Source organism: Topomyia yanbarensis, chromosome 3 (assembly GCF_030247195.1).
Source record: "Topomyia yanbarensis strain Yona2022 chromosome 3, ASM3024719v1, whole genome shotgun sequence".
Taxonomy (NCBI): Eukaryota; Metazoa; Arthropoda; class Insecta; order Diptera; family Culicidae; genus Topomyia; species Topomyia yanbarensis.
In genome coordinates, this window is record NC_080672.1 from 315,531,468 (window position 1) to 315,603,556 (window position 72,089).

The following is a 72,089-nucleotide window of genomic DNA, read 5'->3' on the forward strand; positions in this document are numbered from 1 at the left end:
GAAAAAGAATAGAGCTGATATGCTGTTTAAACGTCAGTTGTTCATCGAGAAAAACTCCGAGATCTTTGACATAATTCGCTCTGTCGATCGATGATTCTGCTAGACAGTATTCGAATCGAATTGGCGTTTTTTCCTCGAGAACGTAATGACCGTGCATTTCTTGGGATTTAGGGTCATTCGGTTGATTTCGCACCATTCCGCAAAGGTTACCAGTTGGCGTTGAAGGAATGCTGCGTCATCAGTAGTCTAAAAAAAGTTGACGTCGTTGAAATACATGAGAAAAAGCACTGAACCCTGGTGGTCGCCTTGCGGAATACCAGATGAAGCGAAGAACTCTTCGGATACACAATCACCTATCTTGACTGCTAGACGACGATTGCTCAGATACGATTGCATCCAACGGAGAATATTAGTACCAAAGCTAAATCTATTCAATTTTGACACTGCAATAGCGTGATTAAACTTGTCAAAAACAGCTGAGAGGTCCGTGTAGATTACGTCAGTTTGAAGGCCGTCAGACATGGTATCTGTCACATAGGTTGTGAATGATAGAAAATTCGTAGATGTTGAACGTTTCGGCATAAATCCATGCTGAGTCTCGGAGATATACTATATACTGCAGTGGCTGAAAATGGGTTCTAAGACAACCATTTCAAGCAGCTTAGGAACTGCGCTTAGCGTTGCAATACTATGGTAATTGTCGACTTCCTTTTTATCATCTTTTTATGAACTGGAAGCATGAAGAAGGATTTCCAGAGTTCGGGAAATACTCCAGTTGTTACCGACAATTGAAACAGATGACGAAGAGGTTCAATTAGCCCGATAGAGCCTTTATTAAGAATAATAGTTGGTATACCATCTAGGCCTGCTGAGGTTGAAGCCTTCATTTTACCAATCGCCAGTTGTACCATATTATTATCGATATCAAAGACTTGCATGATTGAGGTACATTAAGTGCCGCGCATAAAACCTGTGTTGGTGACAGTTTGTCGTTGGAGAAAGCACTCGCGAACTTTTCAGAAAATACTTGGCGAATCTCCTGTGAACTAGCGCTCGTACGCCCTCCATAGCCCATATCCACTTTGAAGTAAAATTGTAATGATTTAATCTTTTCCCGGAGACTTGTACGGAGCAAAACTTTTAATTACCTATTTGATTGATTCGATTGTAACAATTCTACGAGCAAAAGCATAATAATTAGAACTACCAGAAAAAGAATTCAGGGGGTAATCATCAGCCATGGCTCCGTACGGCCTGGAAAGTGTGTGTTAAAAAGACAGTTGAGTACTGAATCTTCGTCAGACGAGTATTCACGGAAGTAATTTATTAAATCTACTAGTCTCTTGAGGCATTTGTGCAAATGTTTTTCCAACCACTTTGCTCTACGCTTTTCAACATAACTTTTTGAGTCGAACAAGTTCGGTATTCCACCAAGGTGTTTCTCTAGAAGCAAGCATAACTCTAAACGGACAAGGCTCTTGGTATGCTGCTACTATGAGTGAGCTTGTTTTATCCACGACCTCATCCAAGTCCCTTGGAGATGCAATCGTTGGAAGATACCCATGAAACCTAGTCACCAAGCTCTCTGATGACACGTTTAAATGATCAAAGACGATGTACTTATGATCAGATAACAACAGTTCGAGCTCGTCTGGTACGAGCTAGTTTGTCAATTAATGCGTTATACCGCCAGAGCAGAGAGTTACATCTAATACCTCTTCTCTGCTAGCACGTGCGAATGTTGGGTGGTTTCCTGCATTAAAATTGTACAGATTTGTACTACTTAAGCATTCCATTAATTCGATGCCTCTCAAACTGATATCTGAGCTGTCCCAAATTGTGTGGTAGGCATTTGCATCACTTCCGATTATGAGTGGAAACCCATTTCTGCCACAGTATGATGCAATCCTTTTGAAATCATCAGAAGGCAAATATTGCGAACAATAGACATATTTCTTGTTTATGTTGACATATTTTACCGTGACAGCACAAATATCTCGAGTTGTGAGGTCGGATATAAGACATGCGTCAATAGGACTATTCGCAAGTATACATGCATGAGGCATTTCATGTGGATTTGTCGTGCCATTTTTGTTCCCTCCCCAAGGTTTAGGGGTTTGACGGTATTTTTTTTTTTACAATGGAGAAGACATTTACGTACTAGCCCAGTACACGTGCTATTAGTAGGTGCCAAGCTACCACACGGAGTGTACTGGGGACGAGTCGGGCTCGAATGGTGACGCTGCCATTAATACCGACTAAACTCCATTGGGCTCCGCCATCATTCCTCCCAGGAACTACCTCTCGGTATTACTTCTGGGGGGATGGCTGTACTAAATGTACTCATTCACTCTCACTCACGCGTTCATACGTCCAGTATGAGGCTTACTTGGGTGCTCTCTCTATCGCACCTTGATTCACACTCTAACACTTCACATGAGGCTGTCTTTTGTGCTCACCTTTTTCGTTCTTTGCGAGGCTGACTTTTGTGCTAGCCTCTAACATACCATGTGAGGCTGACTTGGATGCTCACCCTATCACCTGGTTCACTCTCAATCGTACCACTCTATTATACCCCTGTCGCTCCCCCTGGCATCCCATCTGGGACATTTTTATTAGGCCCCACTTCTGACATACCGTGTGAGACTGACTTGGATGCTCACCCTTTCACTCCTCTGCCACGCCACGAGGCATCGATAGCTAAGTCCCAACATACTATGCTACGACCCTCCCATCTTGGCATGAGGCAGTCCACATATACGCCTATACACTCGCTCTTCTGCCTTGCTTCGGGGTGGCTGGGTTTACCCCTTACGCGGTTGCCAGTCGCTGTGCCAAACCTGCCTCAGCACGGACAGACCATTCACTCACTTTTTTGCGCTCGGCCTTTTCGCTCCAACTAACCAATCACTAGTTAGTCGTGCCCATCGTCTGTTGCTCGGTGCGCCAAATTACCTGTAGCCTACAGGCAATCTGGGTGGTTGCAGTCGAGACTGCGTTCCACTTCTCCACCGATTGACACATCCGCTGAATAAGGCTATCAGGGGTTGTGTCCCAGCCACAGACGTCAAGCATTGCTCTTCTTTCGACGTCGAACCGAGGACATACGAACAGTATGTGTTCGGCAGTTTCGTCTACACCTGGGCAGGCCGGGCAGGCTGGGACCTCCGCGTGCCCGAACCTGTGGAGGTACTGTCGGAAACAGCCTTGGCTTGACAGGAATTGTGTCAGATGGAATTGAACTTCCCCATGAGGTCTTCCCACCCAGCTGGATATGTTAGGTATCAGCCGGTGGGTCCACCTACCTTTCGAGGAGTTATCCCACTCACGCTGCAATCTGGCGACCGAGGTCACCCTGGTGCGCTCGCGGGCTCCTCTATTTCCACGTAGCTCGAAACACTCCTCATCTTCCCGAATGACCAGCCCGACTGGCATCATACTCGCTATCATGCAGGATGCATCGTGTGATACCGTGCGGTAGGCAGATATCACTCTGAGGCACATCACGCGGTAGGTGCTCTCCAGTTTCTGTAGGTAACTGGTTACCCTCAGTGCTCTTGACCATGACGGGCCGCCGTAACTGAGGATAGATACGGCAACGCCTGCCAGTAACCTACGTCTACTGGCGCACACCTTTGAGCTGTTGGACATCATCCTCGATAGAGCCGCAACAGCAGTCGACGCTCTCTTGCATTTATAGTCGACGTGGCTGCCGAAGGTCAGCTTGTCGTCTATAATGACTCCGAGAGACTTCAGACTCCGCTGTGAGGTGATCACGACTTCTCCCACATGGATAACTGCATGTTGTGCCGACATGCGGTTGTTGACGATACCTATCTCCGTCTTATGCTGAGCGAGCTCCAGGCCTCTCGCGCTCATCCATTCCTCCACCGTGTTGATCGCATGTTCTGCAGTTAGTTCTACCTCAGGGATTGACTCCCCGTAGACCTCCAAGGTTACGTCGTCGGCAAAGCCGACGATCTTGACACCAGGAGGGAACTTCAGTCTCAGAACCCCGTCATACATGAGGTTCCATAGCACCGGGCCTAGGATGGAGCCCTGCGGGACTCCGGCGGTAATTGGAACCCTTTTCTGACCGGCATCGGTTTCGTATAGCAGTACGCGGTTCTGGAAGTAGCTTTCCAGGATCCGGTACAGACCCACCGGTAGGCCAAGCCGGTGTAACGAGAACGCGATGGCATCCCAGTTTGCGCTGTTGAATGCGTTCTTCACGTCAAGTGTCACTAACGCATAGTATCGAATGCTTCGCCTTTTTCGTAGGATCGCTATCTCGGCAGTCTTTATCACTGAGTTGATAGCGTCCACTGTGGACTTACCCTTCCGAAAGCCAAACTGGTTGCTTGACAAGCCGCCCGTACCTTCTGTGTACGGATTGGTCTGTACATCGATGGGTCACCTGGCGGCTTCGGTAACAGCACCAATTTCTGCCTTTTCCATCTATCGGGGAAACGGCACTCGTCAAGGCATCTCTGCATAGCTAGAATGAACATGTTGAAGTAGGCTACTTGGGTGCCGGAGGGTCCCCCTCTCAAGCGCACAGAGGCCCGCTCGATTGTGACGTCGCATTGCTACTTGACGGCTGCGACGACATCGTCTGAGGTCGTGAACTCGTCCAGATGCTTACACTGGAAAGTCATTTCTGCCCCTAATGACCTGACCTGGGCGCCTTTACCCAGGACCTCTTGGGTCAAGGCCTTATACACTGCACTGGATTGTGCGCCTCGCTTCAGCACCAAAAGCATTTCGCCTGTGTTGGTGCGTCTCACGCTGCGCACGTCTTGCCCGAGGGCCGAGAGGCTTTCGGTCGCCCTCATCGACTTTAGGACGTCGGCATATTTGTCCTTGCCGGTTTTTAACCACAAGGCCTCGCCTCTGTCCTTGGCCTTCATCGCGGACCGCGGTGCATCCGGTGTCGGCTTCTTCTTGGCGACCAGCGTCCAGGGGTTTACGCCCCCCTGCCTCGGTTGCACCGAGTTGCTGGTACCTTCTATCTGCCCAGCAGGGTCATTCTCGCCCCGGTTTACCTCGACCAAACGGCGTTTGGCCTTGACGGTTGCACGCCGTGTGGTGTTGGTTTTTGCACCCTCGCCTGGTGACTTCCTAGGGCGCTTCGCGTTCGACGCCGTCTTACGCTTGCCCTTGCCCTTCGAGGGGAACTCAGCCACCGCTTCGAGCGACATGGCTGCTCCATAGAAGGGGAAGGGGAAGGCCCCTGTCTGGGTACCTATGTCGGCCTTCTCTCTTCCCTCCCTCTTGGAGGCCGCTGTCTGGGTTCCTCTATCGGACTTCTCCCGACATTCCACCCTCTTGGCGTAAGCCTGCTGTTCCTGTCTTGCGATACGAACAGCTTTCCGGAGCACCAGCAGGCTCTGTTTCAGCTCCTTGCTTATGTTTTGCTTCGTGCTAGTGAACTCGATTATTGCATCGAGCTGCTCCACCACTTTGCGCATCGCAGATAGTGGCCCGTCCAGCGCGTTGGTAGGGCTATTTTCTACCATTGCTGGGGGTCACTGGTGCTGTTGGATACAGCACTCGTCGCTCCACTACTCGCCCCACTAGGGGGAGACCTCGTCAAACCACCTCTAGCAAAGGGGTTCGGCACCTCCGTTTGTTTATTTTTATTTTTATTCACTTCTTTCATTAATCCCACGAGTAGCGCGAGAAAGAAAGATCCGCCACGCCAGAGCTCCGCAGTAACGTGGTAAGGGACGCTTACTGTGGGGGTTGCCCAGGTACCCCACAGGCTCCGTTAACGATCGAGCATCTTTTTCACTCCCTCGATCACTCATCCCTCGGCACTGGTCGCTTCACGCCTTGGAATTGAGGTTATGACCTATTTTGCTTTACGTGGTGACCGCGGCCCAGATCATCACAACCATTCTCCTTTACCAGGGCTTTGGACCTGAAGCTCTGGTTCTCAATAGTTCCAGGTACGTATGTTATTACAGACATGCTACTATTGAGATCTGTCATTCGCTAACGAAGTTAGCGGTTTGGCGGTATTGCAAACATCATCAAGCATATTGCGTGCATCAGTCCTAAAGAACCTCTGACAGACAATTGCTTGAATATGGTTATTGCATTACGCCTCGGTAGTGGTGCATCGAGATGACCGAGAGGGCTTATGCGCCTTTTTTGTGTTACATGTTTTTTTTCATAGTCTGCACCTGCGCATACCAACGCTAAACCACTGGTCTATGCATAGTGGCGTGGCCGACTGGCGGATCGACGTGGATTGACTTTTGCTGTGTGCCGTGTTTGCAAATATTGTTCTATTGGTGGTATTCGTGGACGGGGCTCACAGAGGAAGTCATTGTGTGTCCATTTATCGGTCGACTTCGTCATCGTGTATATACTAATTAAATTAATTTGAAAATTAAATTAATTTAATAAAGTAGAATAAGTAGAAACCTATTGTAGCTTTGTAATAATCGTAGTTTTTCGTACTAATATACAACTGTTCTGTGCTAGTCGTATGTATGTATTCGTCTGAGTATTTGTGACAGTTGGGCCAGGGAATGGATGTAGAACTGACGTATATGATAGAATAGTGGCTAATACTTCTGGTGATCAATCTGAGCATTTGGTTCTATTCAATCGGGAAAGTCGGGATGGATAAATTAGGGTACAATGAATTTACCGACGCACGTGAGTCATCCATTCCCGGCCAGCATAACATGATGAAAGTCTAACAGCATGCAATTGTCGTTAATGATAAATAGATAATATTTGCTGCATTTAGACGACATTGATTGCGTGTTACATGTGTTTTTCTATTCTACTTCATTAGTCTGTTTCTTTAGCACATCTATTAGTTTGCTTTTCCATTATTTATGCATACCAAAATAGTATTGTTCAATTTATACACTTCTAGTCAAGCTCATTGCATCTTTTTTCTTTATTCGGCATGTTATGATTCCTTTTATTAGTATATCTCTACTATACACTACCTATACGCATATAGGTATAAACGCTCGTGGCCTTCACAATAACACAAACCTAGCCACAAACGCGACCATGCAATTGCAATAATCCACGCATACTCGCGCCCGCGATGTCGCCTATATGAAAACACCCTGGTAGTTAAGTAAACGTAGTATCTTTAAACTTTCAAACGCGGTCTCAAACATTAACCCACCACTCGCGCGATCATGAAACGGTCACGTCCGAAAGTTTTACCAGTCTGAACTAATGCCTCCAGTTGAACCCACCAAAAATGACGCTCATATTCACTAGACAACACGTTCCATGGCGACATGACCTGGAACGCTAGTGATATGGGGAAACTATTTCTCTTCTACCATCTGCACCATACAATAAAAATTAAGCATTAGATTAACGGTCCGCGCGATCATTGAAAAATACACGCAACATGATTATAAAATCGAAATTATATACGCAAAGTCACATACACGTTAATTTACAAATGCTTGAGCCCTTCGCGACCATCCCCGGCACCTACACCCGCGATCTCGTAAACATGATAACATCCCGGTGATAAAGTGAATGTCTCAGCTCCTATAAATTTTCAAACGCGGTCTCAAGCGTGAACCTAAAAACTTCCGGGTGTTTCTATCCTTGATATCAGCAGACTAGGTACACACCTTCAATTGGATCAATTAAAAAAAGAAAGCTCTCATATCCACTGCACACCACGTTACATTGCGAAATGACCGAGGACTCTAGTGATATGGGGTAATTGACTCCCTGTCAGAATGTGAATTGTACACCAAAAACTAACTATCAGAATGAAGGTCCGCGTGACCATCCAAGAATGCACGCGTATATAGGAAATGCCACACGGTTACAAAATCCAGTCTTGTACACGCGAAGTCACATGAACGCGAGCACACGTCACAAACGCGTTAGCATACGAACGCTTAAGCCCTTTGCGATGAACAACGCACACCTACGTTCGCGATGGCGCAAACCTAATAACTCCCCGGTAATAAGGAGAACGTTTTAGTACTTATGAAGTTTCTAACGGTGTTTCAAACGCGAACCAACAAACGTCCGTTTTCGCGCGCTCATGAATCGGTCACGTCCGGATACCATTACTCTCGGTCCTAATAACTTAGGTCCATACATTCAGTAGGACCAATAAAAAAATAAAGCTCATATCCACTAGACAACACGTTCCATGGCGACATCACCGGGAACTCTAGTGATATGGAAGATCTCGAATAGGACTGACAGGGTTGTTACGTGGTCTTCTGGTGCCTTCGGTGAAGTCTCGGTTTTGTGCCCCTTTCTTTTTTAATTCGACTTTGGAATAATAATTTAGTGTGTACATTTAAATGGAACACTGATTTTGATTTTTTATTACTTATTGCTATTATTTTACGAATTAGTTCATCGAATAGTACAACTGTGTAAGTGTTAGAAGAGTGATTGATGAATCACGATTCCGTTGGTGCCGAGTATCAGCAGGTACAGAAAGATGTCGCCAGTTCAGCGTCAGCCAAAATAAAATTTATCTTCAAAATCCAACCAAAGGTCAAACTAGGTTCGACCAAGCAGAGAATAACACCGAATGGCATTTGAAACAAAGCAACTAATTAATCATGGTTAGTTTTTCTTTCTTTCCGTTGCTTGCCAAGAGCAGCTAGCTTTACATTTTTAGGGTGTTGACTGCATTTTAACCAAGTGTTGAGTAACTTGAATCAAACTAACGAACCGTGTATTTGTTTCATTTCCTACAAAAAGAAACCAAAAGAAAAGTTGAAAAGAAAATTTTTGTCTAAATGTATGTCCATATATCACCACTTCTACTGATAGGTATACAACAGCTACCCTACCAGGTTAAAATTTATTATTAGCACACTGAGAGAAATCCAATTATTCATTATATTATGCTGAGGTGATATTTTAAGGTGGCTCGGGCGCTACCGGTGAAATAGTCACGCTCGCTTTCCATGGTGGATGATGCAGTTCGGTTTGATTTTTGTTTGCCATTTGTTTGGTTCGCGCAGCGAGATTTGTTGTACCAATGCCGCAAAGCGACAGGTATCCTGATGCCATAAATTTATCTCATTGTAAGAATTAATCAACATGACACGGGTTGATGTCGCTGAGCATATGTTTCTGTCGGGTGCCAAACGACTGGACCAGTGCTGCCAGAACCGAGACAAAAAGGTACAAGCATCCCCAACAACGTACCGAGCTTAACGGACAACACAACAAGCCACCCATTTGTCGGGGCAGCAAGTGTGGTTGCAATCGCGACGAATTTCAATTTTAAAACGGCACTTTTTATTGAAAGTAGAATTTATTGGATGTTCTGCAGAACGAACGACGTGTGTTATCTTCGAGGTCATAAATTTTCCTGGCGGCACCCGCCATCTACACATTTATAGATATATGTTCGCAGTTGTATGTACGCTTCCCTGTGTACTGCAGCATGCACTTGTTCTTACCGACTAGCGGAAATGCCGAATGCATGTGCAGCTGAAGGAAGTTCCTTTAGACGGGCAGGAAAATATATGTAAAATGAAACAATAAAATTTAACCTCGGCAATCGATTCTTTCGCAATAGCAGAAAACTTTGGTCGTACACATCGTAAACAACGGTTCGTGGTGCGGATCGCGTATAGAACGATCAATTAGCTTTCCTGTCGTTCGTTCTAGTGCGAGTTTGATTACCGTAAAATATTTTGAATGTTTCCTAAAATATGATAATTAAGTTAGTTCTTATCCTTTAACATAATTCATTACAGCAATGAGGTGGTATACTCAAGTAGACAAACCCCTTTACTTGAAGTCAAATGAACAAGCCGATCAGCCATAACGTACCATCATCATTTTCGCGGTCCTCGCAACCGTCGGTTGATTGGATGGTGGGCACTGACCAATCAGATCACATATTCACTGACCGGCTATCGCTACCCAATCGGGACAGAGTCGAGTAACATGCTGAAATGCAAATCCCAAATCGCGATTTTCAATTTTTATTGCCTTCAAATCGGGATTTTCGGTATTGAAATTAAATTAAACCGTAAATCATGTAACATAGCAGCGAATTTAAGTACTTAGAGAAATGCAGAATATAGTTTGAAACAAGCACAGTATTTTTTTTAAATTTTGATTATAGAGGTTTTTGTCTTAGGGTCATTCGCCTCTTTTCGGGTTAGAGGAATCTCTTTTGGAAAAATCTCTAACCCTATGTGCGGGGTTGGGAGTCGAACCCAGGTGAGCTACGTACAAGGCAATCGATGTAACAAGCACAGTAATTTCATGGTTGAATGAATTAATATCTATTCATATAGTGATAAATAGTTCTGGTGGAATCTTTTGGAAAATGATTATCTATTAGTCAATTACTGTTGTTTTGATATTTTTCTTACTATTACCAAATTCTGATGGCTTGTATTTTTTTTTTTTATACCATGATCCATTAGGGCTGGAACCAAGCCATGTGGTATCGGGCGAGCTGAAATTTCTCGAAGTATTTGAGCACAGAATAGACCCACTGGGTACCTGCTACTATGTCGTAAGAGGCGACTAACATCAGGAGGCGTCCCTGAGTTGAGTTATCTCTTAGTGCCGAAGGCCGAGGTTGGCTAAAGGGACTTTAAATTTTAGCAACGTTCGGAGCATTATGGGCAAATTCTGTGGTTAGCGAATCTCTATCGAAATGGATATTTATTTCTCCGTAAACCGTGGGATTGAAGCATGGGCATGATGGATTAATTTATACTATGAACGTACAGCACATCATTACATCTCAGTTGTGGAAATACCCAATAAATACTTCTTTTCTAGCAATCTACTGTGATTTTTTTGTGTTTCACGGAATCGTACGCGTTGTTGGAATACACATGTAGATGATCAGTCCCCTTGTTTGATAAGTAGCGGATTGATGCTTGAATATCTGATCCATCCTCGATCGTTCTTGTCGGAAGAAAACGAGCGTAGCTTACTGAATTAGACATACTCCGTCGACCGTATCAAGAAGCGACACGCTACAATTCGACATTCAGGTATGTGACGTTTCTTGAACCCATTTGATTAGTCCCTATACTTGTTTTCAGTTCATTCCGACCACCTTGTGTATCATTGCTTCAATTCAGTTAGATACTTTCGACTTTCAGAAAGGCAACACAGCCGACGTCCGCAACATTATTTGCCCTCTGGTTATCTCCAACGTACCTTTCTTCGTTTGTTGAGTTCTTATGCATGGTTCAGTTACCTATATGTCTAACGTTTGGAACCGGTGATGCTGCACAATCTTGCGCTAATTTTACAATCACAATTCGGCCCTTCGAAGGTCATATATGAGATTGTATGCGTCTACGAGAACCTGAATATCCAAATTTCTCTAAGTGTTCTTCAGAATATTTCTCTGTTTAAAATATCATTCCCCCTTACTCAAACTGAGGTCAGAAATTAATTCGGTTAAAACCTGTTGGGAATGAAATCCCTTACATAAAATGAGACTTATTACCAACTTAAATCACCTTACAGTGAGATGAGACATTTCTTACACATGTCATTGTGGGATCATTGATTAGTTTTCAGAATTCATGCGAAATAGATACCCAACAAGTGGTAGAATGAACACAGTTTCGAATTCAGCACGAACAATACCTCGAATAAAATTTATGAATTTGATAACTTTTTGTCCAATTTTTATTCAAATAATGTTTTGATATCATTTGTTTAATTCAATAAAATTAATTAAATCAAAACACTATTTAAGAAAAAATTAGATAAAATGTTATCAAATTTATAAAATGAGTAGAATGATTAATATAACTTAAATTCTTAGAATAGACAAATCAAATTGATTCTGCTCATTGAATGAAACATTAGGCTGTCTAAAAAAATTAGAATTAACGGAATAAATTGAACTGATTTAAACTAACAAAATTGGATGAAATGAATAAAAAGAAGGACTGAAAAGAATCAACAAATTTAATAAAACGAAGAAACTCAATAAAATGAATAAACTGGGAAAAAATGATAAAATAAATAAAATTTTAAAATCAATATAATGAGTAAAATTAACAAAATGAATGAAATGAATAAAACGAATAAAATTAATAAAATGAGAACAATGAATAAAATAAGTAAAATGAGTAGAATAAACAAAAAGCATAAAATGAATTAAATGAAGAAAGTGAATAACATAAATACAATGAATAAAACGAACAAAATGAACAAAATATATGAATGGAATGATTAATTTAAAAAGATAGATGAAATGCATAAAATGAATAAAATACAGTGAAGACCCTATTTTTTCAGCCCCCGCTTTTATCTGCCCCCGATTTTGTCTACTCCAGATTTTGTCAGCTTTTTGTTCAGATTTTATCAGCCTCATATGAAAATTGGTAGTTGGTAGTTTGGTGGGCTTTAGCAAACGAACCAAGCAAAATTCGAGTAAATCATTTCTTGAGCATGTTTTTCTTATCTTATCTTTACTTCGGATCTAAATATGCAAAAATAAAAATTTTATTTCTTTTTTAAATTTGGCATTGTCAGACCCATTCAAGGGAAATTTGAAGCATATTTTACGAGCTTCGGTTAAGATAAGAAAGAAAAATATATGTCCCGATTTTGTCAATGTCGCCGTTTTATCAGCCTAAAATTCACCAAGGGGCTGGTAAAAACAGGTTTTCACTGTATATAAAAAAACTAAATCAAGAAATAAAATAAAAGAAATAATAAATAAAATACAGAAAATAAATAAAATCAATAAAATGAATAAAATAAACAAAATTTAAAAAAAATAAATGAAGTAAATAAAATAAATAAAATGAATAAAATAAATAAAATAAATAAAATAAAAAAAATAAAAAAAATTAAAAAAAATACGCAAAATGAATCAAATATTTTAAATAAATATTATAAATAAAATTAAATTGCTAAAATAAATAAAATAAAAAACGAAAAAAATAATTGAAATAAATAATACAAATAAACTAAACAAAATAAATAAATCATAAAAATAATAAGGATTAAATTATTAAAATCGGAAAAATGAATGAAATAAACCAAATAAATAGAATTGGCTAAATGCCAAAAAGAAGAAAAAATGAAGAGAATAAATAGATTATAGAAATTAAAAAACTCAATAAAATGAATGAACTGGAAAAAATGAGTAAAATTCATAAAATGAAAACAGTAAATAAAATAAGTAAAATGAATGATACTGAATGATTTGAATAAAATGCAGGAAATGAATAAACTGATCAGAATGAATCCAAAGGATGAAACGAATAAAATAGATGAAATGAACTCAAATAAAAAAACGAATAAAAAGAATGCCGAGTGGAATAAATCCACCAAATTAATATACTGACAAAGTATATTAGCACGAAATTTAAAAGAGACTAATAAAGTAAATGAATGAAACAAATTGTACAAATTGGAGAACCATTGTTTCAGAAAATTCCGAAATATTTGGTAAAATCCCATTGTTTAAAAAATGGCTAATTAATTACGCTTCCTAGTGTTTCCATTCTTTTCTGTTTTCACCTTTTCGTTTTTTCTTTTCTTGACGATGTCGTTTAAGATTATGTGGTACGTTCATTTTATTAATAGACCCTAATTAACTATCAAGAAATAGAAACGTTAAATTTGTTTTGGATTTCAAAGGTGTCTTTTTGGTTACAGATTTCTCAAAAAAGAATTTTGTGCAGAATAAATTGTTCAGGTCCAGTATTACGCGTTAATAATTTGAAATATTTAACTGAGATAAGATCACATGTGCTTTCTAACCCCTTATAAAAAGAGCGACAGGGAGAGAATGCTGGTGATTGGTACAAGTAAATGTTTCAAAGTATTCAATTGCGTTGAAGTAAATAGAAGAGAGTATCTAGGCTATGTTGGCGATTATATTATTGTCGATAACACAACCTTCGCTATAAGTTAGAAGAATCATTATACTTACATCCCCCATCGAGATTTCAAGAGGTCTTTGGGAGTCTTTCTTTTAGGGATTTAATTTGTGGATATTTTTGGACATTGATCCGTTATCAACCAACCCTTTAAATATTCAAAAATCGAATTGGTATTTTTGATATTAAATATCACGTCACGAAACGTAGAGATTTTTTAAGGTAGCATTTACGGAACTTTTGGAGCTGAGTTGAGGCCTTTAAAAAGTGTCTTGAAATTATATGATACGTCGAATCTCGTAATTTTCTCTGTTTTTGAAAAAGTTGCCTCTCTGATAGTTTAAATCTTTAAACATTTTGCAATTTGACACCAAATTTCGACGTTTCATGCATTTCTAAGACACACAAAAAAATTTATAGCGGCATTACCATTCTCAAGTCTCATCTCAACTAAAAAAGATCCATATTCCAGAAAGGATTTTTTTCGAGATTACACAAGATCTCGACGTTTCATGACATTATAATACTTTTTTCGATGTACTAAAACTATAAATATTGGAACCCTACTCTGAATCAAGACCAGTATACTGAGGAGGCAATTGCTGGGAGCTGTGATCTGGTTGGCGGATTGTCGAAGACGGTTTGATTTGAATCACCAGTCCCTATACCGTCACGATATATCGGTTATATCCTAGACATTATCCACCCATCTTCTTGCACATGCCGGTAAAACAAAGATGCTTTTATGATCTTTTTTGACTTATCATCTCTGACTTGTTTTTTTTTTGTTTTTTTATATCCTCCGTAATTTGTATTTCTAATTTAGTATTCTACAAATTTTCATTTTACACCGAGTTTCAGACCCTCTTTAAAAAATCTGCTAATGATAAAATGAATCTCGAACAAGATTCGTCATCAAACATTCTGTCTTCCTACCTCTGCCTGAGTCAGACGAACAATCGAACCAAGTGAACAACTAGCATCCTCTTTTTTTTACTTTATTTTTATTTACGTGACTTTAAAAGTTTTTTTTTCATTCGTCACGCAACTAGCATCCTCCTGAGCTAGTGTGCATTGTCTCGAGAACAAAGGAAACATCAAATTATTTTTGTCATCATGAGTAAAGGTGACGATAAAGCTCTGCTCCGTTCCAACGCCGCTGTCGTTGACTTTTAATTCTGTTCAATACGACCGAGTTAACATGAAGTGGAATACCTGCTGAAGGTGAAAATGCAGCTTAGGCTTAAGGGAATTTTTTATCTTCAGTATCATCATCTTCGCAATGCATTATTGATATCATTCAACACGTTAGCCTGGACCAAACATTTCGTTTTACAGAACAATTTGAAACAATATATAAAAAAGACTATATAGGGCAAGGCTGAATTAATGTCACTATACGCAGAAGTAGAATCCGTTACAAATGATATGTGGAGAAATTTCTTCCCGGGTACATCTTACTTGTGTTCTTGTGATGAGAGTGCGAATCGAAATGCCTATCCTCTCCCACATGACTATAAAACTCGAAACCCACCCATGAGGGGCAAACTCCTACGTACAAGTATTATAATCAGACAGCGCACTACGGACAACCTTGCGCGGAAGATACAGAGGAGAATGTATATCTACCGATTACCAACGCATCCACGACAAACCAACCTAAAACAGAGTTTCCAATACCAATACCTGAATCACAAACGGTGGCCAAATTTGTGGCAGCTGTTCAGACCACATTGACAACCGCAAAAGCAGCATCCAGCACCCCAAAAACAACTGTAAACAACATCGGCGAAGAAGTTAATAATAATGACGACGGATTTACACTGGTCACCCGTAAGTGCAGGAAGCAGGAATGAACATCCCATCACGAGCACCAAGACACTTTCAACGATGATGACCTTGATGTGGAGGACAGGAGAGTATTAGATGATCCCCATGACGCAGAAAGTGAGCAAACAAATGTTTTCCCGCAGCGTAAAAAGGCCTTCGCGCGCAATAAAAAGTTGCGCACACGAAATCCAACTAATAATCAATAATATTTGCTTTCACTTGTATTTTTTGCATATGAGGAATTCCACGAAAACTCATCGGAAAATCTTTAAAATCGTTACCGATCATCTTAGATTCCGATGAAGCTTTGCACGCCATGTTTCACAAAAAAAATCACAAAAGCACTTTTCATAAAAACAACAATGTAATTTTTACAAAAAGCAAAATTCGAATATTTCGACAACTATCGTACTTTGGAAGATTTTTGTTAAATGCATTTTGATTTGAAATGATACTTAAAATCATATTCTGTAATAAAATTACAGTTTTGTGTGTCAATTAGTTTGAAATTAGAAAATATGTATAAAGTTATCGTTAGGAAAACTTTTTTAGCGATAAGTTCTGATGTTTTTATACTTATTAAGTACTTATTTTAAATAACCGATTATCATAACAATTAATAAATCGCGCGCGAAAGTGATTACTTATGAGGTTTTTCATTGAAAAACCCCGGGGCGGTGGATTGCACTGGTGTTGCATTTTCTAGCAGAAGCGCAGGCCACTAGACGTGTTTCATTCCCACTTCTGCTAGAAAGTGCAAAACCAGTGCAATCCACTGCCCCGGTGTTTTTCAATGAAAAACGACATTAGAATCGGCATTTTGTTATACTATTGGTATGGAAAAAACTTAAAAAAAATGCGATGCGAAAAATAATTGTTATACAAAAATATTGCAACACATGCCCACGGATTCAATTAAATGTCGTTGAAAACGAGGACAAAAAGTAGTATTTCCAAACAATCAACTTTCATTGTTTGTCGGATTGTCATTATTCCAAACGTAGCTTTATTTATTGTCTATCGAAAACCCAAAGAATCTTCCCCAGCTAAACCCTCAATCAAACCACTCCAACACAAACCAAAAACCTTGCTTCCTGCTTCGTCAGAAGCACTACAGCCACTGGGCTCTTGGGGAAAAACTGTTCTCATTTACAATTCATTGAATTTACATTCATAATTATTCTCACACCTCCTGCGCCGCCGTCACTGCACTGGCTGGCTGGCTGGCTGTGGCATGACCTGTTGTAGGCCAAGCGTGCCGATAGCCGAACACTCCGAGAGTGGCGTAGAATTTCACAAAGTGCCACAGGCACTTGGGGCCCGGTCTCTCGCTGGGATGGACGCACAGGCCGACGGACGAACGGACGGGTTTCCTTTCAATTTTAACGGCCGTGTAATGAACTGTGAAAATGAGGGTTGTTGCCCGTTTGTGTGCTACTGCCTGCTTGGGTGGGTGCCATTATAGGGCGAGCTGGGGGGTGAATGTTTTGCCGCGGCGAACAGGTGTAGATTGCTGGATCTTTTCATTGGGAAGTGTGAAAAAGGCGATGGCTAATCATTATAAATGGCGTGCGTAGGTGCACTGATCTTGCGAGGATTTTAGATTATTTTTTCAGCCGATTTGTTCTGCTATAAATCATTACTAATAAACTTCCTTAGTGGATTTTTTTTATTTTGACTCACATGTAGTCACATTTTCTTTTTTACTTTTAAATGAGATTCAATTAGCTAGAGATTACTGGGTAGAAAAAGTTGTGAAAATTTAGAGCCATAATACTCAAGTGAGAGCAAGGATGTGAAATATACAAATCGGAAAACTAGAAACATTAGAAACATGTTTTACATCCTACAGCCTAGTCTTTTGTCTTCTGTTGGTGGAGGTCAAGCATAATATATCTACGAATTATTCACAGCACAGCATAACTACAAATTACTCAAGTCCACCAGCATGCCTCCTGGACGTTGGCCCCAAAAAACGGAGATGAACACATATTGTGTCTCCTTAGTTATCCGCTCTTCAAAAGTGTCTGATAAAAGTTACATGACGGCGAAAGCTACTAAAAGTAAGAAAATCACTATCTCTATAATCAAAAATAGATTCCCCACAGCACACATTTGTTCATGGAACCACAGAATCGTCGTAGCATAACCCGCTTCAATTCGTTAGCTCACAATTGAACAAGTTCGGTGAATTCTTCGATTTTAATCTAATGTGTTTTGGCAAATAGGTCAAGTAGGACCTATTTTCGTGTTGGTGGTGATGATTAGTTTTAGTTTTTTGTTTTATGTTTTTATTCATTAAGAAAATGTACGTCAGATGAGGGATTCGAGTGTGTATCTTCGTCGAGAGCGGTTGACTCTCGTAGAGCTCCCTTCGAGTCGGTTAATTTTTATCATTTTCAGCACAGTACTGCCTCCCGGTTATCGAAAGTGTGAATAACAATTCAACGATTACACAAAGTAAGGTGGCTTATAAAAGCATTTTTCGACATATTTTCGATTGATGTGAGTGGTGACAGTTTGTGAAAATCGAGTTCCGACAAAAAAATATTTTCCTCGCATTACGGCCCGTCGATTCCCGATGCAAGGACAATAAAAGTGCACAGAAAACATTAAGAAAATGCGGTTTCCAAGAGCTCGCCGCTTCGATGGTTTAATCCGTTTGTCTCCCAAGACCAGTAGATCAGACTTGGTGGTCGCTTAAAACATTCGATGCAGTCTGAAAACACCCAACATCCTTCCGTTTTACCAAATCGGCTCATATTTACACGCTAGCTGTTACGATATTCCCGTGAACGACTTCTGCACGCTGGACCACAGTTGCTGTTGGCAGTTGTTTGGCTTCGTTTTTGGCCGCTAGGAGGCAGGAGTGGAATCAGGAATCAGAATATATTGGCTCAAATGGCACGTTCCCCGTACATAGTCTGGGATTTGTGCCTTGCCGTGTGTTTTCATCATTTCCTGAGCGGAAGGAAAGGACAAGGAGGTGTGGGGAAGTAGAATTGGAAGGGTAGGAAAAATAACAGCACAAAACAAAAATAAACAACAGGTAAGTTAAACTCACAAGTAGTTCAACTTGCCTGCGAATAAGCCTAAAGCTCTTTACCACATTGGATAAGAAACTTTAGTATGTCTCTGAATTTCAGTCGTCCAAACATGGTTTCGTCTATATAATGACGGCCGAAGACTCGAAATCGCAATTGCGCTACCGCTGGACAGTTGCATATCAGATGATATGAGATTCCGTAGTCAGATTCACAAAGATCACATGAAAAAGACTCAGTGCGCTGAATAGTTGCCATGTGATAATTGAGTTTGCAGTGGCCTGTTAAAGTCCTGGTCAGCATGCCGCAGTGGAGCTTCGAAAAATGTAAGAGATTTTTCGAAACCACTGGGCATGGTTGTTCTAGAAACGCCTTTGTTTGGCGACACGTTTGTAGATTTCTCCAATAATTTCGGTGCTCGGACGAAGCCAAGGACCGTATTTTTTCCCTTATCCAACTTGTCGAAATTGGCAGCGCGGGCTCCGGACCAACGAAGTCAATCGCTGAACCTGCCCTGGCCAGTTCGTCAGCCCATTTATTTCCAGTAATACCGCAATGTCCGGGCACCCAGACAAGGTAGATAGTATTGACAATGCTTAGTTCTTCGATTTGGGTTCGGCACGCGATCACTAGCTTGGACCGGGATTTGTCTGAGCTAAGGGCCTTGATTGCAACCTCACTATCGGAGCAGAAGTTTATAACTCTGTCGGACAAACTCAGTTGAAGGGCCGATTGCACCCCGCACATAATCGCAAAGATTTCTGCTTGGAATACAGTACAGTATCTACCTAGTGAATGAGATTGTTCCAATCTCATTTCACGACAGTAGACACCACCACCAGCACGTCCCTCCATCAGAGAACCGTCAGTGTAACAGACCACTTGCGTTTGTTGTTGTCTTTCCATAAAACCAGATAACCACTCCTCTCGAGAGGGAATCTTCACATGGAATGTCCTGTAAGGAAAACTACATGTGAGTGTAATATCGCTGGGAGCAAGAATATCTTCACCTCATGTATCCATTTGTGACCACAATCGTGTATGACTGGTAGCAAGATCAACATGATTACTGTTCCAAAGCCCAGTAACCTGCAGTCTGTATGCATATGATAGTGCTTCTTGTTTGAGGTGCATGTGTAATGGTTTGATATTTAGAAGTGCCTCAAGAGCAGCAGTCGGAGTCGTGGTGAAAGCACCAGTCAACGCCATGAGCGCCAGATGGTTTAGCTTTGACTGGACTGTCACCACCTCTCCCCTCTGCCACCACACAAGGCAGCCGTATGACAATATTGGACGTACAATTGTCGTGTAAATCCAATAGATGTATTTAGGTTTGAGACCCCAGGTCTTTCCAAAAGTTCGTCTGCACTGCCCGAAGGCCATGCACGCTTTCTTGACTCTGAACTCAATGTGAGCAGACCAATTCAGTTTGGAATCAAATATGACTCCAACGTATTTGACTTGATCTGCACACAGTAGATCAGAATCAAAGAACTGCAAGGGACGAACCCCGGTTGTTATTCGCTTCTTCGTGAAAAGTACCATTGAAGTTTTGCTTGACAGCTCTTAATGTCTGTTGCATTAAGCCAAAGATTGTTCCGATGCAGAATCCAGTAATTAGTATTTGGTAATCGTCAGCAAACCCGTAGGTTGGAAATCCAAGCTCATTGAGTTTCTTCAACAAGCCGTCTGCTACTAAGTTCCATAACAAAGGTGACAGAACGCCGCCCTGAGAACAACCGCAAATACTCAACTTCCGTATCTCAGCCTGTCGCAGTGACGAGCAAAGTATGCGGTTACTAAGCATTGCGTTTATCCAACCCGAGATACATGCAGGTATCCCATGACCGCGCGTCGCTTCCAGAATAGACTGGAAGGACATATTGTCAAAAGCACCCTCAATATCTAGGAATACACCCAAGCTAGATTGCTTGAGCGAGAAGGCTTTCTTAATGTGGTAAACAACATCATGAAACAGAGTTATCGTGGATTTCCCACACTGATATGCATGTTGCATTTTGTGCAGTGGATATTCAACTAAACTAGCGTTCCTGATGTGATGATCGATTATCCGTTCCAAAGCTTTCAGAAGAAAAGAACTTAAACTGATAGGCCTAAAACTCTTGGCTTCTTCATAGCTTGAGCGTCCTCCTTTGGGAATAAATCTAACAGTTATTTCTCGCCATGCTTTCGGAATATACCCGGTAGCAAGACTGGAAAGCAAAATCTTTTTCAGGACATGTTTAAGAATATCAAATCCCTTCTGCAGTAGCACGAGAAGTATTCCATCTTTTCCGGGTGATTTGTATGGAGCAAAGCTTTCAACTGCCCACTTGACCGATTCAGTGGAAACCAATGTGCGTGCTAACGCCCACGAGTCCGAATCACCAGAATGAGATCTGTAAACATTGTTCAACTCCGGATCGATACAACCTGGAAAGTGTGTCGAAGAGACAATTAAGAACATCTTTTTCGTCCGTCACATAAACACCATCTCTGGTTTTTAAGGAATTCATCTGAAAATCATTCGATTTGGAGAGAATTTTATTTAATCTGCTAGCCTCGTTCAGACTAGAGACATTAGTGCATAGGCTTTGCCAGCCAGCCCGTTCTGCAGATCTAAGACATTTCTTATATGCACTACGAGCTGACCTGAAAGCCCTGGAGTCATCACGCTGACGCCGGTTCCAAGCTCTTCTCATAACTTTCTTCATTCTTTCAAACTCAGCCCTCCACCAAGGGGATCCCCTAGTCGATTTAACAGTACGAAGTGGACAAGCTTCTTCGTAGGATGCTAATGTGAATGAGTTTGTCGTATTCACGACGTCATCTAAGTCGTCTAGTTGACTAATTGTTAGAAAATATCCAGGAAATTTAGTCGCCAAGTTTTCCAAAAAGAGGTCCCAGTTTGTAGATTTAGGATTACGATATGTCACCACATTGAAGGTGACATCGCACGCTGGACCACAGTTGCTGTTGGCAGTTGTTTGGCTTCGATTTTTGCCGCTAGGAGGCAGGAGTGCAGTTCGACACATTATCTATCAGTGTAGGATATGCTTCCGATCGAAACCATCGACCATACAGCAGTTTGTAAGGGATTTACCAGCTTCACGGGTCACGGTGTCAAGTCCATTTTCTCGCACAGGCGTCGACTACTTTGGAACCCTCTATGTGAGACCAGCTCCAAGGGGGAACGGCAGTTAAGGATTACGTTGCTATATTCATGTGTCCGTGTACCAAAGCAGTCCACCTTGAATTGGTCACAGATTTATCCACGGATCGATTTATAAAGGCTGTACGGTGTTTTGTTGCCAGAAGAGGACGGTGTACAGATATATACTCCGACAATGTCATCAACTTTGTCCGTGCTCGTATTGAACTACAAGATTTCCTACGATTGCTTAAAGACAACCATCATAATGACGTGTATCCAAGCATTTAGCCAAGGAAGGTATTCAATGGCATTTTAGCCCACCGAGTGCGCCACATTTTGGCGGTATTTGGGAGGCCGCAGTCCGATCAGCAAAAATCATCTACTAAAACTGGTAGGCTAAACTCCAGTATCCCCATAGGACATGAACACGCTACTAGTCCAAGTTGAAGGATGCCTGAATTCTCGACCGCTTACACCCGAACGACCTGCAGCCATTAACCCCTGCACATTTTCTGGTTCGAAAATCTCTTCAGGCTGTTCCCGATCCGAATTTAACAAGCATTCTTCGAAGACCCTGGCAGGTAAAGGACTAGAACCCAGCAGTTTTGCTGGATAAACAATCATTCGCGACTTTTTTTTCCAAAATAACTTTACAAATATTTATACTAAGACTTTTATACATTCTAAAAAGAGTTGTATTTATCGTTACATACACAAACAAGTACGACACAACGCGTCTCCATCGAAATACTTTTGATGACGTACCACGATAAATTTAACCCAATTGTTCAAGTAAATAATAGAAAGTTCTCATCATGTTTCTGACAGCATCTTTCTCCTTCTAAAAAGTCACAACCTTTCAAGCAGTTCGGAACAGAACACTCCACACCAAACATGCTTGACTTGTTTCATTCCTTATCGTCCTTAGTTCACACGTCATCTTGTTTGCTGGAAATGTTCGAAAAATAAATTCAACGAAAATAACACCGCTCATGTTCGTATAGGAAACAACCCGAGAAAGTCTTGGTCTAATAAAAAAAGAAGAACTGCCAGCAAAAAACCTCAAAAACGATCGCCAGAGCCGTCGTTTCCTTTTCCATTATTCGTGTCGATATATACGACTACTCGGCTGTTGGATATGTTGCATACTTTTACCACCATCTCCGTTTAGTCCTTTCAATTCCGATTTTCCACGGAACATGTCCCGGAACGTAAATCGAGCGGAACAAAATGCTGGAGGAAGAAAAACCCTGCTGCTGCATTCCCACATGGTAGGTACGGAAGGTAAAAATAAAACCCGGATATACCGTGGTGGGAGCATGACTGTACCTAGGTTTTTGATATCCATGAAACTGCTGTTGCTGCTAGTGGAATAGTTGAAGGTATTTTTCTACCTTCAAACTAACAAGAAGAAATAATGTTCCCCCGAGAGTAAGTGCTATTGCAGCTAGTTTTTTCGTGATATTACTTCTGCCTTTGTGTATCTTGATACCACTGAAATATTAGCAATCTTCGATTTCACTTACTGCTTTGCTGGTGTTCGAGTGGGTATGAAACGAGTAATACTTTATATTTCGAATTCAAATTTTGACTCTCATGGAAGAAATATAAAGATTTAGTTAGCGAAATATTTAAATATTTTGTACTTAGATCTGTTGACCTCATGTATGTGTTTATACTTCAATATATAAATTTACATCAAAATTTAAAATTTTAAAAATTAATGTTCATCGTATTGGTGGGTAGTATCCAGTAAAGGGCATCGAATGCCGAAAATAGCACGTGTTTTTCCATCATATTAATAATTTATACTCCTGTCACAATCTACTTCGACACTTGGTGGGGAGATGAACACGTGTTCATCTGCATCTGCCTTTGCATCTCTATCGGTTTATAGTTTATAGATTACAGTTCAAGTCTAGCCAAACGAAGTGCAGTGAAATTTAATTGTGGATGATTAATAATCAATACGATTGGATCCAGAATGTATAACTAACATGACATGCCATTTACTGCTCCGGAAAGGTGATGATATAAGGAACAATCAATACTTAAAATGCCATGTATTAATTACAATTATTAGGATTTATGTTTCTAGTAGCATCGATCCACTTTAGTGCGCATTGTTAGTATATATGGAATAGATCTGAGAAAATGTTAGTTTTTTATTCGTTTTTTGATAAGACACGTTTGCCTTAGCTGAAAGGTAACATTTTTTCTTTGTTTTATATTTTGTATTTCTTAAAAGTAGGGGGTTCCATATTAAAATATTTTGTTTTTATATAATGAAACTAAAGAAATTTTTCAACTAACTTATACATATGCAAGAGAGGATAATTTTTTTCCCTTTTTTATTACCGACTTATAGTGAGTCAATCTTTTTCCTTTTTTATATTGTAACGACATTTAATTAGCAAGGAACTGGAAGGTGAAGTATTTTTCAAATATTTAGAGCCATAGTACTCAAGGGAGAGCAAGGATTTGAAGTAAGAAAGTTTAGAAAAGCGTGGAGTAGGGTCAATGAACAAGCTTAGAGTTTCCCGGTTACTTAGCTTTTTGTCTTCTGCAGCGCAGGAGTCAGGATCTTTTGGCATTAAATGCGAATCACCTGAGTCTGTGGCATGTCCGGACAAGCGTAAAGTCAATTTAATGACTTATGCTGTCGGAGCCGAAGATGCTGACTCCTGCGCTGCAGAAGACAAAAAGCTAAGTAACCGGGAAACTCTAAGCTTGTTCATTGACCCTACTCCTCGCTTTTCTAAACTTTCTTACTTCAAATCCTTGCTCTCCCTTGAGTACTATGGCTCTAAATATTTGAAAAATACTTCACCTTCCAGTCCCTTGCTAATTAAAGGTCGTTACAATATAAAAAAGAGAGGATAATATAATATTTGTAAGATTAAGGGGGGAGTCATTTTGAGTGTTTTTTGTATAGTAATACACTTTAGGATTTTTAGAATTACACTTTAGATTATTGGAGCACTTAATTATTAACTAAGCGATACATTTTACAACCATATTAAAACTAGAAATAACTAGAGGGAGTGATTCAATTTTATTAAGATAAGGGGGAATTAATTTGGACTATTTCAAAGTAGTGGTATTGTTGGGCTTTTCTTAACGAGATTAAATATTGATCAACTAAAACTAGAAGATAAGGGGGCATATAAGTTTTGGGAAGATATCCAAGAGGAAGAAGGGTGGAGGTGAAGGCCTACATCTGTGTATCATAAGCATGGGAGAGAAGGTGGACAAGACTGACAGGTGGGGGGCAAGATATAAACCTTTAGTTTCCGGCATCGGAAATCAACGATAAGGTTTACAGATTCGAACGGATGCATAATGTATTGGGACGCCGGGCGGTTTTCCTCGAGCCGGCAGGGGTTCCTTCAGACAGAGATGGTTTGCTCATCAGTGTTCGTTGAGAGAAAAGAGCTATCACACGCTACACACGTATTTTCATTGAGAGTGCGAGTGCGCGCCGGTAGGTCTCTTACACACAATGCCATCGCACGATCTCGGGCATCTCACACAGCTCGCTTCAGAACTGTGCACAGGCAAAATAAAATGATAAAATCAGTTCTCACACAACTGAAATAGACGAAGAAATGTGTACGCAGCTCGCACAGCTCTGCGTAGTTTACAGTTGTATGCACAGAGCTATGCACAGTGTTATGAGTGAGCAGAATTGAAATAAAGCACGTTTAAAGAGGCAACATTATTTGATATATTATATGACACGTAGAGATCTATATTGGTAATTGGCATCCACATCAAAGATTTTCTTCTTTAACAAAATAGTCAACTTCGTATTCATTGTTTGATTATCATGTTCAATGTTGATATTTTTGAAATTCAACTTCTGAGAACAAAAAAGCAACACATTTTTTTTTTAATAGCCCGCCTCTTACCCCCACACTAAAAAGCTCACAAACGGAGCCCCTTGGTAGTGGACACATCAGTTCTCAGCGTACAAAAAAAGGTCAGCACAACAAAACAAAGTTACGAATCGCGGAAACGCTGAGAACAAAAAAAAACAAATTTGACAAGAAGCTACGGCGAGTACCCAGCGGAAAAGGATCCTTTTAAGGGTCCCATCGTAGCTTTGCAGGAAGCTCATAATAATTTAAATTTATTTATTACTTATTGCTAGAAAAAATGCATTTATCAATTGTTTTTATTTAAAAAAATGTTAACCAATTATAGCTAAAGGAATAAGCTCGATTGGTGGTGAACGAAGTTTATATTAAAAATTCTCCTATTTTATTTTTTAAAATTAGTTTCAATTTTGCTTGGAAACGAGTGCGACATGTTATTTGCTTTAAATCAGTAGGAAGCTGGTTGAATTACTTAGGTCCGATGAAAGAAATGCGTCTTTGACCAAGGTTCGTGGATACTCTGGAGTATAATAAATGATTGGCTTGTCTGGTGCTGTGAGCTCGAATTCCTGTCGTAAATTCTAGATTATTATGAGCAATAGTATTATGCAAAGCATTGTGGATGTACATTATTGTTTGGTAGTTAGTCAACCCAAGCAAAGGTAAAATGTTATGGGCATTATTATTGTATAACAAAATAGTAGGGTACATAAATGGTTTTTTATAAATAATTTTAAGACATCTGTTTTGAAGCTTTTTCAGATTCGAAATACTGGCACGGCCCCACACAGATACAAGGTAGTTCAGCAATGAGTGGATGTGCGCATAATAAAATTTTAGAAGTACATGCTGGGGAACAAAAGAGCATACTTTACGCATAGCCCCACATAACGATGCAACTTTTCTCTCTATAGATGTTATATGCTCAATCCAGGAGAGTGTGGGGTCTAAGTGAAGTCCTAAATATTTGAAGCAGTTAGTTTCCTGAATTACAGACTGTCCCATTCTTGGGTCTGGATGCACGCCTATAGCTCTTCTAGATGAACGAAACAGCATATATTTAGTTTTTGATAGGTTCAAGGAAAGAAGGTTTTCGTTGAAATAGGTCGTTAGTGTTTTTAAATCCGATTCAATGTCGCGTACAATATCCAGGCAGTTGTTGTTCGGGTAGAACAACGCGGTGTCATCCGCGAAAAGACGAGGAGTCCCTTTTAACCCGAGTCTACCTAGGTCATTGATATACAATAAAAATAACAGTGGCCCAATATTACTGCCTTGGGGCACTCCTATTTCTATTGGTCTATGAGAGCTACACGAGTCTCCAATAGATACGAATTGGTTCCTATGCGACAGATAGCTACGAATAATATGATTTGATAATCCTCTGATACCATAGCATTCTAACTTCTTAAGCAGGATTGAGTGATCCAGAGTATCGAATGCTTTTTTTAGGTCCAGAAAAAGGGCACCAACAATTCTTTTGCTATCAATTTGACTAATGATGGAGTCAATTAGTTCGGTCATTGCAATTAAAGTGCTGCAGCCCTGTCTGAACCCATACTGGTAGTTGTAAATTATGTTGTGTTTGTTCAAAAACTCGAGTAGTCGAGTGATGAGCAATTTCTCAAGAATTTTATTGAAAACGCACAATGTTGAAATTGGTCTATAGTTGGAAGGTTGGTTTGGATCACCAGCTTTGAAAATTGGAATTACTCGGGCTATTTTTAAACAGTCTGGGTACCTGCCGGTTTGAATTATTAAATTAAAAGCTTTGGTTAGGATATTTGCAAAAGTGGTACAGTTACTCTTAAGAACACTAGCGGAGATCTTATCAGGACCACAACTGTTATTTTCAATCAAAAGGATCACTTCGTTTATGATTGCAGGACGCAAGAAGATTGTTTCTTGGACGTGTTGTATATTTGTAATAGGATTTGAGTTGGGACTCGTGGGAATATTGTCAGACAAATTTTTGCCAATACTAGAGAAATATTCGTTGAAAACATTACATACTTCTTTAGTCTCAGTGACTCTGATATCATTGGAAATTAGGCTGATGGAAACATCCGACTTTGAACGACCAAAAATGGTATTAATATTTTTCCAAAGTTTTGAATGAGTTGTGTTGGATAGAAGGTAGGCCTTTTTGCACCGCTTTTTCATTACATTAACTTTTTTAGTTATGTGTTGCAGAAGAGCTTTGAGGTTTTCATCATTGGGGTTATTTTTTACTCGTTTCAGATAATTACTTTTGATTTTAATCAGTGTCCACAAATCGAAATTGATCCAGGGACAAAAAACGCCTTTACATTTAAAAGTTTTGGAGACCGTTCTAGTGTTTTCCGCAAGTAAAGAATTGTAGGTTGTGATGATATTTGTAAGACATACATCTACATCATCAATCAACTCGATGTTTTCTATGAAATTTTGGAAGTCGTTATTGAGTTTTTCATGATTGATTATTGATTTAGTCAAATTAACGGGTTCTCGTTTTACTGCAAGTTTATATGAAGATATAATTTGTACGTGATCACTAACTATGGTGTAAACCGTGTCGTTTCGTAAGCGAGCAGCATCCTCCAGTCTACAAACAACGTGATCAAGAATATTTGAACTAGCTGGGCGAGTCGGAAATGTGTTCGTACATATGAAACCATACGATTCCAGGAGAGTTTTATAACGTGAGACGATATTGTTATTCGATAGGTTAACCGGTATATTGAGATCTCCTACAATGAAACAGGGGCGCGAATTTGAAGCGGAAGCGAGAACACTTTCAAGCTTGGTAAGGAATTGACCAATATCGTAAGATGGAGGGCGATAAAAACAATGCACATCGAAATAATGTTGCATTATGCAGAGTTCGATGTGAGCATGATGAAAGCCGTTAACAACAGTGTTCAGCACTACTCTATGAGAAATATTCTTCCTGACGTAGATAGCTACTCCACCGTTCGATTGTTCTCTACAGGAAAAAAAATCCCATTATAGCCCCCAATTTTAAAGATATCTTCATTGCCCGAATTGATCCACGTTTCCCCGATAACAAGCACATCAATTAATTTATTGCAACGATCCAATGTTTGCAAAATTTGATCAAATTTACAAAGCTCATTCATACCCCTTATATTCCATTGCAAAATATTCAGCGATTTACTATTATTCATTGAAACACTCGCATTATAACTGTCTATATCATCGTGAAAGAAATGTTCTATATAAGCCATTGAAATGAAATGTAAATTATATGTAAAAGAGCAAAATGTTATAAAAGCAAGAAGCACTATTCCCTCGGGATATTGTTTGTTCGTTTTCTTTTGGGTGATGGAGAAATATTCGCAGATAGCGAGTCTGCAGCGTCAGAAGAACCATTTGAGTATAGGCTAGTTATGCGGTTTAGATCATTCCGGTTATTTTGCTAAATCTTCATGAAAAATTAATCAGCACTTTCCCCTAACAATGATAACTGCTTTGCGTTTACATCACACAAATTACAACATGCAACTTTAACAAGTTTTCCACTTCCGTTATCAATCTGCTTTCTCGAAAAAGAAGTTTTCGACCACACTTTCTGGCAGGAGCGGGTATCCAGAATATCCATATCCATCCATATATCCAGAAAAAAATTTCGAGGGGGGGGGTCCGAAATTTTGATTTTTGAATGAACATTGTACAATACGTTATGTGTAACAACCTCATTTAATGAAAACCAGTTTTGGTGGTCAAATTTGGTTTGCAATGATTTTAAGTTTGAAACTAATATAAAATCGAAACTCATATTCAAAATTTCTCACCAAGTTGAAAATTTTCGGAGGGGGTCCCTCTAGGGTTCGTCGCGGTGCGGATGTGGGCGGTAAATGGATTGTCCGCACCGCAACCGCAAAAAAAATATAAAACCGCACCGCTTACCGCAACCGCAATTTATTTACCGCACCGCACCGCGCGGTAATGCGGTAAATGCGGTAAAATTTTTATATTTTTAAAAATAGTGTTGAAAAATTGTACATACCATATATAATAAAATGTTATTCTTATTCACACGAAAATTTAACTTTAAGAGACTCCTCAGAATGTAATGTTTATGAAAAAAATCAACTTTTGTATTTTCTATTAATAAAATTCCGTACATTTTAAGGCAAACATTATACATTCAAAAACGTTCTACTGCAGTAATAGGAAAACTTTTTTTTATCAGTTAATTGAAAAATGTGGAATAAAAATGTAATAAGAAATGAAGTTGCATATTTTTTCTTTAAATTTTCATATTTTCAATGTTTTTGACATATGAAAATGAAACGGATGATTTTCACATTTACGTAGTAAAAACCACCTTTCATTCTTAAAGGAATCTCACCAAAAAAATAAAGTCGAAATACCAGTACTTCTATATAGTACCGCATATATTCCAATACAGTGAAATAAAAACATATTGTATTTCATCAATAAGAACGACGCCATATTTGACGAAATAAAAATGCTCTATACATTACATCTAAGCAGGAGTCCGGTCTCAACCGGTACAGAATTATTGAGCATTAGACAAACTGCAAAAAATGTATGGTTTTTAAAAATAGGGGGTTTTACGGACAAAATATCCCAAAACTCTAACTTCCGCATTCTTCAAGAAACAGATGTATTATCATTCAAAAACTAGGATTGCTCCCTTTAAAAATGTACGAAGTGTAATTTTCTAAAGGCTAGTTCGAAAGTTCTAGCATTTAATGTATTTTCCTATAATTTTTTCCCAAAGAGCCAATGGCAAAAACTTCAATTGAAGTGAACCGGAGTCAACCTATGTGGTATTTGTGGCTTCATAAAAGCTACAAAATAGTCTTAACTGAAAAATATTAGGACTTAATTTGGTAGAAAATTATAGTAAATTTGAATGAAAGTACGCAAAAAAAGTTATGTAGCATACTTTTTGAGAAAGAGTCCAAGAAAATTGACTGCAGAATATTCACATTGAATTTACACAGCAATCAAAGAAGATAGAAATACGATTTTGATGAACGAATGATAGAATAATCATCCTAATTTGAATCCCTCCTTATTTTGGACGCTTTCATACATTTGTATCCTTTACTGCCAATTACTCCAAATTCGTTTGGTTTGATGAAGAGGGTTGTGTTTAAGTCCTAGCATAATTAGTTCATCTCTAATTCCATTAAATTAGTCAAAATTCACAGCTGAAAAATTGATATCGAAAACGATTCATAATTTCACGATTTCCAACAGAAATCGGGAGAAGTGATGCACTTTTAAATAGGATTTAAGAGTACAAATTTATTATTTTAAATGATCTAATAATTTTGTCCCTATTGGGTTCTTGAATTTTATGTATTTGAAATGGTTAGTTTGTGAAGTTTTACTTAGAAGTATAAAATAACTAGTCCAAAATATGTCGTAAAAATAATAGCGCCAAATATTTCGGACACAGCTAGATTTTCTTTCGTTATAGCAGTCTGTTTATCAATTTAGAATAATCAAAATTATTACTTTATCAATTTTTTTTGCGGTGCGGTTGCGGTAAAACCGCGCGGTAAAAGCTCTTTCCCGCACCGCATCTGCGGGAAAAAGTGTCTCACCGCACCGCAGATTTCGTGGTGCGGGTGCGGTAAATACCGCGCGGTTGCGGTAATTACCGCAACCGCGACGAACTCTAGGTCCCTCTGGATCCGCCACTGCTTTCTGCTAACATGCTCTTCGCCATTTTCACATCAGACAAAACGCACGCATTTACCTGATTACTGCTGTTTACTCGATGAGATCAGTTTGCATTGAAAACAGAAGAGTTCAGCTGACTGTGCGCAGAAAACTGTGCACAGAGAAGTTTCCATGAGCACGCAGAGCATGCTGCTGTGCTTTCGCATATTTACGAAAGATAAGCTTTAGAGAACATCTCACAGTACAGCAGCCAGAGTTAAAAATATTCAAATTCATTGAATGAAAATTGATCATATTCAGGCGCATTCATTTTCAATATTCAGTGACGCAGCTGAAAACGTCAAACGAACAAACCACCCATTCATCCATGCATATTTTCATTCGTCTCCGATTATTACACGAAGCGACCGTTCAGCAACGAATCAAACGCTTCAAAGTAGGCCCTGGCACAATGTAAGCGATGATGATTGTTGTTTTATACGCTTTATCGGCATTTGAAAACATTTTCCTAGTTAATTAGTGTAATGAATATATTGTACGATATTCAACTGAATGAATAAGATGGATAGTTGAATGAATATTTTTTCTATTCACCGCGAGTCGCAACAGGTTCATTTTCAGCCGTCAAAAAAGAGCTTCGATTATTTTTAACTCTGACAGCAGCACTCATAGAAGATTTTCTACCGCTCACACAATATTGCCCTCGCGCAGTATTATCCGGTTTGTAAATGAGTGGGCTTCGCAGTGGTAGAAGTGAGAAACAGAGCTGCGCGCACAATTTATGGAAGATGTGCGAGAGTGCGCATATATGATGTGCGCCATGCCATCTCTGCCTTCAGACGATTTCGTAGTACGGCTCAGATGCGGATCGGCAACACACCGCATTGTGCGAGTGATGTTGTACTGTAGGTCTCGTGTTTGATGGGTCATTCGACATTGTGTCGTCTTCGAGTCCCATCAAACCATCGTTGAGGTACTGTAGGCGGAAGAGGGCACTTCTGAGAATGATAAGAAAAATAATGGGGGCAGTTAAATCTTTATATTAATAATTTTTAGAAAGGTGTATACGAGAAACTTATAGAGATAATCGCGGCTAGCCAGTACATCTCGAACCGGAACATTGGGTGATCTTTCCTGGCCCGAAGGGAATCGAATAGTTGAGATCTCGCAAAACAGTACTTACTTGGTATTTCATATATGCCATCTTGTACAGCGACCGACTTAGCTAAAGGGTCCGCTTCTTCACTACCTGGAATAAAGCAATGCCAGGGAACCCAAACTAAGGTAATCTTACAGACAAAGCAAGCAGGCGCTCCCAGATTTTCTCCAGAAAATATGGAATGTGCTTTCTAAGTTTCATTCAACGGAGAGCCTCGATTAAGCTGAGGCTATCCGAGACAATAAAGTAATGATCGGTGGGCAAAGTATCAATGATCCCAAGGGTATACTGAATAGCAGCAAGTTCTGCGTCGACAGGGGACTGGGGACAGAGCCCAAATAACCGTGTCTTTTAAACGAAATTGCCCGACAGTACCCGACAAGTCACTATTTCCAATACCGAAGTTTTAATAATATTGAAAAAATTGGCACTTTTTGAACCCATCTCTAAAAGGAAAAAAACATAACAAAGATGGGTCTCTTTTGGTCATAGTTGTTGGTGCTCATTATGAAAATCACGATTTTGTACCAAATATCGATATTGTATGCTTATTTTTTGGGCAATATAAAAAATTGTGGAATAAAGTAATTCAAAATTAAAAAATACGTTAAAAATTCACCATTTTCAACACTTACATACAAAAATTATCAATCGGAAATCCTATTTTTCTGAAGTCACTTATTGGAGTAGGATTTTAAAAACAATTTTGTAGAAAAAAATAGGCAAAAAGACAAAAAATTATTTTTTACTGTTTTGGCCAGCATTTAGTAGTAGTTACGCCTCTGTGCGCCGTCAGGGGGAAATCATTTTTGCACGGGTCTATTTCCCAGTGCACGGTAGTAGGAGAACCAAAAAGGGAAAACGTACAATAATACCTAACTTGTGTATGTAACGGTATTCAGACGGCTTACTAGAAGATCACTGCTTCACTGGTCACTGGCCGGCTAACGGTACCCAGACACAGAAACACAAAAGAAGGGAAAAAATACTGAAACCTCGACGAGGCGGAGAGTGCGCAAGATAATCTTGAACGCGGATTAGCACTATTCTTTGTCGCTATACGCTGCACGGACTGGCAGCAAAACGCCTGTGTCTCGACCGCAGGGTTTATCAATTTTTTATTATTTATCAAAGAAAATCTGGCAGTTCAAATAAAAATGTCTGGCAAAATCCGTCACTTTACAGAGACCTCAAAGGTCATATTAGAAATCATGAACTAGTTCACGAGGCCTGAAAGGATTCATGAATAATATTCCGAGTTTCGGAAAATAGTTCACGAGAAAATATCCGCATTTGATTTTGTCTAATTCACAATCACTAAAACCAGATCATGATCAAGAGATGATAAATCATGAATCAGTTCACGTTGTAGTCGGATTCTGAATAATATTCCTAAATATATGAATAAAATCACGAGTCAAACTTTGCTTTTATGAATAATGTACCTAAAATTGTGAACTAGTTTACGTAGAGATAATCGATTTAGTAATGACATGGCGCAAACAGCGACTGAAGTTCACAAAATACAGTGTGTTTGGTTCATGATTAAGAACCTCTCGAAGGGTGATAGACTGTCATATTTGGAGAAAAAAATCGTTCTACACATACCATCAAATCTCAACCGTTACAGAGTTATTGAACTTTTTGTGTAAAAAGCTTATTAATCTTAAAATACCTCTAACTCTAAAAATATACCTCGTATTTTAAATCTTTTAGTTCCATTGGAAAGGTGAGAAAATTTTCTATTGAATGGTGTTTTCATATCTTTCAGTTAATTAGTTTTAATTACCTTTTAATTGTAAAGTAGTTCAAAGTTGGTGTTTTTGATGATGTTTTTGTTAATTTTCTAAAAATAATGAATTATGATTATAGCATCTATATCTATTATCCAAAAGATGGGTTTGAGGACAAATTATAATTTGTTCTTCAACGTGATATTCCTATCTCTTCTCGTTTCCTTGTAATTTCACTTCAATTTTTTTCCTGTAATCGACCTGCAAGTGCTTGAGAGACTTTAATCTAAAAAATATGCTTTATATCGTTATTTCATTGGAAAGTTAAGAAAATTTTCTTTAGATGTATGTACAGATATATTTTAGTTAAGTGCACTAAAATAACTCAAAATTTTGTAGAGTTTTGTAATTATTCTAATTATTAATCAACTCAATTTATCATCACTATTGTTCATTTAGTGCCCCTTAATATCCTCTACAACTTGTTATTTTACGCTTTATCCCTAGCACTTTTCATTTCGCTGCAGTTTTGGGTTCGAAATCGTTGTTTTTGCATATGAAACGAGGTGATAAAAATGATTTTGCTTCTAAACTAAAAGAGATAATTGAATGGAGCCAAAGAAAGAATTGTAAAACTTGCTGAGATGCATTAATTCCATGATAATAATGGTACTGTTTCTTATTTACTATTTTAAGAAAATAACGAAAATGCTAATAATAACACTAACTTTAAACTAATTAACTTCTAAAAGAATACTAAATATACTTAACTGAAAGGTATTTATACCTTTTTCTATGCAAAATTTTCCAGGCTTTCGAATAAAAATAAGAAAAGATACAATAAGTGCCATACTTTTTCAATAAGAGCTAGTATAAGTGAAGATGAGATAAAAATATTCAAATTCAATAACCCAAACACATGAAAACAAGAAAAGATAAGTGTATCATTTCAAGAAACAAATGATGCAACTCTTCAAGACTAAAAACTTGAATTATTAAAATGGTGATGTTAACAATTAAGATTTTCGCGAAATGAACAAAAAATCGATCGAAATTGTTAAATTTAAAAAAAAATACTGTGAAAAGCTTACTTAACCTCATTAGCTGAAATATTTGAGGACATTTTTCAATGGAAAATTTTCTCACCTATCCAATGGATCCAAATGATTTGAAGTATACTTTTTGAGTTAGAGCTATTTTAAGACAACTACGTTTTTAACACAAAAAATTCAATAACTTGGTAACAGTTGAGATTTGAAGGTATGTGTAGAACAATTTTTTCTCCAAATATGATAGTCAATCATCCCTCGAGAGGTTCTTAACCATGAACCAAACACCCTGTATAAACAAATATCTCCACTATTGAAAGCACTACCCGATCAGAAGGGCATAACAAAACAATAACACTATTATAACTATGATTGATATTTATAACAACTGGAGTTATATTCAGATAACGGAACGGAAAATGGATTGCGGTTAGTGTTCTATACTATCATTATTATAACGTAATCTATTATGAGACGATCAATTTACGAATTGATCGTTTGTTACTAGGTCACTGTAATTAGATGATTATATCTAATACAGTTCTCTTACAGAGGACGTTTCTACTTTTGGAAAAAAAAATTATATCTCATTTAGTTTTAAGTTTGATAAAATCATATCAAATCTTGTTACAATTTTGTTATCATTAGCCAGTTTTTTGTTTTATTTTATGTTATTTTCACAATTAACCAGCGGGATATATAACAGGTTCTGTTTCAAAATATTTTTGAAATAGATAACTCCAGGTGTTATAAATCAGTTATGCCCTTCTGATCGGGTAAGCATCACGGAAATAAATCCGTTCATAAATTCATGAACAAAAGGTCATGATTTCGTGAACTGAACAATTCACGAAAACCATGGCCAAGTTCCTAAAATTATGAATAATAAACCTTGTATTCATGAAAATATTTGTGTTTTCTAAAAACCAGTTCGCCCCGAATATATACATGGCGTTACATTAGAATGTTTGGTTGGGTTACCGCTGTTGCTCCCTGGACATGTTTAGTTTTTCTTGTGATTCTTGTTCATGATTTGGGGATACACAGTCGACAGTCAAACGTTATTCATGATTTCAAGAGCTTATTCGCGATTCTTGTGAATTCTCATTAGGGCATTGCAAAAAAAATTTTTTTTTGAATTCTCACAGGCCCTCCTCTCATATTGTGACAAATGTCAAAGTAAGCTCAGATGCCAAATTTCACATTATTTGGACAATTCTAGACCCCGGCCCACTTCGCTTGAAATTTTTGAAACTGGTACTATGGGAAAATGTGGAGGAAAATATATTAAATGCTATAACTTTTGAAGTAACAATCAGAAAATTACAATTTATACCTCTTTTCAAAGGAAATAACCTTAGTATTTATATGGAGATATTCCTGTTTCTTTAAACATACGGGAAAGTGGGGTAGTGGGTCATTTTGACCCCAAAATCCCCTATGTTTTGAATTTTTCTGCTCCGTTGTGCAAACCATACATATTTTACAGTTTTTCTAATGTGAAAAAATCTCAGAAATCGAACGGGACCTTTTAGACCTTTTTCCGAATACGAGAAGCTGGGGTTATAGGGCCTTTTAACATTTATATTAAATTTTATCATTTTCTCGAGCATATATCTCTATTATTCTGCATTCAATTTTTATAAATTGTACCTTGTTCAACGTTGAAAATCCTTAGGAATAAAGCAAAAATAGATACGTTATCGGTAAAATTCAGAAACCTCAAATTATCTGACATATAGTCTCGATTTCACATTTTTATCATAAAATCGCCCATATTAACTCCATTTAACAAAAAAAATTCTTATTTAATTTACTATTTAAAGTCAAAAATGCGCTTAGGAATCACATGAGAAAAGCTTCATACGTGGAAAAATAGGTGAAGTTGAGGTATTAGGACATTTAATGAAAAAAATGTGGTTTGTATAGTTAATGTCAAAAAATTGGATATTTTTAAATTTTAACGCAAACGAATCTATTTTTATTTTGTTCCTAAGAATTTTCCACGTTGAACATGGTACAATTTATTAAAATTGAATGAAGAGTAATAGAGATATATGCACGAGAAAATGATAAAATTTAATATAAATGACAAAAGGCCCTATAACACCAACTTCTCGTATTCGGACAAAGGTCTAAAAGGTTCCGTTCGATTTCTTTAATTTTTTCACATTAGAAAAACCGCAAAATATGTATGGTTTACACAACGGAGCAAAAAAAAAATAGGGGACTTTGGGGTCAAAATGACCTAGTACCCCACTTTCCCGTATTTTTATAGAAATAGGAATATATCTCCATATTAATACTAAGGTTATTTCTTTTAAAAAGAGGTATAAATTGTTATTTTTTGATTGTTGCTTCAAAAGTTATAGCATTTAATATATTTTTCCTTCACATTTTCCCATAGCATCAATTTCAAAAATTTCAAGCGAAGTGGGCGGAGGTCTAGAATTGTCCAAATGATGTGAAATTTGGCATCTAAGCTTACTTTGACATTTGTCACAATATGAGAGGGGGGGGGCCTGTGAGAATTCAAAAAAAAATTTTTTTTTGCGATGCCCTAATTCTCATGACGTTAGCGGGATCAAAGTTCATGATTTCAAGATCTTAGTCGCGATGTGCGTAATTTATATTCACGTTATCGTGATATTTTAGTCATGAGCTGAGTGATTCATGTTCATGATTTCAGGATCTTTGTCACGATTTTAAATATTTTAGTCACTAGTTGTGTGATTTGTGTTCATGATTTCAGGATCCTAGTCATTTCTGTTCATGTTATCATGATATTTTATTCTATAGCTAACTTTCCAAGAGTAATGTAACTAATATTCATGATATCAGCAGTTTTATCATGGTATTCATAAATTGTCTTCACCTTATCGTGATCTATTATATTTTGGTTACTAACGGTTTTTGTACTCGGAATAACGTGACAATATGAACTGGATCATTAAAATAAGACTCATTTGCGATATCTGGTTTTGTGATCTATATCACGCACACTATTTAGGGTTCTCAGCGCAGATTTCCTTTTCTGTCCAGACATCACAATGAACCTTATCAAATGAATAAATATGTTCGAGGTCCTAATAGTTTTTTTAGATCTACTGCTCGTACCTATTAGTGGTCGCTAGCAGCTTGGTATTACATGAAAAAGTGTATGGAACAAAAATGATTCCACGAATAATACTTCAAATTTTGTGAGAGTTCACATAAAAATTTCATTACCATGTTGCTTGAAATTGTAATTGTTTGGGGATATCTTCTAAATATCATAAGAACGCAAATAGATACTAGATAGATTGTAAATCATGTACTAGGTATCATGATCTAGTTGACGAATACGTGAATAATATTTTCTGATTTCGTGAACTTTTTCACGAAAACGAATGATAAGTTGACTGTTATACTAGGTATCATGAACCAGTTCACGAATACATGAATAATAATACTTCATGATTTCGTGAACTATTTCACGAGCACGGATATTGGATCGTAACTAATATGTTAGGAATCATTAACCAGTTCACGAATACATGAATAATATTTCATGATTTCGTGAACTATTTCACGAGCACGCATATTGGATCGTGACTAATATGTTAGGAATCATGAACCACTTCATGAATACATGAATAATATTTTATGATTTCGTGAACCATTTCACGAAAATGAATGATAAGTTGTGAGTATTATATCAGGTTTCATGAACCGGTTCTCGAATACGTGAATAATATTTCATGATTTCGTGAACTATTTCACAAGCACGAATATTGGATCGTGACTAATATATTAGGGATCATTTCGTGAAATAGTTTACGAAAAAATAGCCACAATATTTTGATTTTGTGAACTATATATATGAAAAAATCATGATTCAACCATTGGTTTTATGAATAAATTTCATAAAGTTGTGAACTAGTTCGCGTACGGAGAATCGAATTAGAAATAACTTGGCGGAACCAGGGACTGGAGTTCACAAAACAAAAACAAATATTTCCACTAATGAAAGCGTTATGCGGGCGTTACTGAAGAGAAATTGAACATAATTATAAAAGCCATGATTTTTGTCCATGGTCCTATTTTCGTAACGTGTTTCAGAATTCATGGCACTTTTTTCATTTTTTTCCGTGCAATCGTTACTAACGGGAAACTGAACATAGTTATTAAACACATGATTTTGGTCCAGGTTCCTGCTTTCATAACGTAAAAACGTGATTGTTCCAGAATTCATGGGAATTTACCAACTTCAATATTATTTTTTTCCAAGTGTGTATCGGATTGCCAGAGGATTTTTAAACGCCAGCAATGACAAGCAATCTGATTTGTTATTATCAGCAACTCAAACCTATAGCACTGCAAACTTGTTGCATGTCATTCAAATGAGACATTTGTGAATGGCACCTGTTAGCTGTTTCGTTTCATCGTTGCTTACACTGATGGTATAGTAATGTGCGATAATTCTTCAACACTTTACATTCAGATACCTGACGACAGACCAGGCACAAACACAACATACATTATTACTTCACTCCGTCGGTGAAGGGCAGTGTTTGAAATTACATGACAGCTAGATAACAAGCTTTTAATGGGTTTAGTATGTTCAGAACGCATTCTGAGCGATGCTAATAGTTCATCGGTTGTGTAAAACGTCCGTCGAATTTTTTTCTCTCTCTCTCGCTCTTTAAGTCATTTTTTTCTTACATTTTTCTAATATTTGACATAAAATTTGTGTTTAATGATTTAACGTTTCTCACGGGTAATAATATAGAAAGCAGTCTGTTCGGAAACAAGAAACCAGAATGGCGACGAGTAGTCAAATCCATACGAGTATGAAAAACCACAGCGCACTGTAGGAAAAGTTGTACAGATTGATTGTACGCATTAATTCGAAGTTTTAAATAACTCTGTTCAAGATTTCTAGTAAGAGCTTTGTGGTAAACTTTATTTAGGATTTATTTTAAATCTGTTGATTTGATGGAGACGCACGGTATTTCTCCGATTGAAAAGTTAACTACAAAAATCAATGATTATAATACTTAAATTTCAGCAGATGATGATAGCATTTCAAGCTATGTTATTTTACATACTCCACTGCTCTGCATTTAAAAAAAATCAAAAATACTTTCTAAACAAACATCCACCACGCAGATATGCGCTGTGATTTCTTGTCGGTGTACTCTCCCACTAAACGACTTGTTGATTTGTATGTAAATTCAATTTCATCCCTCTATTCAATACCAGTCAGTGGCTGACATGGATAATAGACGAGATTATTCCTCAATCAGTGTGAACATTGAACAAGGTCTACAACACACTCTCGGTCTACATCATACATCGGGCGGTTCACTTCCAGTCCCCGGCATCCACTCCAGCCGTTCGTTACAAACAACCACCGGCTCCGATTTGGTGGGTGTGGCGGGACGTGTAGCGTGTGAAGCTTCCTGATTGCTCCTGCTGCCTGTCTTCCTGTAACAACGAAAGCAACAGCGTGAGAGAAAAAATCACAGTCACGAATGCCATTTGATTGATATTCATATCGAACATTTGCAGGCCGCACGGTACCGGAGCCGGTGGTTGCATTCTCGAAACATGGAAATCGAAACCAACTCAACGAAGGCATCGGTTTTCGTCACCAGATGGTGAGCAACAATCGATTGTAGCTGGCACCTCGTTTCACAATTCACGTACATGTGGGTGTGAGTGTTTTTTCCCCTTCTGTCAACCAGTTGTACAAACTCTGACGGACAAAACAGACAGACAGACAGACGGTCCAACACGGTGTGATCACTGCACTGACCCGAGAGGAACATGCGACTCGACAAAAGTCACAGGACAATTCCGGTCAAACTATATGCAATGCTTTCACCGTATTCATATCTTGTTGACACAGCCAGTCTACGGTGCGGAACATCAGCGGGAAGGTTTTTTTTGCACACTTGCCGATGCCCTATTTTCGTGTATGTTCTGTGTCGGATGCACACTTCGAAAGAATTTTAGCTAGGATTGATCTGTGATGACTTCATTTCACGCTTAGTTTTCTTCTATTAATCGTCCAATCATTGACATTCACGTACATAGAGCTTGGAGTTAAATGGAGGCGCACGATAATTTTAATTTTCAAGTGTGCGTAAAATTGAGCTTGTTCTAGTAAAATGTGTTATTTTCGTCATCCAATTTCAGCTCTCTAGTCACAAATCAACCGACTAATTAAACGGGTAAAATCATCTTCCTTGCCATCACATCGTTCTTTTTTTTGCCGTGATCAGACCAATCTGCAGCGACATTCTTCGAGGTTCGATTTTCCAGATTATGCCTAGATAATTTCACGTCCAACTGAAATCTGATGACCAGCGACGTGGATCTATCGATGTGAAAGAGACAGTCCGAAACGTGCAGCTATGCAATGAGTGAGGGATTTCAGCTAGAGGCTTCTGTGCACGTAAACGAAACCGTGGAAATGTTCACTCATCTGACGTCCGATGGGGGATTACTCGGCAGAAATCTAAGAAAAGGTTCGTTTCATAGCTTGCACGCCAGACAAAAACTCTTTGGGATTATAGTGAATTGACTGTAAAGGCTGTACCCTTCATTGTGAATCATTTGCAGCATTTTCTATCGAAATTTAGGATGAAATTCCAATAAAAATCCGCCGAAAAGGGATTGCTATTGAGATCGTAATTCCTAGGCTCCTTCTACATCTGATACTCAAAGCAGCGCAGTATTTGGTGTACCTAATTATTTTATATGGTACAATCAGATTATCATATCGAAAAAATAAATAAAAGTAATGTCTCCAGTTAATACTTGTTATATTCTTTGATTTTATTTACTAACGCGACTAATTACAGTCTCTAATTCACAAGACAAATAGTAACCAAAAATTTATTATCATATAATCCTGTTATTTAATTTCGGTCGGTCAAAAATGAAATCCTTCGGAGTTAAACCGTCGATTGAAACCGTCATCGTCGTTCCAAATCACATAAACCATTCTACGTTGTAACACCAGTTAATCTCAATAAATCAGTGTCCTCGTTGTCGTTGAGCCATTGCATCTAATCACTATTCAAACGTAAACCGCCGAGGTTGTCATTCGTTTCCACAGTGCAGAAGTAATTATTCAATGATCTTATTCCGTTCCGAAGACGGTTACCGAGAATATGTTTCACAGAACAAATAGTAGACGGTTGTAATCACATAAATTTATTACCTGGTATTGACTGGGATTAAAAGGATTTCGCAAAAACATGCAACGGTTTGTTTCACTGTAGCTTAATAATATTTCCACACATTTTCACACAGCACCTGCCAATGCCAATGTAATAGTTCGTCGGCGTAGATAGGCCTAAGCGGCAACATTTGGCTTTTTCTTTATCGCACCAAGCACAATTTAATGGGAAGAAAATTGAATAATGGATCACCGGGTGGTGGAATCCGGAACGCGCAAAGCTTCCATTAATTACCACCATAATGCAATCCGTATCAATTAATCATGCGGCGATAGAAAGGAAAGTTACGCTGCTTATCGGTGTGAAGCCTGCGACGCAAAGCAAACGAAGGTAATCCTTGAGGATCAGCGTTGGATATACGTGATTCGCCGGTGGATGAATGATGTAAGTAAGAATGGAACAAGCTGTTCATTTTGCTGTTGCATCGTAGGAATTACTAGAACTTTTCTAAATTTAGCTCAGTACAATATGTGAGAAACAAATGAAAACCTAATTTTTACACGTTTCTTGCACTTTTTTACGCGGCTTTTTTTACAAAGTTTTAGCCAAAATATTCTAGGTCAGCAAAAAACTTTCGATCGAGATTTTCGGAAAAGTTAAAAAAGTAGATCTTGAAAATTCCTTTTGGACCGAACTTCAACAATATGAGTGTTTTTGGAACAGGATTAACGACTAGACGCCAAATTTCTACGACTGACGCCATGTTGAAAACCAAGAAGGCGACTTCTGGTTTGGTGAAATTCTCTAAAACCCAATCAATTTGGGTATTTTTGCAATTGGTTTAGCGAATTGACGCCAAGTATCATTGCCTAACGTTTTTTTCTAAATCCAAGATGGCGACTGATGAATTCCGCGCTTAATCGTATTCAGAGTTGGCAGTACCCTCTCAGATATTGATGATACTTTCTGTACATAAAGACTTTGTCACACAAAGCCACCTTGTATACTTTGTTTTTCCAAATATGGTCTAGACTGTCGTTTGAAAAGTGTCAAACTTTTTTACCAATTTTCTTCAAATGGCTATAGTCTAAAAATGACAAATCCTACAAAAAATGTTAAAGAAGTGATTCTCACAAAATTGGTAAAATTTTTGAATAAAAATATTGAAAAAATTCTTCATCGACCTCTACACTTAAAAAAACTCGATTGTAAAAATTTAAAGTCGATTTACAAAAAAACCAACTTTGATTTGGATGAAGTTTTGTTCCAAGATAGGTAATTATATTCCCTACTTACAGACAAAAATTCAAGTTGGGCACTTTCAAGGAAAAAAAGTTATTTGAAAAAAACTTTACCTTGTCCAAACTGATTTTTTAGTGTATTTTTATCGAAAACTAATCCAATGAAAGTTATAATCATCTCAGGATCCATTTCCCAGCTGCTAGTTTCCTGATACATGCAAAAAGTATCAGTAACGAATTTGGTATATATTCATAACAAACTTGAATGAAGACTGGAGGACTGGAAGATTGGAATACTGGATGACTTGAAGACTGCAGTTCATTTGTTCCTCTCTATACTGATAAATTTTATGAAACAATTGGCAAACTTTTCTAAAATTTATTTTATGTCTGATAGAGCAGCAGCACAATACAAAAATAAACAAAACTTCGCAAGCTTGTGTAGATTCCAGTCAAAGTATGAGTTAAGCGCAGAATGGCATTTTGTTGCAGCATCCCATGGAAAAGGACCCTGTGATGCTATTAGTGGCACTCTCAAGCGAATGGCAACAAGAGCGACTATGCACGCGACTATGGAAATACCATAACAACTCCACGAGAGTTATATAACTGAGCAGTTAAACAAACTGATAAAAATTTCACTAAATTAATTTCCTGCTACATATTCACTGAAGACAAATGTTATATATAAAAATAAATAAATAATTATGTGGAATTCAAATGAAAGAAATGTCAAGAAAGTTTGAATTTAAGTAAAGGAATAAAGCAATAATTTCATTACATCATACTTATAATAGAACATTTTTAAGTGAAATAAACAAGCATAGGTTTATAAAAATAAATTGGTAATTAGCGGAGCTACGGCTTTTTCCCCGAAGCCCTTTTTTATTGAAGAAGTTTGCGGTGATCACGATTGAAGACCAATAGATCATCTCAAATGCCAAAATTCAAAAAATTCCATTAGTATATGAGTTTTCCTCGTACCTTAACGAGTAGTTGAATAAATAATAATTTTTTCCTGCATTCGAGAATGTTTTTAGTAAAAAAATCGCTGTTTTAAGCTCAAAAAATTGTATTAAAAAATTCTTATACATGAAGCAAAAATTTATGAAAAAGGAATCGTTAAAGTACGAGAAAAATGAATTACGATCAATTGAAAAAAAAAAAAAAATAAGAAGATTGATTGAGTAGTTTTTCGGCAATCGTGATCACGGAAAGACCATTTTTAGTAAGACGACATTTCGAGATAATCGAGTTAAAAATTTCAAATTACTACTGCTCTTGGTAGACGAAGCGCACTTGGAAGCACTGTAACTTTCGATCTATTTCTCGGATCTCTATCAAATTTTGGGAAAACAAACTCAAGGAGTTGTACTTTCAGATAAAGTAATACAAAAATTTCGATTTTATGAAAAATGTAAAAGTATTAACCCCTTAATAAAAATATGCTTAGTTGCTAAATTAGACAATATCTTCTCACAAATTGAGTTTTATTGGATTATAAGATGACTATGACTTTCATTGGTTTAGTTTTCTATAGAAATACACTGAAGAAAAAAAATTCAGTTTGGACAAGGAAAAGTTTTTTTCAAATAACTTTTTTCCTTGAAAGGGCCAAACTTGAATTTTTGACGGTAGGTAGGGAACATAATTATCTAATATCTTGGAACAAAATTTCATCCTAATCAAAAAAGGGGTTTTTTGTAAATCGACTTTTAATTTTTAAAATCGATTTATTTTAGTGTAAGAGTGAAGAATTTTTTCAATATTTTTATTTCAAAATTTGACTAATTTTGTGAAAATCACTCCTACAACATTTTTTTGTAGGATTTGTCATTTTTAGATTATAGCTATTTGAAAAAAATTGGTAAAAAAATTTGACCCTTTTCAAAAGAAAGTCGTTTTATCTAGGGAACCGGGTAGGCTGTGGTCGGTGGGTACCTAGATGCATGAAGCTGACCGTTTTTTGCATGTAGGTTAAATTTCGAAGAGCCATGAATATCCGTTACCTTGGTCTCGATTTAATAAGGAAGGAGACGAATGTTTAAAAATTTCCAGGCTTTCAGCTACGTCTAATTTCCAAGGATTAGAGACTTGACGCTGAATTTTAATATCTTCTATAGTTACGTTATGTTTTTCTGAAAAAGCGTGTTCCGCTACCTTGGATTTGAAGTGGAATGGTAAATCGTTATCAGATTCTCTAGAAGCTTTTGCTATTTCCGCAATATGCTCTTTGAATCGAATTTCTAATGTTCTCTTGGTTTGTCCAATATAAACTTTATAACAATGTGAACATGATATTTTGTATATCCCCAATTTGCTCAGTGTTTCTATCGGATCCTTTGTGGATCATAATATTGACTTTAACTGGTAATTTTTACTACTGAAAACTTGATCTACACCAAACTTTTTAAATTTTTTCCTAAGTGGATAAGCCGTATTCTTGTTGAAATCTACTGCTATCCTTTTTAAATTTTCAGTTGTTGGAGTTAAGGTTGTGCGGTTTTGCTTATGAAGTATTCTAGATTTTTTATTAATTATTGATTGGATGGTATGCTCTGGATACCCGTTGAGCTTACCTGTTTCGAAAATGAATTCAGTTTCTTTAGTTTTTGCTTCTTCCCCTAATGGTAGAGTAAGCATTCTATGGATCATGTGGTGAATGGTTTGAAGTATTTGGTATAATTCTCTCCGTATTTGTAGGTTTCCTATATATTTCGAAAGTCAAGGACCCCCCTCTCCTTTTACAAGCACATCCAAGAAGGACAAATTGTTATCTTTCTCTTCTTCATGTGTAAATTTGATGTTTTTATGGATGTTGTTAATGGTTTCCAACATCCGGGATAAATTTTTACGTTTTATAATATAAAAGATATCGTCAACGTATCGCCACCAGCGTTCTGGTAGCTCACCTTTTTCTTTTAAACATTCTTCTAAGTTTGCCATAAAAAGTACCCATCGGAGAACCCGTGGTTTGTTTATAGAAAACACCCCGGAATGTGAAATAATTTTCTTCCATGCAAAGGCGAGTAAGTTGGATATAAGATCTTACTTTGCTTTTCTATAGACTGTTGTTAGTTCGTTGTAATAACCAATCCTCTAGTAGGTTAATTGAATCTTTTACAGAGACACTTGGGAATAGTGCGGTTACGTCAAAGGAGACCATAATCTTATCGTCTTTGATTTCACCTGAGTTTTGAAGTTTGAGAGTGAATTCTTGTGTATTGGTGATGGACGGGCAGGAAAACTTTTTTGGCATGTTTTGAAATTCTTGTACTAGCCATTTTGCAATTTTTTGGGTTGGGGCACCTATTGATGAAATAATTTCCCTGATTTCATTTCCGCGGGTTTGTGAATTTTTGGGAGTCCTTTTATTCGGGGTAAGATGGGATTTGAAACTTTGAAACGAGAGAGATTCTCACCCAAGAGGGGTTTACAGTCTTTAAGAGTTTTTTCAACACGTTTAATCATGTCCGGGAGGGGGTTCGTTCTATGTGCCCTGTACGGGCCAGATATAATTTTTTGGGTCATGTCAGCGTCATATTGTTCTTTGTCCATTATTACAACTTTATTTCCCTTGTCAGCCTTCAAATAAAAAACTGGCTTTTCCCTCAATTCTTTTATAATTGTTATTTCTTTTGTTTGACATTTTTGTGGAGTATTTTCTTTAATTATTTCCGCTGTCGTGGATCTAGCGTCATTGATTGTTGAAAAATGAAGGTTGCAATTATTGATACCTGTCTCTAGGTCAATGATTACTTGTTCAAAATTTGGTCTTGATGCTATCGCATAGTTAAGTCCCTGATTTAACAAAGTCGATTGTTCTTCGGTAAAGCTCTGAGATGAACGATTTACCACAAAGTCATTTAAAATGTGTACTGTCAGTTTGGGTGGGTCAATGTAGGATTTTAGTCTTAAATTGTCGAACTTCTTGTCCGAAAGTTTTCTCTTTCTTTCCGATTCACACTTTTCTGCAACTTTCACTTTTGTTAGGAACAAACAAAAACTCATCGGGTTTTCATTAGACAATTTCAAATGCAAGCTATAGCACTCCAATGTTGTCACATTTAATACACTATATAAACGTTTTATACTATGATTTAAGAAATCGGCTTCCATCTTTTTCACTACACTTAAAGGCACAGATGTCTTCTACTTGACTTTATGACAAGTTGGGGTCAATTGAAATGTTTTACACTTTCTAAGAAATGCATGCAAAAAACGGTCAGCTTCATGCATCTAGGTACCCACCGACCACAGCCTACCCGGTTCCCTAGATAAAACGAATTTACAGTCCCGTAATTTCCTATAGACTGACACAAACACTGAAGAAGATTACAAGTAGTAATCGAAATACCGGTATCTATTAAATAGTGAAGTGCAAGTGCATTTAACTATAAAAACATAGTGGAATTAAATGGAAGAAAACCTTTAAAACATTACGTACATTCCACTAAAACCTCCGTTTGCGTATATATTGTGAAAGTAGGCAAAAGCTTTTTTGCGACAAACTTCTCATGTACAAAAAGTTTTATTGAAATCTGAGAGGATTCTGCCAACATTTGTTCGAGTTGGCGCGAGATTCGTGTATTGATTCGACTATCCGGTTCCGAAGTTACGGGTTAAAGAGTGCGACCACACAGCAAATTTCCATATAAACTGGTGCCACCATGACATTAAAATAATGCAAAACTTATTAAAATGGATGCAAAATTACTTGGATTTACTAGTCTAGATCAATAATGACTAACCAAAGTCGTTTCGACCACGTTGGCCAACTACGACGGTTCTTGATTCCGTATAAGCAGGAATTGAAAAATATTCAAAGTGGAGAGTAAATGAAAATTTCAGATTTGAATTTGCAATTTTGATGCCAAAAGTCTTTAAAATGCATGATATAATCTCGAAATAAAATTGTTTGGTGAGAAATGACTTTTCTGGACTCTGGTACATTTACCTTTCTCATATTGGTTATGCAATCACTATGCAGATGGCCAACCTAATCCCCACCAAATTTTTTTTTGGCTGAGATAGGTTTTCTGTATTTCAACAAGGGGTATGCGGTGAGGGGTTATCTGTTATCTCCACATTACACACCACTATTTCCTACCCCCCCCCCCCATCAAGCCCACTAACAAATCTTCCTTAAACGACCACCTTATCCACCCTCTTTAGACCCCCCCCTCTCCTCACAACCACCTTCACCGAGCAGGCATACTAAGATAGGCTGGGGGTGATTCGGTTGTGGGTCATTCATTCTCTTCACACACACACACACCCTGCATGATAAAATACGTTAGCCAAAAGACAATATTGAGCTAATGCTGACTACGCTGATTAAATATTAGGCGCCATGCATATACCACGCAGACAATTTAGGGGAGGGTAGGGGTCACGAGAAAGTCCACGCTTGTGCATGGGCAGCGAGTGGGGGTATTGGAAATGTCCACGTAAGCTTTTCAGTATATTTTTGTCTTTTATACTGCTCATGATCGCATATTTGTTCTTTTGTCTATTGGTTTTTTTTATCTATATGGGTCTGGTTTACGATCGTGGGCAGTATAAGACAATGAAATAAATTTGTATCGTCATTGGTGTGAGCGCATATCTTCAAATTTTTTTTAAAGATTTTGAAATTGTCAAAGTACTTATAACAGCATACTGTGAGATGGTAACTATCATCAAAAAAACATTACAGGAAATTGCGCGAAACAAAATCTGAGAAAAATTTCTGTCTGATTCATTTGATTCAATCTTCTGTGACTTTTTCAAATACCACTAATTTTGGATTCGAAAGCTTGAGGTTGAAATTATGGGCCAATTCAAGAATCTATAGGTTACTTAAATTTTATGTTATAATATATAACCAAATTCTAAAACCAAGTACAATACCATGCTCCCTGCCTGTACTTTTAAGCTAACGTATGCGAAATGAAATTTGGACAACGCTTCCAGCTTTAAATCAAAAATGCAACCTTGCGCAAGGTACCATACTAAACGTCATACTCTAGGCACACTTATTTTAAACATCCAGTGTTAATTTCGAACCACTAGGCGATACCATGTGAACAAAATGGCAGCGAATGCACAATCTGGCACCTAGCTATTATACCAAAAAAAGTTTTGGCGCAATGGAGGATTATGGCATACCTTTTGTACAAAAGGCTGATATCCCTCCAAATGTACCACCACTGCGTCTAAATGAGTATTTCTGGAATAATTTGAAGCAGAGAGTATATGCCATTAATTTTCGACCTAAAACTAACAAACATGATGATCAAAATAAAGAAAGAAATCAAGAATATGCCAACATCAATTTTTTCGACTTCTTTGCAAAAAGTTCCTACAAACTGCCATAAAGCTCCTTGAATGGGCTTAATTTTTTTCTACAATAAGTTAATAAGCTGACAAATGTTTTCATATAGAGAGAACATTTAATAAAAGGTTTTCTACAAAAAAATTGCCTTTTGCATTTTGTCCAAATTTTATTCCGCATACGTTGATCTATTACTTCAATTTGTTCAACCATATTTTGGCATTAATCGATTATAATCAGCAACTTTGTGAAAAACAATTTTGCAGCACAGATACTCTGACTGTATAAAATGCGGAATATAATTTTGAGTCAGTAATGCTTAAGACATAACGTGGCATGAATTTTAATCTAAAAAGAGCATCTGCTAATTTTAAAATTTTCACTTTTATGTTGTAGAATAGTCAACATTATGAATTTAAAACTGAACCACACCAGAACGTGTCCTTAGGTGATATCGAAAATATTATTCCCTATTTATCGAGCCTGAGTGTATGTGCTGAATACTCTTTATGAATTCAAAACACAGTTCTAAACGTGTTTCGAATGGTGTAACAAAATGAACGTCAGAGTATAGCAGTTTCAAAGTTCCAAACAAAATTGTTCGTAATAACCAATCAAAAACCTGTGCTGGCGATGTAATTGTTTCCATTCCAATTCCACTTCTAAACTCTTATATTACACATTGCCCTGCTAAATACGTCCTTAGGAACCTAATTGATATAAAATACTAATGCTTGCAAACCTGCAATAACAATAAAAACGAATGAGTGCTTTATCTTGGTCAGAAGCATTACTTTGTACTATGAATCGCTACAGATCAACTTCACAATTGTTTGAAACAAACTGAAACTGCTCTAACATCAATCTTCTTGCCAACTAAAATCTACCTGCTGAAACATGTTGTTAGATGCCTCAGTGATAAAAAATGCACTACGCATATTCGAAAAATGAAGCGTGATTGTCAATAGGCTCATCACCAACAAACCACCGAAAACATATGCACTAAATTCTTTTTTTTGCAAGGGGGATGCGTCCTGTGCAAAAAATACCGTGTAAAAAATCCGTGTTATTTCGAAAAACCGTACAAAAATATCCGTGTTATTTCGAGAAACCGTGTAAAAAAATCTGAAAAGGATTTTTTTATTAACAGCTCTTTGGATATGGTATTTAACAACGAATACTGTTGGACATTTTCAATTAACAAGGAGATCGTCAAGCAGATTTTTTTTTATTTTTCGATGAGTTTGTTTTTTAGAAAATCTTTTTTTTTATTCAGATCGTTAAAATAAGTTATTGTCCGTCGGAAAGCAATACACCGAAGATCCATTTTTATCAGCCCCTTTGGTGTATTTTTGGTTGACAAAATGGGGGCAACGACAACACACATCAATTTATTTCCTTCGTTAAAATATTCAACATTATTCCGTAGACAAAGCCTCATAACCCTGGCTGGGTGACGAAATCGGGTCGAAAAACTACCAAAATTGGGGGCTGAGAAAAACGGGTTTTCACTGTAGTCAAAAGGGTAAAATGTTTCAACTATTTTGAATATATCAACTTTTTTAGATTACACGGTGCTACAGTGCTTTTGAACTTTTAAAATGAACTAGTGTAGCAAATGCGATACAAAATAATGTACACAAAATTAGCTACGTTGTCATTTTCAGCCGATTTTCGATTTTGTCACATTTTTTGAAAGAAGTAAACTAGACCTTTCGAACGGTATGCTGCCATATACAGTTTAGTAAGGAATATTGTGCGATTCAGGGACCACATTATCAAAATTGTCACATTTGCGATTTTTTCTTGTAAAATTTTTTCATTAACAGTACTTTCATGAAAAACAGAATATCATTTTGATACAAAAACGCTCTTGCGCAATTGAAATGTCAGAAATTGTCCATTATCAACGGTCTATTGATTGGCTTTTACTTAATTAAATACTCTTTCCAGCATTTACCATTTTGAAATATTGACAGACCACTCCTTTGCATTTAAAATTGTCAAAACTGCATTTTGATTAAAAATTCTTTCCTAAAAATTGAAGAATTCGCTATTTTACACTTAGCGAGCCTAGTTTTTTAATCGACTGCAGTCTATACTTTTATGAATATCGGTCCGTCCCGCTAGACAAATTTTGCAAAATCGGACAAAGTGGCGACTCTCTGCCAATTAAACACCGATCTTCAGGAGGAAACAAAATTTTGTGCATGGGTGTTCCAAAAAGTGTGATATCCTCTAATTTGTTTAATTCTAAAAAATGTTATCTTGCCAGCGCGTTTTAATCGTCTGTCTCTATACTAAACGAATTTAGAATTGCAATCGCCTTTTGTCTTGTTCCTATTCTTCTCTTTTGTCTCCTAGGTCTGAAGCGGATCAATCGACTATTAATAAATATGATAAAAGATGCCAGCGGTATTGGCCCTTACTCGAGAATACTGTATTCACTACAACTGTGCTATATTTCTTCTCGGTCTTATAACAGGCATTTTAAGGTTTTTTACACAAAAAGTTCAATAACTCTGTAACGGGTGAAATTTGATGGTATGTGTAGAACGATTTTTTCTCCAAATATGACAGTCAATCACTCCTCGCGAGGTTCTTAATCATGAACCAAACATCCTGTATGCTAGAGTAGTGACAATATTTTTATGTTCCACAACAACAATCTCCGTTTATTGGATACTTCAGAGTTATTTGCATCTGCTCTCGGAGACAACCAATCCTCCAAACGACTCAATCTGCTCGAACCGAATGCGCATTTCAACCATTGAGCATTCAACTTGAATATATCACACCGATATGAGGAAGCGATTTGTTATTTTCAAGAACCAAAGTAATTGATCGAGTAAAACAATCAACATTGTTGCAGGTGCCAGCCTGCGCTCCTTCCTAGCTAACATCTCCAAGCTCGACAGCTAGCAGGAGTCACATATATCTCCATCCAAGCGAAGTGATCAATTCACTTGCAAGTAGGACCGCTCCTCCACAAGTCAGTCACGAACACAACCGTACCAACGAGAATGGATCATGTCAGACGAAGGTCACAGGTTCAGCATCAACTCGTGCCATTTCAGTAAAAAATATGCTTGTGCTTGTACCTAACTCTTCGAAAGACCCATTTAATCAGATATCATTAATTGGTTGATAAAAAGAAACATCAGTCGTTTTCTACTCAGACCAAACAATACGTATTTTCCCTACATATTGAAATCTTCGCTATCAGATTCTAGCTTAACAAACTGAACATGCAAAATTAATGTACTTTGTGCAGTGGCACTACCCGGGTAGAATTACCCATTGCTCTATTACCAATGCGATGTGATATCCGAACCGGAATATTATTTGGTGATATCTAAAAAGCACAGTATCCTATAAAAAGCATTGCCCAACATTATTAATTTTCAACTACCATAACTTGAATTTTGATAAAAAAAAAACTCGTTTCCTAAAATTAAACGCTATTTTCACATATTAGCAGACCATCCCTATTTGCATTGCAAATATCCAATGCCATTTATTTTCAGCTGCCTTTAGTAAATATCTATTAAAAAAATTTTTTGGACGATTTCTCAAAAAACATGGATTTTTACACGGTTTCTCGACATAACACGGGTTCTTTTGCACGTTTTCTCGAAATAACACGGATTTTTTGAACGGTTTTTTTCGGGATGATCGCATCCTTAAACTGGTATGTCGAAATAGGTATTTTATACATACAAATCGTGTTATTTTGCAAAACCGTGTAAAAAGTCGTGCAAAAACAGAATCCGGTGTATCAACCCAACACACTGGCAGAAAAATAAACTAATTTATCTCAACACAACATACACACACGTTGCACTGTGCAGTGTTGAACTCAATCCAAAAATCCTGTTGTGCCTTTCTCAATCATGAACACGAGAATTTTTGTGTTGTATATATTCATTAAAAGTTGTCATACGTAAATATTACATTTTTAGTATACATGACATGACAAAGAAATCATTATTCAAGTTCTAAAATTTTGTAACAGAAATAACAGTCACGGTATTATTAAATGGGTGCGCGACGTTTGGCATAAATACGTTAGGCATAAGTACATTAGGCATAATGGACGTTAGGCATAATGGACGATTGGCATAATTCACAAAAATATAAAATTAATCGCAAAGCTTTCGTTATTATAGAGATATCAATCCTACACTTGTTTTTCGGGTTTAACGAGCCTCCAAAATGAAAAATACCATGCGACGTATTTATCCCTTGCAACTGTAGGTTTTTTTATATATTTTTCCGTGGACGAGATGCAGAAAGTATTCCTTAATTTAAGTCAACAGTTTGATATAAGCACACTTCAAGCCTATTATATGTATAACCAATACAGTTGTATCCAAATATTTAAAAAAGCCAAATAATGAACTAACATTAAGTGTTGGAGCCTATGAAAACTTGCACTGTTTTGTACAGCATCAGCCTAAGGCTACAGATTTTACGATTGTGACGATACCATTTTCGTTTCGGTACCTCGTCACGGTAAACAAATAAACTCTCTCTCTCGTATCAGACAATTTTCGTAGTTCTATTTTGATGTCCTCAAGAATATAATCATTGAACGTAATAATATAGGAGATAATCAATATTGAAGCAGCAATATTCTTATATTCGTTGAATAAATAATAAAATGCATCATTCTTTCTTTCGTGAGCTGTTCTTCAAGAGCACATATTTTCTTCTTGGACGATTGCACCATACATGTATGTAAGAGCTAATCTAAGTTGATGTGTGTTATTCATACCTTAAAGGCTTATATACAAAGTTGTGGCGATAAAATGAGCTAAGTTCGTGATTTTTTTTATTTGAAAAAGCGAAAGACAGCTCGTTCGGAGTACAGCAAGATTCCGTTTTTGGCACGTTCCGTGTTTAGCATGCTTCATTTTTGGCAACAAAAAAGTTCCGTTTTTAAAAAAAATATTACTAAAAAATATTACTGCCAAAAACGGAATTCTACTGTGCTATAAAAAAAAATAGAACACAAGTTGAATTACTTTTTTTTTACAAAATTCAAAACTTTTTGTGTGACTTGGCGGAATGTGACAATTAATCTTCTTGAGACAGATGTCTTCCATTTAATTTCACTATATTAATAATAATGAAAAACAATTGTTTTTTGCCATCAGATACTAGTATTTCAACTATTACTTGTAGTCTTCTTCAGTGTTCATATCAGTCTAAAGAAAATTGCTATTTTAGTTATTTGAAATTTATAGGTTGTACGTAGAGAAATTAACGCAAGCTGAGTTTCTGCATACCACGCATTCGGTCTTCTTCTTTTATTTGAGTTCAGATTTATTCAATTATATATGGTAGAATAAAATGTTGATCGAGTTTGATCAGCTTCCAGAGTAATTCTACCACATCTAAAAAGTTCAAACATTTTCGCTTTATCATTCAAGGCCATCACGGCCAAAAATTTACTTTTTCGATAATTTATGCCTAATGTCCATTATGCCAATCGTCCATTATGCCTAACGTCCATTATACCTAACGTATATTATGCCTAACGTCCATTATGCCTAATGGGGTACGCCCATATTAAATTGAAAAAGCTGTTTTAATCCACCTAGTGGTGCAATTGTGCCTTTCTCATTTGTCCAAACTACGATTCCATGGCTGGTTATGTTCAATACAATGATGGAAATGGAAATTACATATTCAATACGATTTGCACATACATACAATGGATCGACAGCCAAGATCTTGAGATACTATGTGTCGACACTGAAACATCGCTTGAAACCGGCGGTGGATTCGGGCGCTCCGGACCCTGCCAAAAAAATTTCAACTTGTTAAGAAATTTTAAACTAGTTTTAATTTTAAAGTAGCATTCCTTCATTGCATACCCCTACCTAAACCTTTATAGGTAAAAAAATTGTGTCCGGGATTAGGTTGACGATTTTTTGAGTAATTGCATAACCTTTCTATATGAGAAAGGCTAAAAGTCCAAAAAAGTAAATTTTCGTCAAATTTTTTTTTCGAGATTTCATCAAATCTCAACGTTTTATGCATTTTAAAGTCATTTGGCATTAAAAAAATGCAAATAGGATTTTGAAATTTTCCCTTACTCCCCCCTTTGATAATTTTTCATTTCAGTTTATGTGGGAATTTGCTGTGTGGTCGCACTTTTCAATCCGTAACTCCTGAACCGGAAGTCCAATCAATAAAAAATTCAATAGCGATGGGTTGTACCTTTTATTTGAGACTAAGTTTGTGCAAATGGGTCCGGCCATCTCTGAGAAACAGAGGTCACATTTTTTTCCACATACACACACAGACATTTTCCGATCTCGACTTTTTTTACTTTATTTTTATTTACGTGACTTTAAAAGTTTTCCGATCTCGACGAACTGAGTTGAATCGCATGTGACACGCGGCCCTGTGAACCTTTCTATATGAGAAAGACAAAAACGTGAAACGTGTAAAGTTTCATCGGAATTGTTCGGATGAGTAAAAACCCTTTATTGGAAGCAGACCGTTCTGTTTAGTGCAGAATCGGAAGAGATGATCAACTCTCGGCCGTTGACGTACATGCCTCAGGAGTCAGCGGAGGAAGAGGCCTTGACACCTAATCATTTCCTTCGTGGACTGCCATCCGATGAACGCAAGTTGGAACCTGTAGCCGTCAACCCGGCTGAAGCTCTTAGGGACCAGTACAAGAGATCACAACAACTGGCAGATGTGCTGTGGCAGCGATGGGTGAAAGAATATGTTCCTACCATCAACCGTCGGACTAAGTGGTATGAAGATTCCGAGCCGATTGCTGTAGGTGATTTGGTGTATATAACGGATGGAAGCAGCCGCAGATGCTGGACTCGTGGTGTTGTGGAACAGTTGATTCGAGGTCGCGACGGGAGAGTACGCCAGGCGATGGTCAGAACGAACAGAAGGATACTGCGTCGCGCGGTGACAAAGCTAGCGGTACTAGAGTTAGGTGGTAAATCTGGCCAAGGAACCGAGCTTGAACCAGAGTTACGGGAGGGGGGATTATTGGCACCACTGCACTGAACCGTTAAGACACTGAGCGATTCTGCACGAGTGAGAGCTATATAGCATTTCAGTTCCGTGACAAATGGTTGGCATCGTGCCATTGTAAAAGGTACAGAATACTTACGAGCAATACTTTATTCTACATTTAGCAAATCATCTTTCTCTAAAAATATTCATAAATTGTAAGTACAAATGAACTCTAAGCAATGTGTTAAACTAAATTGTTAACATTTAGGCCGAGGGAAGGCTTTGATTATCATTGTTCGGAGAGCAGATGAGATAGAAGAAAAACCATTAATATAAGTTTAATGTCATTTATTTGCTTAAAATTGATAAAAATATCCAATAAAATTTCTAGTTTTGAGCTGCACTAAACAGAACGGTCTGTTTCCAAAAAAGGGTTTTTACTCATCTGAATAGGAATCGAAGATGGTTGGTCACGATTTTAATGATTTTTGGACGGATGTTTGCGGATATAACACTCGGCCCCCCAGGCCGGGATTAGATTAGCTGTATTCAGAGCAATGGTGTAACCTTTCTATATGAGAAAGGTAAAAACATTTATATGAAAACTCATATATTCCTTTCAAAAGCTTTTTCAATACTAGTTTGAAGACAACAAACAAGACGCAAAGAAAATATTCATGATGGTTCATACCGATACAGATGTCACTGAATGCAAAAACCGTCTCACTCAAAGCTACTGCGTTAATAGCATACTCGAAAGCCTTTGCAAATTCTTATCGTGATCCCCGGTATCACATTGGATCTCGCACCACCGCAATTATCACGCGACAAACATTTATGACACTCGGCGAGAGAATCACATTGTCTATGCAAATTTAATCCCGTCATTCGAGTTTCCTCCTCTCGTCATACATTTCCTTCGACTGTTGAATGTGTGTGTGTGATCCGAGTTGGATCGTTTTATGCGATTGAGCTAGGGTTTAGTGGTGGGGGAGAAAGTATATCTTCCCTTGTCACACATGCAGATGCCTATCCCGCCCCGGTAAGAGTTACAACACGTTATCCCACCAGAAGTGGAGTCTTCTCCCTGCGGAAGCCGCCCGGAGTTGTTAAATATTCATATTCTAATTATAATCGTGTGGTGATAATATGTGCTGCATCATTTACAACTGGCGGAAGGATTCGCGTTTCGATAGGAAGAATTGCGGATGCAGTGATTCTCTGCATTCGTTACTCGAACCGACATTTTCGGTCGTAAAATCTCTGACATCTTTTTTATGGTTTCAAAGAATCATGTTATTAGAGAAACCCGATTTTTTTGGTACATTTTCTAAGAAGATTTTATAAGAAAATAATTGAGAACAGCAATTTAGTTTTTAAGGAAAAATTCACCATAAATTACACGAAATGTTCAAATCTGTCTATTCCAAACAGAGAAAGGAGGATCCCGCAAACTTATCTCTATCGCCAACTAGAGCCGGACTCTCCTAGTCTTCTTGTAAAACCACATTGTCTTTTATCATTTCATATATCTTCCCAAATAATGAACTATAACCCTTAACTTACACTGAATAATTTCGCGTTTAGTGTTTGACCAATAGTTAAATGAACATCACAGTCTTTTGCTTTATTCTTTACTAATTCGAAGAAAATTACTGTTAACCTTATACTTGAATAATACCATAATGCGTGTTTAATGAATTGAAATGATAGCTATAAAAATTGATTTGTCCTGAAAGCTTAATACATAAATTATGCTTTTTATAATCGGATTTAAGAAACCTGCATTACCATAGTCGTTTCCCCCACCCATGGTCTTCAAAGAAGGAAGCCATTCATTATGTATATACTACCAACCATCAACCGACCCATTACCATTTGGAGCGCAGTCATCCACACACCTACTACAAACTTATGGCGGATGGGCTGGTCGGGTGGCGGGAGTATTCAAGTGTGTTGTGTAACACAAAAATCGTTCCTGACAGAGCAAACTTTCCGTCTTGTGATGACGAGAAATATTGTGCTACCATTTTAAAGGAATCAAAACTTGCGGTTATTGAGAGCACTTGCACAATCTGAAGACCAATTTAAGTTTCGTTGAAAACTTCAAAGTGGGATTCTTTGGGATTAAAGTAACACTTATGCATGCAGGCTCACTGCCGGGTTCTTGCACTCCAAATAGGCCAATTTTGCCTCCAACCGGCTCTCGAGTCATGGGTTGATGCATATCCTCATAAGCTATTCATGAGGGTAAAATTGAATCACACGGCTACAACGGCTGCAGAACGAATTCTACGGTGCACAACATCAAAAAAAGATCCTGCACTCCGGACCGGTGGAAGCGTTCCACTTAGTTCTTGACGGATATCGCTTTGCTGCATTAAAGTTAAGTGTGTAGAAAGTTTCGTGATGTTTACCTGTCTACAAAGCTGCAAAGAGGAAAAACTTGATGCGGTTCGGTTGTGATTTGATAGCGTCTGCAACCAAACAAACAAGCTTTAAGAACCCGCTGTAACCTGTGCACACCTTTATGGTTGCTGTGTAAAAGGTGGTGTAGGGTAATGGACCTATTTCCAAACTATTCTTGTTATAACGCTACCCATTTGAAGTCGTTGATTGAAGCAGTATCTGCCGTCTTTGTTCAACGCAAATTGTAGGGTGAAAATGGGGGCACTCGATTCGAGTTTGTTTTGCGCTGAATTACAAAGAATTTCACCATATACACACTATTTTTTGTTGTTATACTAATTTTTAGGGACGAACCTAAGGGTCAGATTAACAGATATCGCACGCGAAAACTATTCTTCGTCCGTTTTAACGATCATTTTAAATGTATCCTAGTCGGGACCAGCCCGGGGACAACTTGACAGCTCCCATATATTGAACTCATAAGCAAATTTTGTGGTGATTTGGTGATGTCATGGCGGTTCGAATGGAGCAAAATTGGAACATGGTGCATCCCATTTATTGTTTTCCATATCAGTAAAAAATAAACAATTTAAGCATTTGTATTATCAAATTTATTTCGTTGTTCAAATTAGAAGTTGTCCTCATTCCTCCATACCTAAACAGAAGCATAGATTCATTTTGAATTTAAAAAATCCAATATAAAATAAATCGTTTTTCGGAAATACAAGAAGATTACTTTCAAAATCAAGCCACTTCCCCTTGTATTGGAATTATCCAGGCATGAAATCCTCCGATAGATGCCGTTCCGTTAGGTTTCTATCAGACTGGAGCCAAGTAAAATGTCAGAATAATTCTGAAGGGATCCGTACCAAAACCATCGCAATATCTTCCGAACAGAACTATTACCGAGGGGCAAGCACTAGCAGGTTTGAGTGCGTCGTATTGAAAATACCCACGTATTTCGAATATACTTAAAGTAAATAATGAAAGTATTTAAAACTTCTTCCGTTGTACTTAAAAAGATACTTAAGGTAATTAATGTCGATGTGTGAGTACTGAAAGTATTTAAAGTACCTATTGGCGGTAATTAAAATATTTTGTGCATTTAAAGTTCGAAGGCGCTTTACTTAAAATCTTGCTTGTAATTAAAGTACAATAAATTTGACACGTACTATTTTAAATATTTTCTGTATTTAATGTACTTTATGGTACTTAAAGTAACTAATTCAGTACTACTTTTGGCGCTGCGTCGTATTGAAGATTTAGTACTTGTTCCTCGATTATTGCAAAAGTCGAACAAAACTCTGGTAGGAGTCGAACAAAATTGTGCATTCCTGGCTGCATTCTTGCTGAAACCGAGCACTACCGTTTTGCTGCCAGAATTTAGATAAAAGCACACAAATTCTATTCAAAACCAATTTTGCTAAATGTTTAGAAAATACTAATGCTAATCCTGTTAATTTTCCCGATCAAAATACTAGAATTCTTTACGTTCTTAATGAACTTGAAACAAGATGTCGTAGGCTAACGAATTGTTAAGCTTGGTGATTTACTTTCATTGACCAAATGTTTTTCATTTATATTTTTCGAGAAAAAAGCACCAATGATTTGCCGTTGACAAACTTCACACAACAAGAAAACCAAAACATTTTTAGGAAGGAAGAGTGCCGGTTGCTAACAACAACGACTTTCAGCTAAATTTATAATAAGATTTTTGTAACTTTGCTGACGGTTACCAGTTAGGGATAAATTCATTCTCTAATAATAGTTTTCTTTATCCACATTTTGGAATACGCTTTTTCTAAATGTTGTTCTAGCCGCATTGACGGTGTTCATAACACACGTAACGAAATATGATGTTATCTTGAAACATGTTCGTTTCGTTGTTCATGGTACTCGTACAGAGAAGGTGTACTAGCGCCACCATCAATTCGGTGGTACATATATGAAACAAGCACGATCTGTCAAGTTGTCCCTGGAATGGTCGGGACTGTGGCCGCATATTTGACGAAAGCTCTACTGACTTTTTTCAGGTATACGGAAATAGACCACCAGTGAACATTTTTTTCCGTGTCTGAGGGATGACCCAGTTGAAAATGAGTGTTTGGGACCGTGTTTAACCCTACAACGGTTTCGTGACTTTTTCTATACGTAAACGGTTTTGTGGGGTACATTTGTACCCCAGAACTAAAGTCGCTCCCGAATATGTCTAATAGGGTGACAGGAAAAAAATGACCCCTATCGGCCCACCTCTGCGTCGATTCCTAGTACCACCAGGAGTACTTGCACCAAATTTGAAGCAAATCGGACAAGTCGAACTACCGGACCAACGGGCCTGAAGTTTGTATGGGAATTTTCAACAATTTACATGGAGAAAACCCACCAGCACGCATTTTCGCCGCTAGGTGGCACTGTATGCATCGTATTATCACTGTAAGTGAAAATGAGAAGGATAATTGAATTGTCTACAACTTAATCGAAGACTGCAAGTAAATCCGACTTTGTTAAAAGAAGTTATTAAACTTTTAACGAAGTGATGTCTGAGTCAGTTTTGCATGGGGCCTAACAGTGCATGGTTGTGTATCAGTATGTACTCGATTCACACGAACTAAACATTTTTGTGAAATAATCGTTAGGTTTAGCTCAATAGTATGATCAGAAGAATTATAGTAAATAATACGACTCATGCTTTGATTAGAAAACTTTAGTTCCACCTGTTACCGCATAGAGGGCGCCAACACAAACTTTTCAACGGAGAGAGATAGAAATTTGGTGTCTTCTACAAAGTTATAGAACAGGCATTTTTCAGTATTTCTTCTGAACATCTTGATACTCTATCTCTCTTCTATGAAAAGTTAGTAGTGGCGCCCTTTATGCGGTCACAGGTGGAACTAAAATTTTGTAACCAAAACATAACGCGTATTATTTACTATAATTCTTGTAAACATACTATTCGGCTAAATCTAACCATTATTTCACAAAAATATATAGTTCGCGGGACTCGAGTACTGATACACAATCATGCACTGCTAGGCCCCATGCAAAACTGACTCAGACATCACTTCGTTAAAAGTTTAATAACTTCTTTTAACATAGCCGGATTTACTAGCAGTCTTCGACAAAGTTGTAGATAATTAAAATATCTTTCTTATTTTCACTTACAGTTATAATACGATGTATACAGTGCCACCTAGCGGCGAAAATACGAGCTAGTGAGTTTTCTCCATGTAAATTGTTGAAAAATCCAACATAAACTTCAGGCACGTTGGTCCGGTAGTTAGACTTGTCCGATTTGCTTCAAATTTTGTACAAGTACTTCTGGTGGGACTAGGAATCGACTCAGGGGTGGGCCGATTGAGTTTTCAAAAATTCATCATTTTTCTGGGCAGTCTAATGTCTAATTTTCATTGGATTTATAATTAAATTGGATAATTTTATTCTATAATCATTCGTAAAGTATCCTGTTCAAAAATATTCGTGTTTTGTCTATTTCATTATGCATTATTTCATTTTTTTATAGAACAAGTCTTAAAAACACGCCAAAATTCCCTTTTTTTGCTTAATATTGCTATAACTCCAGTAGTTTCTAACCGATTTTTACCATCAAAAGGGCGCTGTGAAAATTATAAAATTGCCTTTTGAAAAAGTAGTTAATTATTCAAAAACTGGTCAAAAAGTGAATTTATTGCAATGCTTTTTTGAACACCAAACGCCTATACAAACAGTAAAAGTACAACAAAATGCAGTAACGGTGATAAAACAGTAAGGCGTCGAAGGGAGAGGTAGAGGTGTATAAAAAGTAAGAATGTTCCAGAGCCTGGGCTACAGAAGATGACGAGTCGAGTAGTGTTTGGTGTATATTATATACAAATCATATTAACGAATGTATTTTGCCTCTTTTATCCGCAAAAGCAAAAAATACGATAACGTTCCAAGCGCATTTTCTAGTAACTTTGCTATAGAAGTTTTATTATACCAAAAAAAAAGAATTCTATTGTTCAGCAATGTTGAAGGTTATGCAATTTCACACAAGTTTCTCGCTTACTATGTATTGATATTAATTCTTAAGATATAATACTTTTTTCAAATCATGTACACATGGCAAAACACTAACGTAAACGGTTTTGTGGGGTACATTTGTACCCCAGACCAACTTTAAGCGGGCACTGTTAAGTTGGTCAAGTGAAACAAATAGGTTGCACCCTCTTTTATGGAAGATTAATGATCAAATTGATTTATGATATGGATTGCTTGCTGTTCAAATAAACCGTAACGTGAATAACAGGGATTGCAATTAGCTCAGGGGTACAAATGTAACAAACAAAACCGTTCTAGGGTTAAAAAAGGAGTGTTCTGGCAAAGTTGGCGAATTGATGTTTTTTGTGGAATTTCCTCATAGTGTTTGATCTGTAAGACGGTATGGTATTAATACGACTGTATCAGTAATTATAATATACAGGCTTGGCTCTAATGGCACGTTCTCCGTATGTTGACGGGATTCGAGTCTTGCTATGTCTTCTCATAATTTCCTGATCAGAAAGAAAGGAGAAGTACGTTGGAGGAAGTAGAATTGGAAGGATGCGATAAATGACGGCAAACAAATAAATATCAGGCAAGTTAAGCTCACAACTAGTTCCAATCGCTTGCGAGGTAGCCTAAAGTTCTTTACCGTGTAAGATCAAAAACAGTTATATGTTACTAAGTTTTAGTCATCCAAACACAGTTTTGTCTATGTAAGGACAACCGGAAACTTGAAATCGCAATTGCGTTACTGCTGAGCAGTTGCACATCAGATTATATGAGATTCCGTAGACGGATTCACAAATATCACATGAAAGTGACTCAGCGCACTGAATACACAGAGAGAATATATTCGTAAATCTGCTACGAATAGGTTTCGTACAGAAAACTTTCGTTATATATAAGATTTTTTTGTACATATGATGAATCATTCGTAGTTCAATGGAAACGGTTTTATTTTTATTAGGAGTTTTTTGTACAAACCACAAAACAAAACTCGTAGGCTTATTACGATTCGGTTTCATTAGTCAAACGAATTGTTTGATGAAATATACGAAAGTCTTTCTAATATTTCCGAGCATCTTTCATAATATGAACGATTTTTTTTTGAAGGATCCTCAAAATAGTTATGCACTAAAAATCATATGAACAAACTTATTCGTAAATCTGCTACGATCCGCGGATCCGAGCATTTCCGTACATTATAAATAATGGGTTTCGTTTATTTCACAAACTAAAAATGTGGCGAGTTGAAGAACAAAAATTTGATTCTCATCCCTTCACAGCCACCCTCACAGGATTTTTAACAGACATGAAACCACTCGTTGATGTTGCTAACTTAGTGCTCGTTTCTAGCTGCGTAGCCGGTCCAAATACGACTGTCGCCGCGCTGGAACCCGTCGGATCGTGAACCGATCATGGCTTGCGTTCCTTCATGGCCACACTCACAGCGTTTATAACCAACCTAAACCACTCGTCAATATTTCCCTTATCATGCTAGTTGGTGTTGCCAGCTGGCTGTTCTATTCGCCACTTTCTTTGAAGTTTCGCGAGTATTAGTGTCACTACTCTGCTGAAGGCATTCCATGTGCCCTCGTCTCGACACATCTCTGCCACAATATTCTATCCATTTCACCTTCGCACGGCGTCAAATCTAGGACAGACGAGGATTACCTGCTCCGGTATTTCCTCGACCTTTATGCACCTCGGACAAAAGTGTGACACAGTGTGTCCGAACCGATGTAGGCACTGTTTAAAATAACCACGACCAGACAGGAGGACGATTGAGACGTGCATCCATTTGGTCATCGAGTCAGCCCTCATTGCTTTCCGTATCTCCCTGGTTCCATCCCCTTCCGCTTATAGCATTTGTTATCTTCCACTGGGATGATGTCGATAGGGATTATTCCACCGATAACGCAGACTGCCTCTGACGAGATATACGTGTACTCGCTCACGACCCGCATGGCCATGAGCCTGACCGTACTATTCAGCTTTACTCGATTCCACTGTATCTCCAGCGCCGCAACCCAAACCGGGCCTCAGTATCGACGATGACACGCTAGCCAGAAGACGCATCTTGCTAATGCATGGCCCAGCGTTGTTCGGTATGATTCTGGCGAAAGCATTTAAAGCTTTGGTGCCTTCTCGCAAGCATCGCCGACATGGGTCTTGAAGTACGCCCAGCTGTTTCAGCGCCCGCTTTGAGACTATGACGTGTTCCTCGACAGTGATTTCCGCTCGCTGCAGTACTTTGCAGTTGCTGACCAATAGGACCTTCGTATTGTGATGGGCTATCTGCAGCTTCACTCCTTGCATCCAGCTTCCAATCCTGTTGACCGCCTCCATCCACCTCTGCCGGCATCTCTCCCAGTACCGTTATTACGATGTCACCCGCGAAACCGACAATATCTACGCCCCAGGCAACTTAAGCGTCAGCCCGCCGTAATAAATTCCGTTTCAATGCGTTCAACCAAGGATAGAGCCTTGCGGGACTCCTGCTGTGTTCATTGGTATTTTTACACGGGGATACCGCGTAAACAACCGTAAAAAAACCGTGTCAATTGCGAAATCCGTGCAAAAAATCGCGTTATTTTCAGTGAAAAAGACTTAGACAATTCTAAGAAAAGGGATGATTTCGGAGTTCTAACAAAGAAATTCTTTTGAAGGCAAAAGACTTAGACGATTTTTGAACAGGTTTTTTTGCACGGATTATGCAAGTACAGTGAAGAACCGTTTTTATCAGTCCTTTGGTGATCTTTAGACTGATAAAACGAGGACATTGACAAAATCGGAACATATATTTTTCTTTCTTTTTAAGAAACCTAAGCTCTTAAAATATTGTTCCTTATTCCCTAGATATAGCCTCACAACCCTTTCCGTTTATTTAGTTTAAATTCCTTTTAGGGGAGTCTGACAGTGCAACTTTTGAAAAAAATTAAAATATTTATTTTTGCTTGTTTCGGATCTCTAAGATAAGAAAAAATTTCTCAAGAAAGGATTTACATGCCCATCAAATACCAGCTATAAATTTTCGAATCAGGGTGACAAAATCGGGTCAAAAAGCTGAAAAAATCGGGTTTGGACAAAATTGGGGGCTGCTAAAATCTGGTCTTCACTGTAACACGATTTCTGCTTTTATTCTAATTCCTTAGAAGATTTTTGGTAGAGTGGAAAAGTCGGATCTTGACGTTTCCTTTTGGCCCGCACTTCAACTATGTGGTTGTTTTCGGAACAGTATTAACGAGTAGATGCCAAACATCGATGTCTGAGACTATTTTAAAAAGTAAGATGGCGACTTCCGGTTCAGTGGAATTCTCTGGAACCCTATCAATATGGCCATTTTTGCATTTTTGAATTTGCTAAAACCCAATTAGTATGCATACTTTCAGAGAGATCAATGTCTGAAACCATTTTGAAACACAAAATGGCGACTATCGACTTAGCGACATTTTGTATAACTCAGACAACGTGGAGTGTTTTGGAACTTCATTGACAAATATGCAGTTGACAGAGGTCGGACGTCATTTTAACACTCAAGATGATTCTGATTATTTAGTATAAATATTCAGTGTAAAACAAAAAGATGCATTTATTTTTCTATATTTAGCATTTATAAGAATGTCCTCATGAATGGATTAACTCGAATTTGAGTTAATCCGTCTGATACACTGATAAAGTACATTCGTAAATCGCTATGCATTAGTTTCGTACAGATAATGTTCATAAAATATACGAATTTTTCGTACATATAATGAATCGTTCGTAGTTCTATTGAAACACATTTATTAAACCTCTTCCGCTTCTAGTTGATCCAGAATCCAGAGCAGTACGGATTCAGTTGAGCCAACGCTCGATGGTTTTGCATGAATAATTTTGTGCAATGTAAAAGAATATGCTATTAAATACGAAAACTTCTCTTAGATGAACGAAATGAATTCGTGCGACCAACGAGATTGTTCGTAATATACATAGACGTTTATTAAAATAAACAAAACATTTCATTTCATTCACGAAAAATAATGTCGTTATCAACGATAACATTCGTGCCATGTACACTAGAGTGACAGGAAAAAAAAAATGACCTCTATCGGCCCACGCCTGAGTCGATTTCTAGTCCTACCAGGAGTACTTGTTCCAAATTTGAGGCAAATCGGACAAGCCTAGCTACCGGACCAATATACCTGAAGTTTGTATGAGATTTTTTGACAGTTTACATGGAGAAAAGCCACTTGCTCACATTTTCGCCGCTAGGTGGAACTGTTCGCATCGTATTATCACTGTAAATCAAAATAAGAAAGATAATTTAATTGTCTACAACTTTGTTGAAGACTGCTAGTGAAACCGGCTTTGTTAAAAGAAGTTATTAAACTTTTAGCGACGTGATGTCTGAGTCAGTTTTGCATGGGGCTTAGCAGTGCGTGGTTGTGTATCAGTATGTACTCGATTCGCACGAACTAAACATTTTTGTGAAATAAAAGTTAGTTTTAGCTCAATAGTATGTTCAGAGGAATTGTAGTAAATAATAGGAGTCATGTTTTGGTTAGAAAATTTTAGTTCCACATTGTACCGCATAGAGGGCGCCAACACTAACTTTTCAACGGAGAGAGATAGAAATTAGTTGTCTTCTACAAAGTTGTAGAACAGGCATTTTGCAATAATTCTCCCGAACATTTCGATATTCTAACTCTCTTCTATGAAAAGTTAGTGTTGGCGCCTTCTATGCAGTCACAGTTGGAACTAAAATTTTCCAACCAAGACAGAACTCATATTATGTGGTATAATTCTTCTGAACATACCATTGAGCCAAACCTAACGATTATTTCACAAAAATGTCTAGTTCATGGGAATCGAGTACTGATACACAACCATGCACTGCTAGGCCCCATGGAAAACTGACCCAGACATCACTTCTTTAAAATTTTAATAACTTCTTTTACCAAATCCGGATTGACTAGTAGTCTTCGACAAAGTTGTAGACAATTAAATTATCTTTCTTATTTTTACTTACAGTGTTAATACGATGCATGCAGTGCCACCTAGCGGTAAAAATGGAAGTTAGTGGGTTTTCTCCATGTAAATTGTCGAAAAATCTCATACAAAATTCAGGCACGTTGGTCCGGTAGCTAGACTTGTCCGATTTGCTTCAAATTTGGTGCAAGAACTCTTGGTGCGACTAAGAATCGAATCAGGGGTGGGCCGATTATGTTTTCAAAAATTCGTTATTTTTCTGGGCAGTCTAATGTACACTTGATAAGTAAAAGTTACTAAAACTTTTGTTCATCAAGCGTCCATTTCTTCACACCACAATCTTTCTGGTACTCAATAATGATGAGCAGGTTGAAATAGAATCGAATTTCCCAGATCGATTTTTTTAATTAATAAAAAATCGGTGCTGTCAAACATTGATCCTAAAACATCGAATGCGACAAACGAAATCGTCTGTAATATACACACACGTTTATTAAAATAAACAAAACATTTCGTTTCATTCACGAAAAATAATATCGTTATCAACGATAACATTTGTGCAGTATACAATAAACGTGTCAAATTTATGAAAGATTTCGTTCACCAAGCGGCCATTCTTGTTCATGACATGAACGAAACCTACTATTTAGAATGCACGAAAATACTTCGTTGCAGAAAACGACGAATGAATTCGTGTATTGTATGATCGATTTCATTATAGTTACGAATTTATATTATCAGTGTAGAGCTCATCGAGTGAATTTCTTTGCGAGGATCAAAATCGAATCAAAAAGCTAACAAAATCAGAGGTCGACAAAATCGGGGGCAGACAAAATCGGGGGAAATAATAATATCGGAATGATTGAGATGTCCACTTAACTAGAAGTCACCATTTGGGATTAAATTGACATCCTGTATCCATTCATCAACGCTATTCCACAAATTCTCACATTGTTGTGCTAATTGGAAATTTTACTAAACCGAAGTGGCCATCTTTAATTTCAAAATGGCCTGAGATATCGACATCAACTCGTCAATCCTGTTCTAAAAATACCCATATTGATAGGGTTTTAGAGTATTCCACTGAACTGGAAGTCTCCATCTTGGTTTTCAAAATGGCTTCCGATATAGACATTTGGCGTCTACTCGTTGATACTCTTCCAAAAGCAACCATATCGTTGACGTGCGGGCCAGAAGGAATCTTCAAGATCTGCCTTTTCCACTTTTCCAAAAAATCTTAGAAGTTCTTTACATTCAAAAGGTTTTGGAATAAAAGAAGAAACCGTGTTAATTGCGAAAATCGTTTAAAAATACTTTGTAAAAAAGTGTAAAAAACCTTAGTGTAATTCTAATCGATTTTAGTCCCCCGTTTGTCGCATAGATCAGGTTCCAGTTCTGAAAATAATTCTTTAGAATTCTATACAGGTAGTTAGGAACTCTCATTTTGTGCTGTGATTCCGTAAAGGCTTCCAAGCTTGCGCTATTGAACGCGTCTAGCGCTATCACGGCACAGCATCGATTTCCTCTTCTTTTCTGTTTGCGCGCCATATAAGCTCACTCGATCACGGTCCGAATGGTGTCCACCGTAGACTTGCTCTTCTGAAATCCGAACTGGGTTTTTGAAAACCCACTTTCCGTAAAAGTTGTCCTCTCCAGGAGTTTCCCGAGCGCATCCAACGTATTGGCGTATACGATGATGGATCCTCGGGGGGTTTATCTGGTTTAGGCAGTAGCACTAACTTCTGTATCTTCCATTTGTCAGGGAAGTGGCCCTCGTCTAGAAGCTTTTGAAACACTTTTCTGAACATATCTGCGTGTGACTGGATTGCCGCTATCAATGCGATGTTGGGGATTCCATTTGGTCCAGGCGCTTTATTCACCTTTAAATCCTTTGCTAACGAGACTCACTTCGGCATTGTCCAGCTCTACCTCGCCATACAATATAACCATGTGGCTGTGCTCCAGAAAGAGCCCTACTACGATAACCTTCACTTTATCAAGGCACATTTCCAGAGGCGTCATGGGTCCTCTGATCTTCGCCATCGTCAAACGGTATGCGTAGCTCCAGGGGTCAGCAACCTAGTACAACTCTTTAAAGCAAATTGGTTTTTTCGGCTCCCTTCGTTTTTTCTCACGTTTCAATGCTACTCTTGCGGCGCGGAACACTATATTACGCTCCTCTCTGTCCACTTTGGTGCTAGCTTTCTGGACGTATCTTTTGGCTCTAAGGCGTCGGTTCTCCTGATAAAGAGGGACATGTTGGTAGACTTGAGCGATTCGTAGTAATGCTGCCTAAGCTCGACTCCTGCCAGCAGAAGACAAAAGATTAGTCCGTAATATTTAGAGCCTGTTTCTAATGACCCTGTGGCTTCTAGTTTTCCGATCTATATATTTCACATCCATGCTCTCACATGATTATTATGGCTCTAAATTTTCATAACTTTTCCTACTCAGTAATCTTTAGCTAATCGAATGTCGTTAAAAAGCAAAATAAAATAAATACCAAATTAATACTGGATACATATTTTTACGCTTTTCTAATTTATAGCAGTTTCTTTTCGGACCTACAAATTTTAAATTTTTAGTCCCCTCCCGAAGCCAAATTCTGCCTACGGGCCTGCCTCTAACCATTGTTGACTAGAAGACTGTACTTATCGTCTACAGCATATATTGCACAACGACTAGAAGATACCAAACACGTTGAGTTATAAACGCATATAGCGAGCCGTATCAAATTGAATTGGGACACGATCATTATTTGATTTGTGAAGAAAATAACTGACTCCTGTTTTCAGTTACTTTCAAGAAAATAGGAGCAGGGACCCAGTCGATCAATTTTCAGCTGAGATACTTAAACTTGCGGGATATCACACGTCTTCTAGGCAGATTCATATTTTCACACTGAAATTTTATGATTGATGCTCGCTTCACAAATGAAAATCAGTGATAATATGGTAATACTTGGCGATTTCAACTTCCCAGGTATTAAATGGGTCTCCTGTCCCGCTAAGTACCTCTTCCCTGACAACTCATTCTCCACCGTTAGTCACCTAGCAACAGAACTGTTGGACGTTTACAACACCGCAGGACTAGGACAAATTAACAACATCGTTAATAGTAACGGTCGTGTACTTGACCTATGCTTTGTTAGTTTAGACTTAATTAATGACTGTTCCATTTCTGAAGTACCGTCTCCGCTTGTAAAGAAATGCCACCATCATCAACCTTTACAGCTTTCGATTCGCGATTGCTCGCCCATCGTCTTTCGAGATATATCTGAGTCTATCTATTGTGATTACAAAAATGCAAATTTCCTCGCCATGAACCAATTCTTGAGTAGCATCATCTGGAGCAATGTTGTCGATGGAAGAGATGTCAACGAATCTGTAACCGTCATATCGAACGTTCTACTATACGCTATAGACAAGTACGTACCCAAAAAGTTTAAAAAAACTCCCTGCTTCCCTCCCTGGTCAAATAGGACACTGCACTGATAGAATATATTCGTAAATCGCTATGCATTAGTTTCGTACAGATAATTTTCATAGAATATACGAATTTTTCGTACATATAATGAATCGTTCGTAGTTCTAT